At 35.7% G+C, this 72,089-nt stretch overlaps 3 pseudogenes; 2 read left to right on the top strand and 1 right to left on the bottom strand.

Annotated features, from left to right (window-relative positions):
* Positions 1–21,634: 21,634 nt before the first annotated feature.
* LOC140498544 (DNA replication licensing factor MCM7 pseudogene) lies at positions 21,635–23,728 on the bottom strand (annotated as a pseudogene).
* Positions 23,729–36,420: 12,692 nt separating this feature from the next.
* Positions 36,421–37,503, top strand: LOC140502589 (ATP synthase subunit beta, mitochondrial pseudogene; annotated as a pseudogene).
* Positions 37,504–44,692: 7,189 nt separating this feature from the next.
* Positions 44,693–45,672, top strand: LOC140498543 (glyceraldehyde-3-phosphate dehydrogenase-like; annotated as a pseudogene).
* Positions 45,673–72,089: the final 26,417 nt, after the last annotated feature.

Raw genomic sequence — 72,089 nt, 5'->3', positions numbered from 1 at the left:
AATGTATTTTAAGTCTGTCCTTTCACTATATTTGCTTCTCTATAGGGCTCCAACAGAGAATACACTTCTAGGTAAACTTATTTGGCCTCTCTTCAACAAGAGAAGTCTACTTCCTGTGATTTTCTTAATTCATCTTTTGATTTTTTTCTTGATATTTTATGTTTCCTTCTCTTGTTTCCTCTGCTTGAAATTCACCTTTCTTTTCATTCAATATTTTTGCTTGTTTTGAATGCTTGTCTTTGTTTTTGATCAGTCATTCCAGTCCTGTCCCTCTGTCATACCATTTCGGGGTTTTCTTGGCAAAGAAGCTAGAATGGTTTGACCTTTCCTTCTCTAGCTCATTTTACAGATGAAGACACTGAGGCAAATGGGGTTACATGACTTGCCTGAGATCACATCTAGTAAATGTCTAAGGCAAGATTAGCACTCAGGTCCTCCAGAATCCAAGCCCTGCACTCCATCCACTGAACCACCTAGCTGCCCTATAAAAAGGGAAAGCTATATCATATCTGGTACTGAAGGGAAATACTCTCACCACCCCCTCCTAGAAGTTTAAATCTTCTGGAGTAGGAATAATTCTAATTACTAAGTAGTTACTGTTTCCCTTTTACCCAGGAACCCTAAGGGTCTTCCCTTCCCAATTTGACTTTGTTGTTGGTGGTGTTTTGTTGTTTTCTTTTCTTAAAAAAAGGCCATCCCTTGAGTAACTATTTAAAGAAGCCTATTCATTAAATGGGTGTACTCACAGAAAGTGAATCTGATAAAACCTTAGTCTAAAATGGCCAAGGTCCCACATTGCATCCTGGACCATCTCCAGTCATCCTGATGAATATCCGGCCGCTGGACCCAGATAGTTCTGAAGAGAAAGTTAGGCTGGTGACCTTGCACAGCCCTCCCTTACTCACATCAAAGTCAGCTGCAAGTCATGTCATCATCTTGATATTATGGTTCTCTTTGAGAACAAATGACAAATACGATTCTAATTCATTCAATTGTTTCAGTTTTATTTACCTCTTTGTGATCCTATTTAGGGTTTTCTTGACAAAATAACTGGAGTGGTTTGTCATTTTTTCTTTAACACATTTTTTCAGATGGGGAACTGAGACAGAGAGGATTAAGTGACTTGCCCAGAGTCACATAGCTAGGAAGAGTCTGTGGTCACATTTGAACTTAAGTCCCCAAGAATCCAGGCCCAGGGATCTATCCATGGGGAAACATAGCTGACCTCTCTTATTAAAATTATTTAGGGACATATTAGCAATTTTATTTTCTCATTTTTTTCTTTAATAGAAGACTTTTGAAATTAGCCCAACTGTTATTTCAGTCATAAATTCTGGAGATCAACTTGTATCTACAGAAATACTTTTAACAATATTCTCAAAAACTAATTACTCCATCTTAATTTGAAAAGCTATTTCTGTATTTATTTTAATAAATAAAGGGAGGGTGTCTCACTACATTCTAAGGCATTTCATTTCACATCGGTTTTCATAGCTCTAATTATTTAGTGCATATATTTCCCTTTATATTGTGTCTAAATTCTTTTCAATGAATCTTCTACCTGTTGTGTTTTGTTTTTAATTCAGGAAAGACAAGTCCAATATTTGCTCCACATCACAACTCTTAAAATACTTGAAGAAGTTATCATATGCTCCCTAAATTTTCTCTTCCTATGACCTAACAGTTCATAACCCTTCAAATGACCACCACATGGAAAAATCTTACTCTTTCTCACCATCCTAATCACTATTTGCTGAAAACTTGTTCAGTTTTAAAATGTGAACTGAAATGATCAGTCTCCTACCATGTACTGGGGCCAACCTTTTTCTGCAGGCTAAGAAGTAATTATCTTTTGTTATTGCTGCTGATACCATTCAACATTTTTTGACTCATTAAACTTGTGGTTAATTAAGTTTACATACACTCCTGTGTCTCCATGCCTCCTCATCTTGTAATTAGGGATTTATTAATTTTTGTAATTTATATTCATCTCTATTTGTTGTTAACATACTAGATTCCTTCCATCATTCAAACCTGTCAGGATCTTTTTGAATCCTGTTAACTCTTTTCGAATCCATATTGTTAACTTTTCTTCCCAACACTGTAACATGTTCATAATCAATAAACCTGTTAGGAAATATTTCTTAAGCACCAACTCTACATTAAGAGCTGTGTTAGGCATTAATGGTGAGGACTGCTTTATTTTTCTTTATTTGGAAACAAAATGATGATGATGAAGATGATAGCAACAACAAGAACAAGCAACATGTGTCTGATTTTTTTTACTGAGCTGTGTGTGGAAGTGTTAAGGATTGTTCCCACATCAAACCCATAAATCTGGAAGACAAGTGGAACTTTACAATATATTTGGAGTTTTTTGGGGTTTTGTTTTGTTTTTTTCTGCTGAGAATCTTGTTTTGTACTTCTCAGAAATAATTGAGGTCATTTTCTAAGTCCATCCTCTTCCTTCCTCATCACACACATCTTTCAACATACTCACTTGAGTCTCATCTTTTCCTTCACTTTAACACTGTAACTTGACCCCCACCTCATGATGTGATTAGTTTGCTTGGAGTATGAAGGATGAACAGCAATGATTAAGCAGTCCTTCTGTTCCCAAAGACCAATTCCTCTAAATTCTCTTTTGATCTTTCTTCCTTCTACTTTCTTTTTCTTTAATTATTTTTAGGATATCATTATGTAAATTTTTCTTTTTTTCTCTTCTTTTTTCTTTTGTCCCCTTTCTCCACCTCACACATGGGTACTATTAGATGCAAATAACTATATATGCACACACACAAATATATATATATATATGTATATATACACACACACACATATATATAGTTGTGTGTATGCATATATGTATATATATGCATATGTATACATATATACATATATATGTAGTACATAAAATTATTCTGTACACACTCCATTTATTGGTTCTTTCCCTGTATGCAATTTTCTCTCTGTTTGTGGAGGAAATTTGGAGGATATGGAAATTTCTGACCTACTCTACCATCTTTCCAGAACTCCCCCCACCTTCTTCAGCAACTTGTCCCATCTGTCATTTCAACTCTCTCTCTAAATATTCAGTCTTTAAATCTATTTGTACCATCCATGTTGGTTATGATCATTCTTAAAAAGAACCTTCACCTCATCCAATTGTATCTCTTCTCTATTTATTGATTAAACTGAATATGAAAGCCATCTCTACTAGATGCCTCCACTTTCCCTCCTCTTGTTCGTCTAAACCCTTTACAATATGTGTTCCAGTTTCATCATTCAACTGCAACTCTCCTCTGAAAAGTTAACTTTAATCTCTAAGTAGCAAATCTAATAATCTTTTTTAAATTCTAATCGTTTTTGTCCTCTCTGAGGTTTTTAACATTGTTGACTACCTTTTCCTCCCACAATATCTCTCTTTTAAAAAGTTACATGGCATTGCTCTTACATAATTGTTTTCTTATCAGTCTGATCACTCCTTGTCAATTTTCCTTACTAAATCTTCATCCAAGTTAAACCCACTAACGTTGGTTCAAGGATAAAGGGGAAAACTGAAGATCTGGGACAAAAGGCACCATTTTCCATACCTCAGGACTAGAGGTGATTATAAAAATTAAACTCTTACCACAAAAAATGCACAAGCAAAGGAAAAGTAATGTTAAATGATCACCTGTCCCAAAAAATAATTCACAGAAAAATTTTAAAAGACTAAAAATCAAATGACAGAGATGAGGGAAAAAAGCAAAAAAAAAAGTAGAATAATCCAAGAAAAACAAGAAGGTTATGAAAGGACAATCAACTAAATAGAAAAGGAGATCTAGAATCTTAAGAATGAAAATGACACTTTGAAGATTAGAATTGAGCAAAATGAAACCAGTGAAATTATAAGTTATCAAGAAATAATTGAACAAAATATGAATGAAAAAATAGAAGAAAAAGAGAAATATCTTATAAGAAAAAACAACAGGTTTGAAGAACTGATTAAGAAGAGAAAATATAAAAGATAATCTTTTCACAACAATACAGGAAATAATTAAAGAGATTTGTCTTGAAGAATTAGAAGAAGGAGGAAAGTAGAAATAGAAAAAAAATCCATTGATTTAGAAGAGATACTATGAAGAAAACCCATGGAAATCTCATAGTCAAATTCGAGAACCCCCACTTCAAGCATAAAATATCAAAAACATCAAGATTAAAACAATTTAAATACAGTGGTGCTACAATTAGAATCACACAACATCTAGCACCAGAGAAATTAAAGGACCACAGGTCTTGGAACACAATATATCAAAGAACAAAAGAACAGGGATTCTGGCTAAAAATATCATACCCTGCAAAGTAAAGTATTATCCTGCATGAAAAAACATGGACATTTGGTAAGCTCTCAGACTCTCAAGACTTTGTTAAAAAATTCTTAACTTAATAGAAGATTTGACATAACAAGAAACAAGAGAAATATAAGGTACATGCCAAAGAGTGATTAGAATAATTTATAAAGACAGACTTTTTGTTTTTATATATGTAAAATATATGTTATCTTTTTAATAATTTGGTAGCTCATATATATATGTATATATATATGTGTGTATATGTATATGTGTGTGTGTGTATATATATATATGTATATATATATATATATATACATATATATATATATTAAAGTCTTCTGAATTCAGAAGAAATAAAGGGTAGGGCCATAGGGAAGGGGAGAGAACACAGGAGGTATCTTTAGAGAGGAGAATGAGGGAATAGGAAAATGAGGGGTATAGAAGTGTGTTTAGATTCATGAGTATGGCAGGATTTGGGAAGGAACCTTAGAAGGGGTTAAGCAAGTAATAGAAAGGCAAATTAGTGGGCAGGATTAAAGTAGAGGAGGTGGGAAGGATTGGAAACAAGAGATTTGCACAAACAAAAACAAAGATCAGGAGTAGAATATATTTGGGAATGTATATGAATATGCATAGATAGATAGATAGATAGATAGATATACACACACATTTATATATATATATACACATACACACATTTATATATGTGTATATATATACATATATACACATATAACTATAGAAAAACATATCTAAAATATATTGTGGCCTTCTGGGTGTGTAGGGGAAGGGAAAAAAGAAGAAAGTAATAAAGTGCATAGCAGAAAGCAAAAGAAAACTTAAAAGGAAGAAAAGAAAAGATGGAGAATTCTCAACACAACGTGTATTGTTTGTCATACAGACTTTCTTGAAATGAAAATTTTTTGCTACCTTTTTTTAAACCTCTCTTATGTTCTGCTATGCACACATGATTTTTTTTTCTTTCTTACATTGTATCTAACTTCCAGTATTTAAGTTTATAATGTTTTTGCTTCTTTTCTCTATTCTGTATTTGTGTTCTGGTCCTAGAGTCTAAAATAAAATACAATAAAAAGGAATATCTCCAAAGAATGGGATATAGAAGAAGAAGACAGGATCAACCATCATCATTTCATAGAAAAAATTTAGTTAACATAAAATTCTTATCACAATGAAATAATCCAAAATAACTAGCACTTGCATGAGTCAGGAAATCCTTCATTTCTTTCTTCAGATGAAGAGATATATTCAATGCTGGTTTAGTGTATAAATTCATTTACAAAATTTCATAGTAGAGGATGACATGAGTGTCAGCAAAATGTCTTCATAAAACAGTAAAACATAAATAGAGAATATAAGCACACAATCATCTTGGCAAAAGACTTAGCAAAGCCTGATTATCCTGATTGTATTTCTGGATTCACCTGAGATAAAGTTAATAATAAAAACAAATGGAACACTTTTTACTATTGATTTTTATGATGATCTATTCTTATCAAAGAGTGAAATCATTACATTTGAACTCTACCATATGCATTTTACAAAATTATAAATCTAGAGTTGGTAAATTCCTCAGCTGTTATCTACTCCAACTTTCATTCTGCAAAGGAGTCAACTAGGTCCAGGGATATTAAATGTCTGGCCAAAGTTACAACATTTATGATTTTCCTTTTCTGTCACATTAGCCAATTTGATAGTTATGATAGTTATGAGATGGTAGGTGTTTTCATTTTCATATCTCTAAGCAATATTAATTTAGATAATTTATACTACTATAGATAGCTTTAATTTCTTCATCTGAAAATTGCCTTTCCATATCCTTTGACCATTTATCAATTGGGGAGTGACTTGCATTCTTCCAAATTTGACGCTGTTCTCTATATATTTGAGAAATGAGGCCTTTATCAGAAGTACTAGCTGTAAAGAAATGTTTCCCATCTTGCTGTTTTCATTTTCACCTTAATTCCATCAGTTTTGTTTGTGCAAGACTTTTTAATTTAAGGTAATCACACTTCTCCATTTCACATTTCATAATATTCTCTATCTCTGCTTTGGTTATAAATTCTTCCCTTCTTCATAGATCTGACAGATAAACTATTCTTTGCTCTCCGAATGTGGTTACGTTATCAATCTTGTGCTCATTTTGAACTTACTTTGGCATATCTTGTGAAACATTGGTCTATGCTTAGTTGCTGTCATAATATTTTCTAGTTTTTCCAGAAGTTTGTGTCAAATAGTAAGTTGTTAACCCAGTAGCTTGCACCAAGCCACAGAGTATGTAAATGAGAGAGGCAGAATTTTATCTCAGGTTGACTAATTCCACGTCCAGTTCAATTTCCACTGCACCATGTTGTCCCTTTTTGTGATGTCTTTGGAGAAGGGGACTTTATAAACAGAATAGGAGAAAAAAGCAGAAAAAAAGAGCAAGTGGGATAATATCTATGTGACAGGTACAGCACAATGGCATTAGAAATATTATGTGGTCTCTGGGGAACTGAGTTAATTACTCTGTGAGCCTGTGACATTTTCATGACTAGGTGTAGTCACCTTTTTGTGAAACTTTATAATCTCATCAGTGTGGGTAATTCTGCTAAGGGTGCAAATTATAGAAAAACAGATGGGCTAGGTAGTACAGTGGATAGAATCCAGGCTTGGAGTCAAGAAAACTCATCTTCCCCAGTAAAAATGTGTCTTTAGACACTTACTTGCTATGTGACCTTAGGCAAGTCACTTAATGTTCTTTTCCTCAATATCCTCATCTATAAAATGAGCTGAAGAACCACTCCAGTATCTTTGCAAAGAAAACCCTAAATGGGGTCATGAAAAAAAAAACTCAACTGAAACAAGAACAACAAAATGGCATAGATTTTTTTAAAAAGATAGATGATAGAAAATTAGATAGATAGATGCATAAATAAAAGTTTCTTAAATCTTTGAAAAGTACTGTCTTCATTTCCCAACTAACTATACTCCTGTGGAATTTTTCTTCATTACCCAGGAAACTCTTCATTCTGTAAAATCACTTCAACCATGGAATTTTAACCAATACATAGCTGGTGAGTGCCTTTTGTCCCTAGGGCTACTCTCTTCCTCTTATCTGAGCATATAAAGTGCCTCTCCAATAATGTCTGTATTAGAACAGAGATTAGGCCAACAGTCTCTTCATTTCCCACCTGACTGCACTATTTTGGATTTCAGGATCATGCCCCAGCAATGGGTATCTTTCCAATCTACTCTTACCCAGCTTTTCAATTTTCTTTTATGTGTTGTCTTTCCCCACTAAATTATAAGATTTATGAAGGCAGAGATCATCTTTTGTCTTTGTTTGTATCTTCAGATATTAACATAATTCTGGCACATACTAGGCCCTTGATGAATGTTTACTAATTGTCATTGACTTTGCCATATTGACCCTCTGTGGGAAAGAGGGATGTGGCTAGATTGAGGCCTACCACTGCAGACAGAAGTCAAGACATTAAAATATTTTAACAGACAAAGAGAAACTTAGCAATATAAGTGCAACCCTTTCATTGAATTACTTAAACAACTCCTCAAACTATTCTTTTACTGGTAAAAGGCAAAATTAGAATACTAGTCTTTTCTTCAAACTAGAGGTACTTCTCCATTGGAGAGGGCAGGAGTCAGATTATATGGATTATCAGAACATTCTGCTAGTAATATTGTTACTTCCTCTATTCTATGTTGATATATCCACAATTGGATCTTATTTTAAATTAGGTTATACTGAAATTTCTGTCATCTTCCTGAGATTAAAAAAAGAAAAATCTGCACACCTTAGCAGGAGTGTGAAGATACTATAGTCTTAACAGAAATAATTTTTACATCTCCCGAGGGTATTTTCTTTCAAAACAATTTCTGCAATGGCCTAATTCCATCCTGTTTCTCCATGTTTGATTCACTTTCATATTGTGCCATTTTCTCACGTGGTTCCTATTTTATACTTATAACACTGACGATCAACTTAATTAAATGGAATACATAACTGTTCTGCTAAGGTCCTTACCCCAAGTGTGGCATAAACGATTACTATATTAAAGAAGGTTGTACTTTAAAATTAAAAAGAAGAAGATACTATGATATAAGAGAAAAGTCCCTAGAAAAGTTAAAAGAGTGTAAGGATTGTTCTTACCAAGGGAAAAGACATCTTGGATCTATGGTATCATGCATGCCAGCCCTTGAAGGTGAGAATGAATGAAGGGAAGCCATTAGGTACATTTGTGGAGGCACTAAAAGAGAAATTCAAGGTGATAATTTGGTGAGAATCTGATGTGTTTGATAGATTTATAAGTTGAGAAGTAAAGGGGCAACTTGAATTCAATGATCTGACTATAAGATGGAATGCAATGCATTTAATACTTAAAATTATAAATATCTTCCCCTTAATGTTTTTTTTTTTTTAATTAAAGCAGACAGAACACAGGAGTTTCATTTCATAGATCATTTACCCATATCTCTGTGAACTTAAATTTGAATTACCATAGTTCAGTTTGCTTAGGATTAACCTTGAAGAGCAATAAAAGCCTTCACCTGGTGCCTCGTACATGGACATACTCTGTTGAGTTTTGACCTAAACTTTGAAATTATTCTTCCATTATTTAGCTGTTCAAGTCATTGATCTAAAATTCCGTTCGTAAATCAATAGACTACCAAGCCATTTAGTGTAATCACTGACCCTCTCCTCTGTTATCTTTAAGTAGATCTTTGTTTTCTTATAAATTTATTTCTTGACACTTGAAAATTAGAAATGCTTTGACCCTTTTGGCATATTCAGTTATTGCTGTAGCAAAGACCAATTAAGTCATTTCTTCCATTGTTAACCTAATCTAAATTCTTATGGACCAGAATATATCCTCTAGGATTAATCTGTTTGACAAATATTAAAACTTTCAGATGAGATTTGGATGCATTGTATCGATTTAGCTTTGTCTTTTTATGAAATGAATGAAAAAAATGAATAAAATTAGGTTGTGTTTCTGATCTTGTTATTTCTTATACAGTCACTATGTTTCTTTAAAAAAAAAAAAAAGAATCTCCACATTCATACAATTAGGAACTAAAGTTTACTAACCTTCACCTGTATCAGCAAGAAAATGTAAGTTATATCTATACATTTCAAAATGTTTGATTTCCGAGAAAGATAAGACAATAACACTTTAAGAATCACTGAGAAGTCTTTAAAGCCAAAATTTAATTAATTTAATTAAAAATGTTATTTTTAAGTCTACAACTAGATTTGATCTAAGGATGTATATATGCTATGGTCTAACAGACCCAGTAATTGAGAGCTTCTCTCCTCCCCAGCTGATTGCTTGCTATAGCACATTAAGAGCTAAGTTTCCTGTCCCCCTCACACTCATTCTTTATTAGTGAGATAATTCATGGATCCCAGAGGCCCATACTACCACACAGCTTTACTCTACTGGTGAGGTTGGAAGTAAGTGTGTTCTTTGTCAAGAATGATAAAAGTTTCCCTGAGTAGTTCTGGAAGTTGAATCAAATCAAATATGTGACACTGCACATTCTAGCCACTAACTGTGTTCTGCTTGTAGAACTCTGGGTTGATTGGGCCCACCTACATAAATTTACTGTTGCTTGTTGGTGGATCTTGTCTTTAAAAGGTCACAAAGTTTTATTACCTGTACTTCAACAGAACCACTCTGCAGCAAACTCAAAATTTCAATCCACTTTTAAATAGTGTTGGTTATACTTGTGATGAATTTAACCGATTAATGATAATTACTTTATCTGCCAAAAAAGCTTTTACTACTACTGATGTTGCTTGACAAAGATAGCAATTGAAGCCCATACAAAGAGTGGTTGATAGCAGTGAATGGCATAGGGAAGAGGATTGCCAGATGACTGAGGCAGAAGCAAAGAGATGCTAACAATATTCAGTACACTAAGTTGGGGGTCAAAAACCAGAAAGTGGGAACCAAATATGGCTAAGCCAACAAAGACAATAGGACTCCAGTTTGGAAGGTTAGGCCAGATACACTGGATTGGTTAAATAGAAGAAAAATAGCCAGGCTTGGAACAAAACATAACAAGCAAGAGCTTATGAAAACCAAAGAAGACCAAAACAAGTTAGGGGCAGAGTGTTTCACTGACAAGTTTCTCATAAATAATGTGCAAAAGAATCAAGACAGGATTTTAATCAATTAAAGCATTAGCCTAGCTATGTGTAAAAGAGGATCATGACACAAATAGACACACATTCACAAACACAAGCCAGCACATAATGGATTTCAGAAAATAAAGAAAATGAGTTAAATAAAAATTATATGTACAGTATCTAAGTCCTGATAATAAATTCAGTTTCATATACTCCTTAATATAGTCTGATTGAAGTCTTTTTCCCCCAGGAAATATTCTTTTAATAATAATTTCACTTTTCATTGTTGTAAAGCCCTTGAAGAGTTCCACAGAGGTTGTTCAGCAGAGAAGCACTGTGTCTTTATTCCCACAGGTCAAAATAAATTACTTAGTGCTCTATTTGACAAAAAAAAAAAACAGGATAGTTTCTTTTCATAAAAATGTTACTTTTGCTACCTAGGATTTAGTTTACCACTTCTCTTTTTCTTTTTTCGTTTCTCCTCTGTTTCAATTTGAAGAGACAAAGACATTTGGTAGTTACTTTCAGTTAGTGTGAATCAAATGCCCTCCATAGGTACTCTGGCCCTCTGCGAGCCACTCTATTCTCCTGGGTAGGATGGGGGTGGGAGAAGTAGAAATAGAAGGAGAAAGAAGAAGCATGCAAAAATTAGTTCGCATCCACATTATTAATAGTGATAGTAGCAAGACCTATCATTTCCATTTTATTTGAAATTTTTAGGTGAGAAAACTCAGATCTTCATACTTCCTTCAATTTAGAGTTTTAAAGAAAGACCCCCCCTGCTCCAGAACACTGACAACTGAAGTCACTCACCAAGAGACACACAGCTAACATGTTTCAAAGGCTGGACTTGAGCCCAGATCTCCCTGCTTCCAAGACTGATTCTCTATTCAATATGCTACCTAACCACAATGTACTTAAGCGGCTTATCATCTTGATCCAAATTTCTTCATTGACTATGGAATAGAAGTCTCCTTAGCCTGACTCTTAAGACCCTTCATAATAGGTTTACCAACTACCTTTCCTGCCTTGCTTCATACTAATCGCCTTCATGAACACTATGTTCCAGTTACCGGTGTAGATGTAAGTTCCCCAAGCATGATATATACTTTCCCACCTCCATGCATTCATATACGTCCCATGACTGGAATATAGTCCTTACACTCCATTTCTCAGAAGTTTTATCTTTCTTGAAGGCTCAGCTAAATTACTTTTGTGACCTAGATAAAAGTGAAGTCTTAAATTTGACTTTACATAATCATATTTCACAAGCACGAGATAACAGTTTTTTAGAAAACAATTTGGGGGTTTAGTTGACTGCAAGCTTGGTATTATTTATGGTGTGATATGGTAGCAAAAGAAAAAGACTTTCCTAGGTGTGTGTGAAATGCATAGATTTTTTTTCTATTTGAAAATCTGAAGATTCTTTGAGGGACAATTCTCAGTGGCATATACACTGATAATGCAACAAAGAAAATTAAGAAGGAACAGTCATACTCCAGAGAGAGAACCAAGAACCCACATTGCCACAAAAGTCAGTGTAGCTAGAACACCAATGAAGGAGGAGCCACAACAATGTCAAATACTGCACAAAAGTCTAGAAGGCCAAGGAATCAAAACAGGTATCATTTTCACATAAAAGATAGTAGTTAAATTTTGAGAGATTCCTTTCAGTGATTCAGGTCAGGACCCTTATGATAAATGATTGAGTTATAATTGGAGTGGGGAGTCAATGGAAAAAGGGAGAAATACAGAATGGCATTTCTCTACTTTGAAATTCAAGAGAAAATGCTTGCTGTTGTTTGCCATGGTGGTTAACAAGTCAATATGTGCTGTGGTTGTTTTTTAAGGATCTGGAAACTTAATCATGTCCACAGGCATAAGAGGGGGAATCTCTAAGAAGGATGAGTTTGAAAGAAGAGAGAAAGAGTAAAATATTGCAAAATATCCAGAGGAAGTAAGCTCAGTCTTCTTGAGGTTGTAACTTCCTCCACTGTCAATCAGCAGTATAGGAGTAAGAGTACAAAGAGATTATAGGAGTGACTCAAAGTTTAGGATAAGGAAGTTGTGAATCAATTAAGGCCAAAGAACAAAACATTCAGACTGTACCTTGTCAAACTAGTTAATTATAAGGTTAAGTTGTTAAGGGGGAGAATGTGAAGCCATATCAGGAATTGTGGGAGAGATCAGGAAGAGAATGAGAAACTGAAGGACACATTGAGGAATAAGAGAAAGTTTAGAAGGAATGAGGCAGAGGGAAATGCTAAAAGAAAGAATTTTGTGATTAATCCTATTTAATAATTAACTATTAAGCACCCAATATGTGCAAAATATTGTGATAGGAACTGAGACATCAGGGAGGGAAATTTTGGATTTCAAGATCATGAAAGGTGAATTGTTCTTGGCTATATTGACATTTAAGCTATGAAGATTCCACTGGATGGCTGAGGTTCAGCGAATGTTTAAAAGGACAAGGAGATAGAGGATCTTGATCAACTGGGACATCTGAGTGTTAAAAAGGGACCATGATATCAACAAATAAATTAATGTCACTGGAATTCCCTAGGAAGTCATATGTACTCTTCAGAGTAAAGGAATTTTGAAAATCTAATCAAATCAGAAAACAGAGAATTCTCTGTGCCTAATGAGTAATATTTTAGAAAGACATTCTTGACCTAAAAACATTTTGTTCCAACTCAACTCATTTGGTTGCATTGAAAGGTCTAATTCATAACAAATGTTGATAAGACATTAGTAGCAGAACACTGAATTAACTCTGTGGGAATAGAGAGTTGGTAAATATGCATTGCGACAAAAATTTTGGGGAAAATGATTAAATTAAGACATTATTTTCCTAAGAGATAATACGAAGGAAACAAAAATTATGGACTCAAAAACAGGACTATGTGTATACAAATACATGTATTAGTGTATGTAGCATTATATATTTATGTATGTGTGTAGGTAAACACATATATGTGTATATGTATGTTTGTATATATGCATGAATCTCTGGTGCTTTACATGCAGCCATTATTCACTATAGATGTTAAATGAATATATTGTTCTGCTTTTGTCAGAAGTCTAGACTCTTCCTCTGGTATATCAGGGAATGAATTAAAAAATAAAACAAAAAGAAATAAATTGAATTCAAGAATTATCTATTAAATGCTTTCTATGTACAAGGTACTATGTTAGGTCATGAGGATACAAAAATATCCTTATGTGTTCATGTGTATGTGCATATATTGTACATGCACATAAGTACACGTATTCTTGTGTGCATAATGTATGCATATGCGTTCATGCATATACATGTAAAAGGCATTACAATTACCCTAAAGTAGCTTCATTTACATCACCTTCTCTAACCCTTGCTTGCAATCGCTTCCTCCATTCCCCATGAACCTATACTTCATATTTCCTCCATCAAAGTCAAGGGAAACATATTGTCTTATGAATAAACCAAGTCAGAAGGAAAGGAGGAGTTGCAGCTGACCTGATGATCCCATTCCTTTAGTCATAAATTGGACTGCTATCCCTATCATGAATGAGCATGGACTAATGAATTCATTGGTGGAAAGCAAGGGTCTGCAGCTCTAAGTCCTAGGGATATCTTTTCTTCTTATTCAGGGATGAATCAAATAACAATTTCATGAATTAATCAACAATTCATTGGCTACACATAAAATCTGTTATATGAATTTTCAGTAAGTTTTAACTGAGAGTTCTGGTGATTCCAAATTCACTTTCTACTCTTTGGATACTTGCTAGGAAAGGCTGAAGTGTCTTCAGACAGGGAGAATGCTTCAATCACTTTGATAAAACACAGCAAATATAGAAGCAAATAGCACAGAAACAACAAAGGCAAATGGTGCAAGTATATAGGAAGATAGCATGGGAACAGGGTGATGGGGTGAGAGGAGGCAGGCAGAGCTGGGAAAAGAATAGGGAGAGAGTGGAAGACAAAGAGTCACTTATGTAAGCACAAATTTGTAGTTGAAAGCGTTCAGACGACATTAACCAGTAGAAGGTAAAAAAGCACACAGAGGGGGCAGGAGTTTGGGGTATCATTTTTATAAAATTCTGGTGTAGGAAACAGACTAACTTTTATTCATGCCACCTTAAGCTTGTTTCATTAACATATCTTCATCATTTCAAAGTTATCAGCAACAACTTGGACTTAGTATGTTTTTATTGGTGTTTTGCTCATCTTACAGAGAAAGTTTATGCTTACTAAAATTTACAGATCAAGAAAAGCTGGAATGACTGAAGGTATGCGATTAAAGCCTAGATAGCTTCCCTTAATTTAGCACATAATCTTAGGATATGGCCTTAGTTAATTGATGAAGCAGCTGCCAATGACTCCTTTGCTTCTCTAATTTATGAGTTTGCAACTATTATGCACATTTAATTTATGGGACAGTTTATAAGAGACATAGATTTCCATTTGCAATCTTTCCTCCTACTATGGTGGCCTTGTACCATAATAACAGGGGACAAAAGAGAGTTTAGGGTAACTAGAACAATGTACAATTTCAACAGTCTCTCACCTGAGCTACTCAGCTAAGTTGACTTAGGCAGAAAACTGCAGTGTGGAAGCTGAGTAAAAACTTGATATTTTTACGTCTTGAAGCATTTACTTTATATGACAGTATATTAAGCCTACCTCTCTAAAAGTGGGTCTTGGCTATTCACACCACAGGATGCGGGCAAAAGCCTTTCCTGGACTGTGCTTCTTTCCAAACTTTGGCTATATGGGAACAATATGGTAACTCTATTCTTATTAAGTTCCCATTATTTTTTTTTGTTTATTTTTGACTAATAGATGGCACTAAGCACATAAGAAACTATGCTTTTGATTAAGAGATTGTTTGTTAAATTCTAGTTTCATCTTTATTCTTCTACCTTGACTCTCATTTAACATTCTAATCCTCCCAACACCACCAGTCTGAGAGTTTAAGGCCTTCAGACTTCTCCCATCTTATGGACTTGGATTAGTTGTCAGATCTCAGCAGTTCAATTCTCTAGCTCACCTTAAACTCTTCAGAGAGATTTTTAAAGAGCATATCTTGATTTTTTTTATCTTAATAGCATCTTACAAACTCATGAAAACACATTTTAAATACATGAACACAAAAGTTTTCTGGTAGAAATTGTAAGCTACATTTTATTTAGGTAATATGCCTGCCTAAAGAGAAATAAGGCTTTAGATCACAGTGTACTCAACTAACAAACTCAGTATCATTTTTTCTGCCATATGTGCTTATTTTTGTTTTTTGTTGTTTGTTTGATTTTTCCCCTTTAGTTATGAGGGACCTAACTTGCCCTGGTTAAACAAATACATGGAACTCAGCCAACGATTTGTCTTTAAGGTAATAAAACGACAATGAACTAAGAAATCACAGACAAAACCTACTGTATCTTAATTCAGTTGAAGAGGTAAGGCATTGAGTTGTAGGTTCAGGGTGGACATGGTTACTTCTGAGAACCTCAATGATGAAAGATATTTTGCTTCTCTTTCTGACTTCAAACAGTAAAGTGAACTGGAACTCTGGGTTAATTTTGTTTATAAACTGACCCCATTATTGTGGGGAAGTAGAGATTATTATGTTGGAAGGAGTGAGAATGAGAAAATCAGATGAGATCCTTGTATAGCAGACCAGCATGACTTTAATGGTTTAATGCTTCTAAGTTACATTTCCTGTATGTTCCTATGTTCCCCTGGTTGTGTATCCCAAAAGAAATCTATGCTTCAGGTTTACAAGGATCTTGGACAAAAAGAATACTGAGGGAACTATTTAAGTGATGACTAAATCACAAAATCAGGAACCGATGAATCCATCCATATTCTGAACTTCTCCCCATTTCTTTGGTGGTACTTCTATCAGAATTCTCAGATTCCTGGCATTCAAAGGTCAGGGTTCTTAGGCCTATAGTATGCATACAGTATATTTTATTTTTATTTGCTGGAGACTTCAATGATATTTAGGAAATTACATTCCATTCCTCTTTTAAATTAATCTCTTTTTTTCTACCTCTCACTAAAATTATTTCAAAATCCAACTATATCACTCTGAATATATAGACTTATGCCACCTGATGATGTCATTAATACTTAATTATTGAGTCTTATCTGAAATCCAGGAGGTTGCAAAAATCAAGGACCTGTCTATGAATTTAAGTGAGGTCCTCTATAGGAAATGGCTAAAGAAATTTCATTTCAGCGTAACAGAATGTGACTAAATTGTTAGAAACGACAAATGCAAAGAATTCAGAGAAACTTATCAAACAATGTATATTATGATTATATGGAAAGAATAATGCAATGAAATTGACTGATGTTTCATCTTAATGGTAACCATGGCCCTGGAGAGGGATCAGGAAAATGCATTTCTCTACTGAAGTTGTAGAAGCTGAGATAGGTATAGATTACGAGAGTGAGATGTGCTACCAGAGGCAATAAATTTTTGACTTTTGGGTATTAGCATTGTAATCATCATGTTTTTGCTTTTCCCAAGAACTGTGATTTCAGTTGTATGGGGAACTTTTAATAAGGAAACCTCTTTGGCCAATTGAGATGGACAACTTGGACAACTAATCTGCAACTTAAAGGTAAACTGGGGTGTTTAGATTTGGACATAGTCCTCCAGGCAGTACATGTAGTTATCCTGTTACAGAGACCTGCTATCCTTGCTCTACCACTTCTTTTAATACTTCCTTACCTCTCCTCTCTTTCTTCTTCCCACATTTCTCTCCTTTATCCTCTCTCCTTTTTCCTGGCTGTCTCTTTGTCTCTGTAGTTGTCTGACTCTGTCTCAGTGTATGTCTTTGTCTGTCTCTTCCTGTGTGTCTCTATCTCTTTCCTTTGTATATCTGTTCTATGATAAAAGAAGTGAAAAGTTTCCCAAATGCAGGACGATCTATTCATAAATGAATGTGATATAAAAGCAATGTGTCAAATAAAAAAAAAATAATGGAGAAGAAAGGTGGAAATGAGTGAAGATCCCCATTAGAATGTAAAAATGGAAGAACAAAAAAGGATTTATGAAAACATTTATTATGTGTAAAGCACTATGACTACTGTGGATACAAATAGAAACACCAGATAGATCTTCTTTTCAAAGATCTTGCCTTCAAATAAGGAGAAAAAAAATACACGGAAGTCTTAAACTGCTAACCCAAAGGAAAGACCCTGTGGTCTTTAGATGCAAAGCAAACTAATCTATAAAATCCCTACAAGTTATTTATTATATTCAGTCACTTGACAGTGCCCAGGACTTTGGTCTTGAGAAGAGTCTTTTCATATTTTCCACAGTTTTAGCTATTAATGATATGGGGGCTGTATCACTTCAAAAGGAAGTTGCCTCTCAAGAGCTGATATCCTGCACAATGGGTGCATAGACCAGCCTGAGAGTAGGGTTGATGGAGATCTATTTCTGGTGTTTGGAGTTTACTTCTTCTTGAGTAACAGTTATTCATTAGCTTGTATTGGTGGTAGCAAGAATGGAGTATTCCTTCATTACAAGAGCAGCTCCCTTCAGTTACGGCTGTAGTTATAGGCTAAAAGTAGGTTCAGTGGATTAGGGGTTGGTACAATTCTGAGTTTTGTGGATTCCAAATCATCTGCACTGGTGTTTGAGCTGAAATATTGGTCAAGGTGATAGCTATTATGTTACTATCTTGACACGGGGACTTACTATTTTAGCACAGATGATTGGTATGCCATTTTGATGTTAGATGGTTGATAGTTGTTGGTGAGCATGCTGGGCCCTTTCTCCATAGAACTAAATTGAATTGCAATTGGAAAATAATTAAAAAATAAAAACACATTAAAACATCATATGCTGATGCTAATATGTTATTTTTTAACTCAAACCTGCAACCTATAGGGATCCCTATGAACAATTATTCTTGTTTCTATTGGAGTTGACATCACCAGTCAAAGAGATGTTCAAACTGCCAAAGCTATTGTTATCTGTGTCTTGATTCTGCCTCAGCAAGAGGAAAAAAATAGACAGAATCCACTGCCCTGAAATTAATTGCTACCTTTTCATCTAAGTCCTACAAAATATACCAGGTCAGCCATTCTGGTCAGCTTGACTTTTCTTTTTTTTTTTTTTTTTTCATTCTGATAGTGTAATGAAAATGATTAAGGGGCTTAAATTAGGGGAAAATTACAAGAATATTGCTTTAAAATGCATTCTTGAAGTTTGGGCAAATAACATCTTTTGAGTTAGGAGTGGTGGTATTTTTTATTAATGTGCAAAATGAAGATAATAACTCTTGCATTATGTACTTTGAAATTCCCAGGAAAAGCTTTCTAAACTCAAACAGGTATAAATGTAATTATTATAATCTCCATTCCCTTCATTTGTTATATATCACAGAAATATGTTAAAGACATTATCCATGTAGTTCACAGATAAGGGGATTACTTTTATCAGGAACATACCAATCTCAGCCAAGAAAAATCCAGTTAATTGCTCCAGTTAGCTACTCTTGGAGTAGTACAAAGGAAAAAAGAACAGAAACAAATAAAAATTGATTTACAGACAATCATAATAGCAACAACTTCTAACCCAATTTCTATGAGTTCAAAATCACTGACCCTATTAATTGCATTATTCCCCAAATCTCTGGAAGAAGATATATAAGAGTAATGGAGGCTTCTACTCTCCAAATCCAATTATTTATCCTCCTAATTCTGCACTTGAATTTCTTACCTTCCCATTGTTCAGTTCTCTAGAAGCAGATGGTTCCCTTTCTAGTACGAAAAATATTGGGGTGTGAACAACAAAGTAATCTAGGAATCATTTCTACATAAATCAAATACAATTTCACAATCTTTATGTAGGAAAAAAACCCAAACTCTTTTCTTTTTCTTTTTACTTCATATAGCTAAATTTTTTGTCGCTGAGCCATGAGTTCCTTTCCTCCTCTTCAATCTGCCTCAATTAAATCCAATTTATGAATGAATAAAAAAATCATCCATACCATTTTTACCCACCTCAAAGTCCTGTGGGGACAAGTAAATGATGAAGAAACAGGTGCAGAGACACTGGTTGCTTTAGTCACAATCCTTCCTTCATGAGGCCCAGGTAATTAGGGAGTCTTCTCACTGGATTGAAGCAACAATGGGATTCAGCAATCCACTGTGTATCTGAGCAGCCTTTGTTTAAGGACTATAATATCCCTTCCTGCAATGAGGAAGAGGTTAGAAAAGATACCCTAAAACTTGTCTGCTTTACCTAACCTAACCCTGGTCTGGTTACTATGGCAGGTAGGAAACTTATCTTGTATTCAAAACACAGAAAAATATTCAAAAACTTTTCCTAAGATAATTGCACTGAACATTGGTACATGGAATGTGCACACAATTATGGACAACACAAAATCCAGTAAACCTGAAAAACAAACAGTTCTTGTTGTGAGAGAACTCTGAAGTTACTGCATCCTGAAAAAAGAAACTAAGAAACTCATCCAGATAAAGAAACTATCCTTTATTAAGAGAAGCAAAGGTGGTAATTGGTAGTCCATCATTATGGTCTGAGACCACAAGTAAAAGAATTCACAGTTATTTCAAGTTCTCTTGATTTATAAATGGCACAACAAGCTCTCTGCAAGTAAAAATGTCTCAATAAGCCCCTTACAAGGCAGAGAGCTTTCTTGCTTCATCATTTTAATGTAAAAATACAGATAGGACTATTATGAATTTTTATATGTATATAAATGATGCATGTTTTATAATGATTACAGTCACACTCCCAAGGTTAGCTAACACAGACATTCACTTGTGACTACATCATAGTTTCAGTTGCACACAGGTTTTCACTGGGGCTATACTCTTACTATAAATAACATAATTACTTTTTATCATATTAAAAATTATTGTAGCTTATAAATAATAAGTAAAACAACGTATTCAATCCATTGATTATTCGTCCCATTACCATCCAAGTAGCAGTGGTGAAAGACAGAAATCTGGCAAATGAAGGACAGCTTACCAAAGTCAGAGATATATGATTTTCTGGTGTGGCCGTAGTGATAGAGATCACTATCAAGCTGTTGTAGGTTTCACAAATTAAATCTTATATAATCAGCAAGCTTGTATATCTCCCAAAAGAAGGGACTGATAGGTTCATTACATGCAATTGTCACTAACAAGAAAGTACCATGTTACCAATACCAGTACATATACTCCCACAATGACAAACCCTGATGAGATCAAAGAAAGTATTTCGGACGACCTGGAAACCTTCATCATTAATGTGGCAAAAGGAGACAAGCTTGTAATTCTGGGTAAGTTTAATGTCAGAGTAAGCACAGATCATAGGACCTTTCAAGGAGTCCATGGGAGGAATGAATTCAGAAACAGCAATAGCAATGGTTACTTACTACTGAAGACTTGTGCATATCATGCCCTCCGTATCACCAACATTATCTTCCATTTACCCAAACACAATACAATTTCATGGGTGCACTCTCTCAGCAAACACTGACATTTAATAGACTATGTCTTTTAAGAAGAAGAGATAGACAAGGTGTGAAAGTAACTAAGGTGATATATGGTATAGAGTGCTGGGCCAATCATAGAGATCGTATCCAAGCTACGCAGTCCCATTCAACAAAAATCTTCACTCCCCAAGTCAAGAGAATTACCAGATGACTTAATAACAATACATTAGAGCTCTTCTCCAAGTGTGAATAGTTTATTGTTAACTTGGAGGGAAAGTTGACTTAACATGGGTGTTAACATTGGAGCAAAAAAGGAGTGGACAACTTTCAGAGATTTGGTGTGTCATACCACGTTTACTTGTTTGTGCCAGAACACTCACAAACATTAAGATTGATTCAACGAAAGTGATGGAGAAGTTCAGATGTTACTAAATGAAATAAACAAAAATTTCACAGGGTTTACAGTAGGACAGTTCATACATTTCTTTTCTTTCTTTTTTTTTTTTTTTGCAAAGACTTCTATAAACATTTTATTAGCAATGAGAATATGTAACAAACATATCGTAGCAATTTTAAACTTCCCTCTCTGCACTCAAGCATTAAGCATTAGAAAACGAGAAAGACAGGAGCTCTGCTCAAATATTCCCCAAGGTCAAACAAATGTGATCCATGTTTGGGCTGCATTAACTTGTCATACATTGGGTTCCTCATACTCATCCAGTGCAGCCTGGAACTGGGCAGGTGTGAAGCCTCTAGACACACATCGCTGTTCAGCATCTGAAAAACGGATGCTTTGGCTACCTGAGCCCACAGGGACCAGCTCCCTCACCGTGGCAAATATCACTTCTGCTGGTCGCTGGGTTCTTGTTTGCCCCTTGTCCCATAGCAGTGAGTCTTTAGACATTTCCATTAGTCTTATGGCCTCATTCACATCTTCCTTTTCTACAGTGTCTACCATTCGAAGTCTGGCCAAAGCAGTAGAAAGCCAAAGAATGGCTAGCAAAGTCCGAGCAGAAGTGTAGGTGGCATCCTTACCAGCCCAGGCTTCAAGCCTCATTTCCACATAGGCAGCTGTGATATAGTCAGCCAAAGACTCGGGCACTGAAGGCTGTTTCTCTCTGCACATGGCAATGTAATGCCTCATAAGTTTCATATCCAGTGGCTCAAACTGTGTGGGAGGTTGTCGACTATGTTGGTACGAATAGGTGATGTGTTGGGCCAACCGCAGGTCACTGTCACGATCAGGGCGATCTTGGATGAGCCAGAGCAGGTCAAATCGGGACAAGAGAGCAGCAGGAAACTGTACATTCTGTTCCAGGCTGCGACGAGGATTATATCGTCCATAAGCAGGGTTAGAGGCAGCCAAGATGGAGCATGGAGCATTAAGTGTGTTAAGAATGCCTGCTTTTGCTGTAGAAATAGTTTGCTGCTCCATCACTTCATGGATTGTTGTGTGATCAGCCTCTGCCATCTTGTCAAATTCATCAATACAGCATACACCCTGGTCAGCTAGTACCAGCGCACCTCCCTCCAAGGTCAGCTCCCTGCTCACTGCATCCCGAAGCACTGCTGTGGTTAGTCCCACACCTGATGACCCTCGACCTGTTGTATACTGGCTTTGAGGGGTCAGACGATCAATATAAGATAGAAGTTGAGACTTGGCCACACCAGGATCCCCCATCAAGCAAATATTAATGTTTCCTCTGATCTTCATTCCCCGAGGGGACTGATCCACCCCACCAACCAACAAGAGAAGCAGAGCCTTCTTTACATCTTCATGTCCATATATCTCAGGAGCAATTGAGGTTGCCAGTTTTTCATAGAAATCTTCTGCAATCTGTCTCAGCTCCTCTTTGCTCAGCTCTCCAATCCCAGCTTCATCATCTTCGCTCTTATTCATCTTCACAATCCAATGGGCTTCCAAATAAGTTTTTGATAGCAGGCCCTGCATCACCTGTCGGAATCCCGTATGCAGCATTGGCAGGAATATGCCAGTGATACTGATGTGGTCACCTGGCTGGGCCAACAGTGTGTTCTCTCCTTCTACCAACACTGTGATACTTCGTGGGATGTTTCCCAGTGGCACTTGGTCACCCTGTTCTTGCATTTTTAACTCTTGGAACTTAATGACTTTGGAACCACGTGTCTGTAAGTAGAGCCGTCCTCCTGAGCGATTGGTCCGACACTCTTGGCTTGGGCACGTAATTAGTGGCATGAAAACAGGAGACCGAATCAGCTGATAGGTCTCAGCTCCACACTGGTCACAGGTGTATGTTGCCACTACCATCCTAGGTTTGACCTCAGAGACACGAGTCACAATCCCACGCACAGTAACCAACTTTCCTATTGCATCAGCACGTACTTCTCGAATCACCCGTGGTTTGCTGCTTCTTGGGCTCAGAAAGTATAGTTCAAATCTCCACATGAGCTCAGAGGGATACTGATTCTGAGGGCTATGGATGGCTCCAGGGTCCTGGCTTCGTTGCTCCATCATGAGCCGGTGTTCAATATATACATCCAAGACATCCTCTTGTTCACTACCTCCTTCTCTTTGTACTGTGGTAGCAGCTCCTGCACGGCATCAGTAAAGAGCTGGGTATACGCTTCGTGTTCTCAGAAATGGAATCCACCAGTTCAGGGTCCTCCTCTGCAACATCATCCAGGTCCACATATAGAGCTACTTGTCCCTGTGAGCCAAACCTACCAGTGGGTCCCCATATTTGAATTGTTTCTTGCCAAACTCATCATCTCGGTAAAACTCTTGTAGAAACCTCTTAGCTTTCTCTTTGTCAGCAATGTAGTCCTTAGGTGCCATAGCTGCTGGACGGAGCGGAAGGGGTGGTGGTGTCCCGAGCAGAACTAGCAGGCTGGCGGAGGAAGGTGATTGGTGGGATCTTGAAAAGGGAGAGAGGGAGACCATACATTTCTAAGAAGGCAATGTTTAACTCCATCATCAGACGTAAAGTATAAGAGAAGTATAGAGAGATGCACAATTCTTGACTCAGAAGACAAAGGAAATTCAGTTTCATGCTGATAGTAACAATCTAAAGCACCATTATCATGTCCTGAAAGCTATTTATGGTCCAAAGACACACGGTACCTTTAAACTAATCAGAGCCAATGGAGCCACACTGATTAGTGATAAGGACATGATCCTGGAGAAATGGGATGAACACGTCCATATTTCCAGACTGTCATCAATTAGTGCTGAAGTCACTCACTGTATACCTCAGTTTGAAGTCAGTCCCTGTCTAGCCAAATTTCCTACTGCAGAAGAGGTTTTAAATGGCATTGGGATCCACTCATGTGGCAAAGCACCTTGTGCTGATTCTATTCCAGCTGATATTTAAAAGGTGAGGGTGGGGAGGTCAATTGGTCATACAAAAGCAGACTGATAAATAGAAGTACATATAGAAAAAATTTACATATATATGTCAATTTGTGTCTAAGAGCAGTCATCTCTAGGACAGGGGGAAGGGAAGAACAAAAGAAATTACTGTTTCATACATGATTATCTTCTTTCATTATGCTATGTTATGAAAATTTCTGTTTTATTCCATAAATTTTATATATACATATATAAAATTATATATAAATGTGTATATAATCATATATACACATATGTGTGTATACAATTTTTTAAAAAGCCAACTGAAATTATCCAGCTTATGAAGGAGTTTATCATGGAGTTCAAAGATTCTTTCATTGTCTATCTCCATAAAGATAAAGGAAGCAGTTTTGTCATGTGACAGTCCCAGTGAAGTCTCTGTCTTAGTCACTACTGGCAAAATTCTTGCCAAAGTCTTCCTTAATAGACTGATCCTTCACCTGGAAGATGGTCATTTACCCACTAGCCAGTGTGGCTTCAGAAAGGGCTGAGGAATATGGTGCTTACTGATTGGCACCTACAGAAGAAATGCCAAGAGGAGAACAAATTCTAAAGATTATCTGGCAAGATAAGGTACTAGACCTTTCTTAAGCTAAACTACCAACCATTCAGAAAATGGTATTCAAATGGACTGACCAAGTTGTTGAAATTCCAAAGATATATTTGCGTAAAATATTATTTTATGGAGAACTCACAGAAGGCAAGTGCTTACATGAAGATCAGAAGAGGTGGAAAAGGAATATTCTTAAAGTCTTTCCGAAGAACTTTTGAAGTGATTATGAAACATGGAAGACACTGGCATAGGACTGTCCAGCATGTTGTGGTTCTTTGTCCTATAAACAAAACAGAATTGCAGTAGCTGAAAAAGAAAGGAAGGAAGGAGGAAAAGAAGTGAGGTGCCCAAATATAGAGATGTCTCTATTTCAAATGTTCATATAGAGCATTTGCACATGACTTTTGGTAAAGCCTTCTGAGCTCATATTGGTCTGATCAGCCACAGTTAGACACAATAAGATACAATGTACATTAACACTGAAATATTGATGTCATTTTGGTCCTCCTCAATTACGAAGGACAACTTTACCCAGTGTGAAAACAAATGACATTAGGTGGGTTGAGCATAAAAAACTATCAAACATGAAATCAGGGTGCTCACCTACATAGAACAAAGGTGTGTGGGGGTGAATGCTTGGCAAATAGTAACTGTTTAATAGAGGCAGGTTTGACTGATTATTCTTATTACTCCCATGCTCAGTAAATTCTAGTGACTTCTTATTGAATACAAAACCAAAAATTCTTCCACCATTACTCACTTCAATTTTCCTATAAATGTCCATACTTAATTGTATAGTAGTACACATATTGTAAAGAAAGATAAACATACTGTAGGTGTTGCCAAAATATGTATTATGAAGATGATGCATGCTTCTAAAACTGTGATGAACATTGCTCACAGTAATGCAATTGCATTTCTAGTTGTTTGAAAATAAGATCTGAAAACTAATATATCTATTGAAGCTATGATCTATTAAAACTACGTTCATACTTTTTTGTTTGTTTGTTTTACAATTTATCACATTAAAGTTTGATTCTCATTCTGTAGAATAAGTAGTTAAGTGAAAATGAAGAGAAGGTTTAACCAAAGGAAAACAATTCAAAGGGAGAATGTAAGACATTTCATAGTTATTGGCTAATGGTTATTCCTCATATTTGAATATGTCGTACATAGTATTTGAATAAATATATTGGTAAGCACTTTGGAACTTCTTAACTACTTATTTCTCTTTATATTTCAACATATTTTACTTTGATTTGCTCTATGGCTCATTTTAATATTGATTTAAATGAACAACAGACCAGATCCACTAGTTCCTTTGATAATTAGGGGTGTTTACTAGCTGCCTTTTCCTTTGTGATAGTTGCTTCACATCTTACTTTGTTCCATTTATCCATTACTATAATCAGCTTCTCAACTGTAGCCTCTCAGGTCACCTTATAAAATCTCTGAAGGCCAGGTCAACCTTTATTTGCTAAAGAGAAACAAAAAAGAGGGAAAAAAGGGCTCTCAGAGAGGTTTAATTTTAATAATACTTAACATTTGTCTTTCTCTAAGGGAGGATATGAGGCTTAATTAGTTAACATTTGTGATTTGAACTCAGCCTGAAGACATTAAAGGAACCAAATGACCTAGTTGTTTTTTTTTTTTTCCTCCTGAACCTGTATCTTAATTTTCTACTTTAAACTTCATAACTTCAAGGTAAAGAGCTGACTTGCTTATTAATTGAATGCTAAAATAGTTGAGGTATTCCCAAGACTGAAAAGTACATGTGAAGTTACCAATTTATTGAGAAAAATAATTTCAATCAAATGAATATTCAATAAATTTAGCTAAAATAAATACATAGATGGAAATATGTATGTACGTGTGTGTGTACACACATGTGCACATGTGTATATTTAAGTGTGTATGTACATATACATATATATGTATGTATATATATCAAACATTTAATTAATTTTTAAATTTTCAGAGGCTTTAACTACCACTATGTATGCAATTTGCCACAATATAGTTTCCTATCTGAATTTTTATACATGATCTAATATCTATTCAGTTCAGCCTGCAATTAGAGGGAATATTTATCCTTGCTATGACTTATGACATACAAGTTATCATGCAGTTAAAAAAATACAAAAAAGCAATAATCCAGTAACAGAAAAATATCAACAGGCTCTTAATTTCTGAAACCTTTTCCTTTACATTGACTTTTTAAGTCTTATTACTGCCATTTATTTTTGCAACACAGTTATTTCCCAATATTATTTATAGTACAAATTGATTATTCTTCTTTTTAACAAAGAAAAAAGAATAAAACAAATTGCTACTATATATGATAGCACCTTTGTATTATATACCCATAATCTCCCATGTCTGGGACTAGATGTGACTAAGCATTGAAAGTTGAGTTTCTCTTTTGTGCTGTTTCAGTTTATGTTACTATGGGTATTGTGTATGTAATTTTTCCTGGGTTTGTTTACTTAATTCTTTTTATGCATCATTTTATACAGTCATTTCAGTTAGCTTATACAAACTCATGCCAAGAGCTTATAATCTTACCATTACAAATCACTTGAATATAAGTACTATTAAGGAAGGAGTAATATCATTTTGCTAGCCAATAATTAAATAATTCTGTATTGTTGCCTTGAAAATGTTGATCTCTTGCTGAGATCTTCATATTAGGTAAAGGAATTACTTATCTCCAGTTTGTTTCTTGGATAGTTTCGACTCAATCAACAGACTTGCTTTAGATGTGATATTTTAGCTAAAAACTACACAAAAATTCAGGTACCAGCAGCAACAGGACAAGAAGAGAAATCAGGGGCAGAATCCTTGACAGCAGCTGTGGTTCTCAGAATCCTCAATCCACAAACACCTCAACCCACAGTTGCCAAAGACAGCTTCAAAGGTCAGTGAGAAACCTTTATAACCTGGATGAGAAGGGAGCCAGGTCCTCCCCTAGCCCTGGTCCCAAGCGGCGACGGCAGCAGTAGCAGTGTTCATTTACGGAAATCTCAACCTAAAGCCTCTGGGGGAGGGTCTCAGCCCTGAGTGGTGGCCCTGGGGTGAGGAAGAGTGCTGACTGGTGTGGTGAAGCTGATGGAAGCTCTGGAAAGGGAAATCTACTTGCAGATTTGGGGCAGAAAAGCATTGGCAACTCCCAGACCAGAGCACAGGCCAGGAGAGGAGTAAGCTCCTCTCCCTTGATTTGGCCACCTTGGAGGAACTGAGAACTTCAAGGTACCCAGATTATATGCCCCTCTTTCAAAGGACTCAAAAGTTAAGTAACTAGCTGGGAAAATGTCCAAAAAATGGAAAAAATAAGACTATAGAAGATTACTTTCTTGATTAACAGATATTTTCTTCCATCCTTTCTGATAAGGAAGAACAATACTTACCATCAGAAGAAGACATAAAAGTCAAGGCTTTTGCATCCAAAACCTCCAAAATAAATATACAGTGGTCTCAGGCCATGGAAGAGCTGAAAAAGGACCTTGAAAATCAAGTTAAAGAGGGGGAGAAAAATTGGGAAGAGAAATGAGAGTGATGTAAGAAAACCATGAAAAGCAACTCAATGACTTGCTAAAGTAGACCCAAAAAATACTGAAGAAAATAATACCTTTATAAATAGTCTAACTCAATTGGCAAAAGAGGTCCAAAAAGCCAATGAGGACAAGAATGCTTTAAAAACCAGAATTAGTCAAAGGGAAAAGGAGGTCCAAAAGCTCACTGATGAAAACAGTTCTTAAAAATGAGAATGGAGCAGATGGAAGCTAATGACTTTATGGCTAATGAATAAATTACAAAACAAAAGCAAAAGAATGAAAGAAATGAAAGATACTGTGAGGTGTTTCATTGGAAAAACAACTGACCTGGAAAATAGATCCAGGAGAGACAATGTAAAAAATATGAGACTATCTAAAAGCCATGATCAAGAACAGAGCCTAGACATCATCTTTCATGAAATTATCAAGAAAACTGACCTGACATTCTAGAATCAGAGGGCAAAATAAATATTGAAAGAACCCGCCGATCACCTCCTGAAAGAGATCCCCAAAGGAAAACTCCTAGGAATATTGTGGGCAAATTCCAGAGTTCCTGGGTCAAGGAGAAAATATTGCAAGCAACTAGGAAGCAACAATTTGAATATTATGGAAATACAATCAGGATAACACAAGATCTAGCAGCATCTACATTAAGGGACTGAAGGGCTTGGAATAGGATATTCCAGAAGTCAAAGGAACTAGGATTCAAACCAAGAATTACCTACCCAGCAAAGCTGAGTATAATACTTCAGGGGAAAAAGTGGTCATTCAATTAAATAGAGCATTTTCAGGCAATCTTGATGAACAGACCAGAGCTTAATAGAAAATTTGACTTTCAAACACAAGAATCAAGAGAAGCATGAAAAGGTAAACAATAAAGTGAAATCACAAGGGACTTACTAAAGTTGAACTGTTTCCATTCCTATATGAAAAGATAATATATGTAACTCCTGAAACTTTTCTCAGTATTTGAGTAGTTGGAGGGATTATACACACATATACATACACACACCTACACACACACACACACACACACACACACACACACAAACACACACACATATATATATATATATATATATATATATATATATATATATATATTGACCGACAGCACAAGGTGAGTTAAATAGGAAGGGATGATACCTAAAAAATGAAATTAAGGGGTAAGAGAGGAATATATTGGAAGGAGAAAGGGAGAGATGGAATGGGGAAAATTATCTCTCATTAAAGAGGCAAGAAAAAACTTTTTCAATGGAGGATAAAGGGGGTAGGTGAGAGGGAAAATGTGAAGTTTGCTCTTATCACATGTGACTTAAGAAAAGAATAGCATGCACACTCAATTTGGTATGAAAGTTTATCTTACACTTTAGGAAAGTAGGGGAGAAGGGGATAAACAAGGTGGGAGGATGATGGAAGGGAGGGCAAATTGGAGGTAAAGTAAAGAAGTAAATACTTTTAGGGAGAGACAAGATCAAAAGAGAGAATAGAATAAATAGGGGGAAGGATAGAATGCTGGGAAATATAGTTAATCTTACACAGCATGACTATTATGAAAGTCCTTTGCAAAACTACACATATATAGCCAATATCGTATTGCTTGCCTTCTCATTGGGGATGCGTGGGGAGGGAGAAAGGGAGGGAAGTTGGAACTCAAAATTTTAGGAGCAAATGTTGAGAATTTTTTTTTCATATATCTGAGAAATAAGAAATACAGGTAATGGGATATAGAAATTTATCTTGCCCTACAAGACAAGAGAGAAGATGGGAATAAGGAAAGGGAGGGGTGTGATAGAAGGAGGGCAGATTGGGTGAAGGGATACCAGAATGCACAGTGTTTTGGGGTGGAGGGAGGGGAAAGATGGAGAGAAATTTGGGACTCCAAATTTTGGGGAAATGAATGTTGAAAACTGAAAATAAATAAATTAACATTTTAAAAAAGTCTGCAAGTTCTTTACATTGGAAGGATTGTTCATCTAGGCCAATTGATTCAAATGTCTATAAATGCTTTGTTCATATAATTTTACATGTTTCATATATCAATTCACTATTATTGATTTTTGGTCTTTCATTTCCAATGTAAAATTCATTCTACTTAGCAGAGATGAAAAAGTCATGATTAGAATTGAGATAGACAGCACAGATGATACAATGCAGCCAGGAGTCAGGAAGATCTGTGTTCAAATCCAGCCTCAGATCCTTACTAGCTATGTGACTTTAAACCACTCATTCAAACTTTCTTTTCTTTCATTTCTTCATTTATAAAATAGAGAATAATAATAGCTCTTGTCATGCAGGATTATAGTGAGCATCAAATAAGATAATAATTATAAGGAGTTTATCATAATACCTGGCACATAGTAATTGCTATGTGAATTTAGCCATAATAAAAAAAAAAGATTCTAATATTAGTGCTTATAACTTAATCATTAAAACTAATATATCAATATTGTGTGGAATATATTATAATATCAATATAACATGATATGTAACTGCTATATATGATGTTAATATAATATGATGATTAACTATGACTTAAAATGACTATATTCAGTTAATAGTGAATTAATAATAATAATAATAATAATAATTACCACAAGTAAAGGCTTTTTAATACTCCATTTTATTAAAATTTTAATAATGAAAACAACATAAAGAATATAATACTCCCTATATTTTTTCTTCCTCACTATCCTTAGTTTCACCTACCCATCTTTGCTCATTTTGAACTTTATCACTCCTGCCATTATTTTTACAGTGTTATTGCATTATATTTATCCTTTGTAGCCTGACTTTTCCCCCTTTTCTCTAAATCTTTATTACTTTAAATTGCAGAGTTACTTTTGTATCCTCATTGTTATCCTCAGGAAAAAAAAAAAAAGCATTTTTCTCATTGGATCCATTTTCTGTTTTGTTATCAGAATAGCAGTCTTAAAGATATCCTGTCTCTTTTCGACTCACTTCTGTTGTAGAATTTTAGTCCATGATATTCTCCCTATGCTTCTTGTGAACCATTTGAAATCCATTTTTTTCCACAGATCTGGAATGTATGGTCAATATTATTAAGTCAATTATGTTACTTTATGACATCCTACATGAAAAAGTTTTTTTTTTATATTTTTGAAAGTCTAGAAGAGCCTGACTAAGATAATAGGACAGGTACTTGATGCATGGGGGACAAATAACATGTTTAGACACATTTTAGTTCTTTTTATATTTTCATAAATGTATCTAAATATGTCTCCTGCTAGTCGTAAAGGCTATACTCCTGAAATATAGGTATAATAATCTTCACTTCATATATGCAAATGTATGTATATATTCACAAAACAATCATAGAAAGTAGGTGGTATTATTATCTCTATTTTACAGATGAAGAAACTAAAGCAGAAATTAAATGACTTGAATATGGCTCTCTCTGACACAGAAATCAGAAATCTGTTTTCCTTTGTTTATGAATGTTAGGCAAATGCATTTCTACATTTTAACAAGAGAAGCGTTAATTTCAATAAATTATCTTTTGGGGTAAGTTTTTATGCGGTTTAATTAAGTTCGTATCCAACAGAAGACTTTGAATTTATTTTGTACTCTTTATTGATGTCAGTTGTATAAAACTTTCTTAAAATATCTCTGGTAAGTTCTTATTAACTTTTTATCCTGGAAAACAGAGGGGGAAAATGCAAGTTTATATCTGTAAATTTAAGGGAAAATGACAATGATGAAAACCTAGACTTAAATTGACAAAGAGAAAGGGAGAATTCAGACAATTTTATGGATAAAAAATAAGCAATTTTATAAGTCACATTAATTTATAAAAAATATCCTACAAGTAAGATCTTAAAGCATTTTAATGGAATTATATGATATTAAAATGACCAAGTTTTTATCTGAATCTTATAAATACTCATAATACTTTGATATATTCATTGCAGTAGAAGCTATTTAACATATATTGATACCAAGCCCCTTTGGTTAAGTATTTTAGCATAATATAAAGGTGAATTTTAGATTATTATCTGGATAATTTAGCACCAACTCCAAATACTCCTTTACTGTTCATAATTATAAAAGTAATTACAAAAAGTGGTAATTGTATTTTTTTATAAATCTGATAGAAACTGTATAAATATAAAATATGAAGAACAGGGTACCAAGTCCACAAAGGAAATCAGTTAATATTCTCTAGAATCTTAGAAAAATACTGTCCATGTTAGAAGATATTAGCATCATAAAAGAACCTCCTTTGGATTACCCTTTGTGCCCTCAGTGGAAATTTATGACACCATTGAAAAATCTTGCTCAGCTTTTCTGTGTCAGCCTGAATTCTATCGGGAGTAAATAGGAATAGTGAATGACTTAGTTAGACATTTCTCAATCATCTTTAAAATGGGTCATGGAGCTGTATTAAATAGGACATGTCAAATTAGAATAATAGGAACTACATTATGCTTATACTTTGTACCATCTGCTTAATGAATTGCTTTAAGGAAGGTCAGTAAGTCACAATATACTATCTGCAAGTTAGTTTTGAGTTTGCAGAAATAAATTCCTTAATTTTTTCTAACTAAGTGAAATTTTGATAACTAACTTCAAGTATGTGAAATAAAGATTGACATAGTGGTGGTATAAGCAACTATGTCAGGATTGTTCTACGTATACGTGCATTTTCAATATTAAAGCTACATCACAGAAATACATATGAATGTATTTAATGTGTGTATCTATATTCATGAGGACCTGTATGTAATTATTCTATACCAATTGCTCAGATAATTGTGATTTTGATAATCAATTTATTTCTATTACTACCATACCATAAAATGATAGTCACTGACTACATATGGGTGTAATCATTCAATTATCATTTATATAATGTTTTATGGTTTATAAAGCAGATTTCATATATTATATAATTTGAAAACCAAAATAATGTTACAAATAGTTACAATCCATTTTTTTTTTCATTTTTCAAGTGAGGAAAATGAAATGGGAAAAAGGTTAAATAATCTACTCTGGGTCATGAGCATAATAAGTGTATGAATTGTGATCTAAATTAACATGTCTTTGACTCAAAGTTGAAAGGTCTAACCAATACACAACACTATCTCTCTAATTATGTGAGATATCGGTTGAGAACAGATTTAAAAAGTGTTTCCTTTAAAACTCCAAAATATCTCTAGAACAGAGAGGTGGACTTGGAAGAAGTCCAGGTCAAGAAGAATTGAATTCAAACATATTCCACACATTTGTTAGCTTAGTGACTCTGGGAAATAATTTTTCTCTAGGTATCAATTTCCTCATCTATAAAATGGGGATAATATTAGCGCCTACTTCTTAACTTTGTTGTGAAGATCAAATGATATATGTCAAGTGCTTTCTAAGTCTTACACAGCTATGCATTAGTGATTATAATTATGGTAACTAAATTTAGAGACTGCTTAGAAGCCACAAATGCGTTTTGGAAAACACACTTCAGGATTGATGAATACTCAGAGGAAGGCTTGTAGACCTCTCTATAATGGTCTATACAAGCCTCAAGAATGTATTTCATAAAGACATTTTGTAAAACTAAAGTTGGGCAGTGACGATCTATTTTTTTTTTTTAGAAAATAAAGTTGAACATATATTAACTAAAGGAAATGACTGGCTATAAACTTAGTAATCAGTACACAATCATGGCCTATATATATTCATGTTATCTAGGGCTTAGAATAAAGATCAATAATATATACCAAATTAGAAGTAAAGATAAGCGTAAAAACATAATCAGAATGATTTACTTAACCTGTAGACTCCCCTAAGTGGAAAGTAATCAAAAGCAAAGCTATTAATTCTAAAAATCACTGTGGGTTTAAGAAATTTAACTGTGTTAAACAGCTATTCCAAAACATGAGGGTTAAAGAAGATCAGTTAATGTCTATTGTGCTAGTAGAACTGATAAGGAAGGTCATGAATAGATTCTGCTTATAGGAAGATATATGAATATGCTTCCTGATATATTCATAATTTATATATATACTGTATATATTTATGCTTATTTATAATGCTTTTTAAAAAAGTAATGATACTATGAGAGGTAGTAAGAAATACTGCATTGAGGAATATCATTTTATTCAGTTAGAAGTGAGTTCAAGGGCTGCCTCTGACATAATAATCTATGAGATTAGAAAGCAAGTCATTTAACCTCTCAGTTGCCTCAGGCAATTCTATGAGATAATAAATTCTGAGGTGGGGTTTCTCAGTTTTGCAGTCTCTTTATGCTAATGAAATCATGTATCTAAACTGAAGGGAGGGAAAAAAGGTGTGAATGTACATATACCTCACCGTATTTTACAGATATATACACTTACATACACACAAAAAAATGTTGTATAGGCATCATCATATTTGGAAATTCCCACTTAGATATTCAGTGCGCAATGTAAGAATTTGACAATGCCCTTAAGAACATAAAGTCCGGAAAGTAACTGGTCTTGGCAAAATGTATACAGAATAAGAATTGCAATTGAAGGTGACATAATTTTATACGTATTTAAGGAGACACTTTCATAATATTTCAGAGAAGGTAAGACTCCAAAAAAGAAATACAAAAGATGATGCTACTAATTAAAGTGAGCAGAAAGGCATTTACAAATGTCTGTTTCTGGAACTTTTCTCCAGAAAACTTAGGTCAAATGATTTTTCAAAACATTAAAGATACCTTTGATGGAAATATGAAAAGGGGAAAAAAAGCAAACTTTTTCAGATGAGTTTTCACAGAGGACCACAACTTTGTAGTTTCACAATTAATTGAGTGCTACATAGAAGTCAACAGTCTATATCATTTGTTGATTTAAAAAACTCAGAGCTCACTTCTAACAAGGTATCTGACATGAATATATTAAAATTAAATATTTTGGTCCTCTTCAAAGATGAAGGGCAACAACCAGCCAACCAAAATTAAACAAGATCAACTACTGGATAGATGTGAATAAGATAATAATTTTGCTCAGTGATCCACTGAGAATTGGCATAAATTGAGGTATTAATCAGAAGTTCTTACATAAGATTTTCACTTAGGTTATGGGAGTTTTCCTGTCCAGAGTTTAGACAAAATGTTTCCTTATTCATGGAGAGTTTATATATATACGTTTATAATTGGTGTTACTAAAGTAATGTTTCAACAAGCTCCAGGATACTCTAAAGCAGGAGTGGGGATTCTTTGGCCTGAAAGCCACCTATGGCCCTGTATTGTGTCAAGTGCAGCCCTTTGACTAAATCCAAACTTGACAGAACAAATCCCTTAGTAAACTGATTTGTTCTGTTAAACTTGAACTGTATCAAAAGGCCACATCCAAGGACCTAAAAAACCATCTGTAACTTCAAGGTTGTAGCTTCTCCACCTCTGCTTTAAAGTTTCCTCAGTATAAGCCACAGAAATATAAAAGAGAAAGCCCTACCTACAAAATTGGAATCTATGTCTGGATCATCTCTGTCTCTGTCTATATGCATATATATGTGTGCATGTATATATGCGTATACACACATATATATATATGTGTGTGTGTGTGTGTATGTATACATATATCCAATTCATACATGCATACAAATGCACATACATGCATTGCTCAGATTACAACGTGTATTTGAATATGTATCTTGAGTTAATTCTTTAATATCTGGCAAAAGCAACACAGGGAGTCAATGAACTAGGCCCAGGTTTCAGTAGTAGATATCAAGTTTGATGACATTTAAACAATCCCAGTTATTTGAAGTTCTGCTTTCCAAATAAATAAAAGAAAGCATTTATTAAATACTTTGTTCAAAATACTATGTAAAGGCTGAGAATACAAGTGGAAAAGTAAAACACTTGCTACTTTCAAAGAGCTCACACACTAATGGGGTAATCTACACATATGTAATGTTGCTACAAATCATATAGAAAGATATCATGTCCTTAGAGTGCATTAACAAAGCAAATGAGTCTCTCCCCAGACTCTTTTATGTTGGGTGTGTTGGGTCAAGCTGCAGCTGCCTCAGCTTCAGGCACCTTTTGGGGCCTGGGTGCCTTGGCGCTGTTGCCTCAAACCCAGACCTTGCTGTGGGCAGCCCTGGCAGCAATCCATGTTGCCAAGACCCACGGTGGTTATTCTGTGTTTGCTGGTGCTGGTGAATGGACCGAGAAGGCAATGACTTGTGCCACAAGAAGATTGAGTCTGGTGTCATCAATCTGAAGGATGCCACTTCCAAGGTAGCATTGGTATATGGCCAAACGAATGATCCACCTGGTGCTCGAGCTCAGGTAGCCTTGACTGGCCTCACTGTGGCTGAATACTTCAGAGGTCAAGAGGGTCAAGATGTATTATTATTCATTGATAATATCTTCTGATTCATCCAGGCTGGCTCAGAGGTGTCTGCTTTACTAGACAGAATCTCCTCTGCCCTCTGTTATCAATCTACTTTGGCCACTGACATGGGCACCATGCAGGAAAGAATTACCACAACCAAGAAAGGTTCTATCACCTCTGTGCGAGCCATCTATGTCCTTGCTGATGATTTGACTGACCCTGTTCCTGCCACTGTGTTTGCCCACTTGGATGCTACCATTGTGCTGTTCTGGGCCATTGATGAGCTGGGCATTTACCCAGCAGTGCATCCTCTGGACTCCACTTCCTGGATTATGGACCCCAACATTGTTGTCAATGAGCACTATGATGTTGCCCGAGGTGTGCAAAAGATTCTGTAGGACTATAAGTCCCTCCAGGATATCATTGCTATCCTTGGTAAGGATGGGTTGTCTGAAAGAAGATAAGTTGACAGCATCTCAGGCCCAAAAAGTCCAGCGTTTCTTGTCACAGCCATTCCAGGTTGTTGAAGTATTCACAGGACACATGGGGATGTTGGTACCCCTGAAAGAAACTATTAAGGGATTCCAGGAAATCTTGGCAGGTCAATATGAACATCTCCCAGAGCAGTCCTTCTATATGGTCGGACTCATTGAAGAAACTGTGACAAAAGCTGAAAAACTGGCTGAAGAACACTCATGAGGACTCTGCATCTGCCACCCAGCTTTCAATTTTACTTGTCTGAGCATGCTACAAAAGAACTTTGGTTGGAAAATCTGTGTATTGTGTGAAGAATATTTAAACTTTTGAATGAAATGTACATCTCACAGCCTATTTTATGTGTCTGGGGAGAGAGTCCTAAAAGGTTAGAATGGATGTTAGAATTGTATGAGATGAGTTAATCATCTTGTTCACTCTTCTGGTTTCCTTATTCTTGTCCTGCTATAATGCCTAGACAAGATTTTCAGGGCAGAGTCCCTAAACAAAAGCATTAAAGTGCAAAGGTGGGTCACTTTAAAAAATGATAATGACCCTTCTTTAGTGTCATTTACCCTGATAAAATTATATCAGTAAATGATGTTAAAGCATTTGACAGTACCAAGGACTTGGGTGGTGTTTCATTTACTGGTCTTGAAGAGTTTTGACTAACATACCTGAAGTAGCAATTGCCAGGACTGCATCTTCATAGCGCTTCCTAGGATGATAGCTGAAGAGGCTGTTCTAGTATGAAAGTATGACTATTCCCAAGGCTCATGGATTTGAGATTCTGGAATGCTTCCACTGAGGTGTTAGAGGAAATGAAGGTCAAGACCTAATGGTCTGACCTGCTTGTCACAGACTGTATCATCTCTCTCTCCTTCAAGGTGCCTTGCTGCTTCAACTTGCTTGCCCTGTGGGTAACAGGTTTTCTCCAGTTGTTCTATTCTCCATAAGAATGCTTCCTTAGATGAAGTTCATGGCATCTAGGATAGAAACACAAGTGGAATTGCAGAGGGCACTAGCATTCTTAGGGAACTCATAAACATCTTCTTGTTGGTGGCAGTTAGACACTGTTGTTTGTGGTGGTATGGAAGCTGGGGTCCTTCTCCACAATAATTTTTCCTTCAGTAATGAATGCAGGATATAGATTGAAAGTAGGTCATGTGTGTATGTGTGTGTGTATATGTGTGTGTGTGTATGTGTTAGTTTCTGTGTGTGTGACTGTGTTTTTGGATGTCTCCACTGGGGCTAGTTGGGATATAGTAGTTAAGATTATGGTAATATGATTTCCCTGGCATTTATCACCTCCTTCCAGTCTTTCACTGCTTCATTCAAGTTGGCTTAGTTGGTTAACATGTTGGCTAACACTTCGTGAGAATGACTATCTCCTTTGTTATAGGAATTGTTTACCTGGATGATGGCTATAAGGGCTTGGCTAACAGAAGAACTAGGACTCTTGTGCCCATCTACCAGTTGATAGCATTTGATTAGGAGCCATTTGATGTGGGGATGAATGCAGTTCGCTTTTCCCCAATCCAGCCCCATAATGACAGCATGAACTTGGCTGCAAATAAGAATCTGGTGTTTGGAAAGAGAAACACTGCTATTCCCAGGACTCCTGGGTCAAGATACTGAGAAAGGAAATGAAGGTCAAGGTGCTGTTGGTGACCTGACCTGCCTAAAAAATATTTCTTCTTTTCTGTCTTGTTATTTTAACCTCAGTATTTTTCTGATGATAATATATATGGCTAAAAGTCATCGAACAGTACAAGATCAGAAAACAATCAAAATTTCAAGTTACTCCAAGGGCAGTAGAAAGATACAAGGTATAAATAGCTAACATGTATCATAAGACAACTTGCTGATAAGAAATAACATAATGAATATTATTGTGGATGAAATGTGTAGAAAAAGAAGTGAGAACTCCATATAAGAAAGTGATTCCTAATGCTGCATGAAATATGTATCTACCTACCTATCTACACATATATACACACATACATGTGTGTTTTTAGAAATATTACATATAAATAAATAAATAAAAATAGAGACAAAGAAAGAGACTACACACACACACAGGGAGAGAGAGAGAGAGAGAGAGAGAGAGAGAGAGAGAGAGAGAGAGAGAGAGAGAGAGAGAGAGAGAGAGACTTGAGTTCTTCTTTAACGAAGATCTACCCTTCTAGGGCTCTATAGGACAAGACATGAAACACTTTAAGTGTAAAGGGGTTGGATGGGATATCATCTGTACCTGTGAATGGAAGATTCACATTGAAGTGATGATAGATTCACAGAAGAATATTTTTTATGTTAAAGCATCTAAATAATTTTATTTTTTCTGATATTAGTGTCCTTACTATAAATCTCTCAAATCAAAGAGCTTCCTTTGTCATTTCATAATGTCAGAAAATTATCAAATATCTTGTAATTCATGTATATCAGAGAATATCAAGTTTTGAAGTACCCACTTAAAACATGTTTGTGGAATGATTTGGTTAAAAAAATGAACTAGTCAACCAAATTCTCTGAACCTCACATCATAAAACGTGAGGCAACATAGTACAACAAATGCCAACTTTGGAAAGGAGGGAAAGGAGGAAGATAGCAGATTACAGGAAATCAAGCTGAAGTCTCTCAACATTCCCCTCCAAGCAACTTTCAAATAATGCTACAAATAAAATTGTGTAGCTGCAGAGCCATCAAGGTGAGACAATTTTCAAGCCTAAGAGAATTTAGGAGGCAAGCAGAAATCTGTGGCACAGTGATGTAGGACTGTCTTGAGCCTACATATGTGGTGGCAGCAGCATTTCCAGGAGCTTTTATCCTAAAGAAGATAAAGGAATCAGACAACTTATCAGCAAGAGATTAAAGGGGATGTTTTGAGCCTACATATGTGGTGGCAGCAGCATTTCCAGGAGCTTTTATCCTAAAGAAGATAAAGGAATCAGACAACTTATCAGCAAGAGATTAAAGGGGATGTTTTGCTGGCACTGTGTACAACTGGCACTGATTGGAAGCTCTACTGTCCGTACACAGTTCTGGGTCACAGTTTCACAGTATAGAAGAGTGCTGGGGGTTGATCACAAGGGAGCAGAGACCCTGGTTGAAGTTTCAAGGCAAAGAGAATACTAATGATTATGGTTACAGGTGAGTAGGGGCCGTTTCTGGGTGGAGACCAGAGTGCAAACCAGAAGAGCAGTGACCACACCTCTCTCAGAATGACACGAAGCAGGAAGAAAAAAAATATTCAGACTCCTCTGGAACTAACTTTGAAAACAGTAGAACAAAAAAGCTTAATGTTTAGGACAATGCCTCCCTACCTATGACCAGGTAAGTGGAGCCTAACTTTAACATAAAATTCAAAGTAGGAAAAAATGAGCAAACCACAACAACAACAAATAATTTGACCATTAAAAAGATATAATGGTGTCAAGAAAGACCAAGAAGAAACTTGGAAGGAAATAACATTGTGAAAAAAATTACAAACAAAGCCTTAAAGAAAAATGCTAATTGGACCGAAGGTCAACTAAAATTTCTGACAGAGTTGAAAAAAGAGATAAGAGTTCTAGAGGAAAAAAATAGGAAAATAAATGAGGATAATTCGTGAAAATTATGAAAAGAGAATTAACAACTTTGTAAAAGAGGCACAAAAATACTGAAGGAAAAAACCTTAATAAACAAATTAACATAACAGTAAAAGAAACAAAAATTCACTGAATAAAAGAACTCCTTGCAAAGCAGAACAGGTCAATGGAAAAAAGGTATAACCATTCACTGAACAAAACAATTCCTTGAAAATTAGAATTGGTTAGTTGGAAGATAATGATTCCATAAGACCTCGAGAAACAATAAAGTCAAAAGAAGAAAATAAAGAAGAATATCTGTGATAGCTCATCAGAAGAAAAAACAGCTGACTTGGAATTCTCATCTCTTGCCATCTTTGACAACCTTCATCAAACTTTTTCTCCTTGTTTCAAATCATAGACTCTGAACTGAAAGGGACCTTAGAGGTTATCATGGATTCCACACTCTCTCTTTGTTGTTGTTGTTGTTGAGGAACCTGAGGCCAAAAAAAGCTGTGATTTGTGAAGTTGTGAATTCCATAATTAGAAGCTTATAATAAAAATTTTGAATCAAACATGGACTAAGCTCCTACCATTACTCTCTTTTCCTCCAGTGGTTCCTTGTGTTTTGAAAAAAAAAAACATTTAAAGTAAAACACAGAATTAACAAAAGTATTAAATCCCACAGACAATATGTGTATTTAGATTACTAGGTAAGCAGACAATTTCATTTGTTTTGTTTTGTTTTTTTCAAATTTTTGATTTGGAGATTAATCATTTTTTGTTCAGGGTTAAGGGGCAGGTGTCTCAGTTCATTGTTTGCAATTCTTGGAGCTGACCTTGAGAATGACAGCTCTGCATCTCTAGTCTACACAAAATAAAAAGAGAATGGAAATAAGAAAGGCAAGAGAGTATTGCCTGCTGAAGATTAAAGATTAGTAATAATTTTCACTCTGTCTGCCATCCCCCTCCCCAAGTCAATGGTAATTTTTCCTTATTCCTTGAATGTAACTAATTTGGCAAAGTTAATGTTTGTCCTATTTGAGATATCTCAACTGATGCTAGAAAGCACTGCCTCACAGAGTAAAAGAAAATGAAAATGAAAGAAAAAGTATTTTCAATGAGGAAAATATTGTTGCGTTCTTGATCAAAATTCCTACCAAAGCAGAAGGGCTTTATGAGTCAAGGGACGTATTGTGACTTTTTTCTTCTGAGAATTAGCCTTGGGCAGAGTGAAAACTTCATTCTTTATAAAGCGTAGGAAGCAAAGAGGGAAATGTCTCATTCTGAAGCTTATTCAACTCAAAAGGGAGAATGGTGACCACGCTTCTTTAGAATGAGTGATAAAGCAGACGAAATCTGCATGTGCTTTCATGTATATTTCTATCCTCATTCCCCCAAATGAAACTTGATATCTTTTCAGATTTCATAAGAGTATTTCTGAAATTCTCTTCTCCTTTCATCATACATTAGCTTTTATTAAATGTGCTTATTTGAGTGTTCCCACAATAGTAATATTTTAAGCACAAAAAGTACCATTTTAAAAACCCTTATTACCATAGAACCCAATACAGTGCATTATCAATAGCAATTCCTTAATAAATTTTGCAGGAATTAATGTTGAGTTTTAGGAGAGTTGGTTTTAAAAGCTCAATAAAAGGCTCGTCCTCAATACAGCAGGATGACAAGGTCTAAATTTTTACAGGAAAATGTAACCCAATTTCAAATATTATTTTACTCTGACTGGATCCTGAAAAAGGTTCAGCTAAACCTTATATTGAATATGAGTAAACAAGGTTGTTAGAAGGGGTTACATGGAACATGTTTTTGTTTTTTTCTTTGGATCTCCAATAACCTGAGCAATGCCTTGCACAAAGCACGATCTTGATAAAAAATAAAATAAAAAAAAAAAGTGTTGATTTCCTGATTGTATATACAGATGTGCAATTAAATTAGTTTATTCCGGGAGATCTTGGTTTTTAATTGGGGAAAGGGATCAGCTCTCCCTTTTTACATATTATAGCTTGGATTAGGGCTCATAAGATTCCTCCAGAAGGGGAGAGTAGAAAGACCCTCAGTATATATGATGAATTACACATGGCAACAATATCTCTTTGTATACAAAAAAGAGAAATACAAAGATATTTTTTTAAAAGATCTAATTCTCTTGTTGGTGATCATTCTTTGTACTACTTGTCAGGAACTTACACCCTGCTGCCATTCGGCTTCCACCATAAACCTACAAAGAATTTAAAAAAGCAAACCAAAAAAAGAGGACTCTCAAATTCAGGCTTCAGGTTGCCTAGGCAGGAAATGTGCTTTAAATGCCATGTGCTCATGGCCACAGAGAGGATACATGGGGCCTTAAGGCAAGCATCGAGTTCTCCTACATGACACTTGGGAAGCAGCTCAAAACAGTTCTAGTGTGATTCATAGCCAGAAAGGAAGGCTGGGGAAGTGGGTGATCATTCTCTTTTTTATATCCACTGAATCATCAGCTATTCTGGCTCTGAGTAAGAGTCACACACGTACAAAAGCAGGCCCCAAAGTTCCTATATAATTGACTGTAACCAGAAATAACAAACCTGAGCATGTTTCATGGGATGACTCCTATAGGTCAATTCAAACATAAGGCACTAAGGCCCACTCTAACTAAAGGAGGAAATGCTCATAAAAATACTCTGGCTGCTAAGTGATGAATTCTTCCAACAGAATGACCCATGAAACAAATAAAAATGTAGGAAGATACTAAATTCTGGATTCCCCACTTTTATCCCTGAAGTGACAGTGGAAGACTGAAAGGGGAAGTAAACCATGCTAAAATCACAATTGTTATATTATACTTTATTTTATGCAAGGAGAATTTTTTAATCTTTCTTTGGTCCAAACTTTCTCTCTTCCCTTTCTTCTCTCCCATCCAACATGAAGACAAGAAAAATAAAAATATATTGCAACTATATATAGTCATGCAAGACGAATTTCTGAATTAGCCATAGTCACCACCACTACCCCTGTTCCCCCAAAAGAAAGAAAAAAAAGAAAAGAATATGTTTCTATTTGCACTCTGAGTCCATAATTTCTCTATCTGGAGGTAGAGTGTATGTTTTTTGGGTTTTTTTGTTTTTTTTCCCCAATAATCTTTCGGAATTGTGGCAGGATATTGGGTTAGTTAGAGTTATCAAGTGTTTCATAGTTGATTATCTTTAAAATATTGCTCTTACTGTATAAATTATTTTCCTGGATCTGCTCTCTTCACTTTGCATCAGTTCATACAGGTTTTCACAAGTTTTTTTTTTTTTCTTAAGCTAACCCATCATTGTTTCTTACAGCACAATGGTGTTCATTACATTTATAAACCACAATTTGCTCACCTATTTCTCTAGACTCTACATTTAAATTATTTCTTGTTATTCCAAATATGAGCCTTTTATCCACTTAACAACCAGGAGGCACAATATCAGAGGAAATGAATTGTATACATTTTTTAAAAATTTTCTTATTGTAAATGAAGCCCCAAGATAGAAGGAAATGGCAACTATATGGATGCTTGGTTAAGAAGTTTTCTTTCAAGAAGACACAATAAGGAAGTTGGGAGAATCAGTTTTGCGGCATCCAAAAACAAGAGACAATATTTAAGGGCATATTTGTTTATTACATGGTAAGCATTTGCAAAGAGACTACCAAGAAAATAATTGGATATTCATCTTCTGTGAAAGATATGGAACTAAGAAATTTTATTAAGAACTGAAATCAACATACACTATGATCTTCAGTGCTATAAATGCCAAGGTGGAACTAAGATGCCTAAGAAATTCCTTTGGGGCTTTCGGCTTTTCTCCCAAGCTCAGTGCCAGGATCTGCTACTTCAGTCGCATCCCAGAAACAAGATGGTGAAGGTGGGAGTCAATGGATTTGGCTGTATTGGGTGCCTGGTGACCAGGGCTGCATTCACCTAAGGTGGAGTAGACATCGTGGCCATCAATGACCCCTTCATGGACCTCAACTACATGGTTTATATGCTTCAATATGAATCCACCCATGGCAAGTTCAAGGGCACTGTTAAGGCTGAGAATGGGAAGCTGGTGATAAATGGAAAAGTCATTACCATCTTCCAGGAGAGGAATCCCACCAATATCAAATGGGGAGATGCTGGAGCCAAGTATGTTGTAGAGTCCACTGGAGTCTTTACTACCATGGAAAAGGTTGGGGCTCACTTGAAGGGTAGAGCCAAGAGGGTCATCATCTCTGCTGATGCCCCAATGTTCGTGATGGGAGTGAACCATGAGAAATATGATAATACCCTTAAGATTGTCAGTAATGCTTCCTGCACTACCAACTGCTTGGCCCCTTTCATGACAACTTTGGCATTGTGGAAAGACTCACGACTATAGTCCATGCCATTACTGCTACCCCAAAGACAGTAGATGGGCCCTCTGGTAAGCTGTGGCGTGATGGGCATGGTGCTGCCCAAAACATCATCCCTGCTTCCACTGGTGCTGCTAAGGCTGTAGGCAAGGTCATACCTGAGCTGAATGGGAAGCTCACAGGCATGGCCTTCAGTGTTCCTATTCCCAGCGTATCTGTTGTGGATCTAACCTGCCACCTGGAGAAACCTACCAAATACAATGATGTCAAGAAAGTGGTGAAGCAGGCATCAAAGGGACCCTTGAAGGGCATCTTGGGCTACACAGAGGACTAGGTTGTATCCTGTGACTTTAATAGCAACACCCACTCTTACACCTTTGATGTTGGTGCTAGTATTGCCCTCAATGACCACTTTGTCAAGCTCATTTCTTGGTATGACAATGAGTACGGTTACAGCAACCATGTAGTCAACATCATGGTCTACATGGCCTCCAAGGAGTAAAGTGGAAAGCTATGGTTCCTTAGCCCCAGTCAAAAAAGGAGTTCCACCACTGGGGAACCTACATTCCTAACTTATATTCCTGTACTGGGGATACCATGTCCCATTCACATCCTTGTCCCAATACACCCCTGTAGTAGTGGGGAGAAGCCTAGAGTCCTGTCTTGTGTACCACCAATAAAGTCATCACATTCAGTGCAAAAAAAAAAAAAAAAGAAATTACTTTGGAAAATATGATGCAGAGATCATAAATGAAGAGGCCAAGATATAAAGAGTACACAGAAACCTCATGCTTATATATAATGAACACTTTATTCAAAAATAGAATCATAAGATGCTACATGTGGTGAGCATGAAATAGTAATAAAAATAATGAAATAGATTATGTTTTGAAAGATAGGAAATTACTCATTACTGATATCTCAGTCACTCCCTAACCAGCTCTCAAAGTAGAATCAAACTATTGATAGAGATAAGATAAAAATTAATACAAAAATAGAAGAAATGTTCAATATGTGTTGAAAATATGACATGCTATTAAAACACTGGAGCTATTTATATGTTACTTATGAAAAACTATAATAATTTCATTAAAAATATTAGCAGTATAACTAAGTTACCATGATAAAGAGAAGGGAGAAAGCCTAAAAAGTACCTTAATCAACAAACACCGCTCTTACTTTGTGCATGAAGAACTCTGGTGCCAAGGGCAACATTAGCTTAGTATATAGAGTCATTTATAAAATCTTATTAAAAAGCAGAAGGCTATGATGAGTAACACTTCATTAAACAACAAACTACAGGGGAGGATAAAACCTTCTTAAATAAAGTTTGTTGAGAAGCCTGATTAATCAAAGTTAATGGAAGGATATTTGCAACAGAGGCAGGAAAGTTGGCAACAGAAAAAAAAAGATTGAAAATACCAACTGTGTGTGAGTGTGTGTTTTAATAATAAACGTATTATCACCAATGGCCAAACCATTCATACTTTTTTTTTGTTTTGTCTATGATTCATGCAGGTTTTTTAATATAAGTTTTAAGTTAGGTTAAATTACCTTAACAATTCTAAATTATACAATTAATTTGTGGTATAAAAAAGAACAAGGAATTAGCGAACCTAGGAAACAAAGCCCATTCCACTGCAACACTAATACTATCTGGTTATTTTCTATAGTTCTGTACATCAGAATAGCAAATAATTCTTCAATCCATAACATGCATCAAAACAGCACTGGATAGGGTCTTCAAGGGGGACTAGTACCAGTATTGTAAGGGCTACTGTGCCTTTAAGGGCTGTTCATTCATGCTAGGTGTCTACCTTTGCACAACTTTCACTGTGGCTCCAAGTAGCTATAGCACGTGCAGTAGATACACTCAGGTAAAATCATTTCAGAAAAAGGTCTGAACCAGTTCAAGAGTGACCAATAGGCCTTAAACCTATTGGTGAGTAAAGGAGATGTCTCTCCTGAACATGTGAAGTCTTTCTCCCATGAAAAGGGAAATTGAAAACACTTTGTTCTAACAACCATGCATGTGGTTGATGCAGGTGCTGTAGAGAGCCTAGAGCTTGGTCAGACATCACAGGCAGCAAGGTTCACAGACCTTGTTCACAGACACACTACTTCCTGGGCTATCACCAGCAATTCTCACTTTTAACTTGCCATTGGAATTCAGTGGCTCTGGAAGAAAATGTGAGGCTGACAACTTTGTGCAACTGCCTCACTTAAACATAATTCATGCTCAGGGCAAGACATCACTTCCTGATGTCATTGGTCCTCTTTGAAACAAGGGACAAACAAACATCAATCCTGCTCATGCCATTTTGTATATACTTAGGGTGGGGAGATTTAATAGCTTCACATTGTGCTAAGGCTTTTGGAATATCCTGAATAAACACAATACATATACATACATACATATATATATATATATGTATGTATATATGGAGAGAAAGAGACATAAGGAGAAAGATAAGGAGAGAAAGTCACAGGCAAAGACATACATACAAGCCAATAAACATTTATTAGGTATTCACTTTCTGTCAGACACTAAGCTAAGTGTTTAGGAAACAAATAAGAAAAGAAGTATAGTTCCTCCCCACAAGGAAATTGCAATGTAATGGGGAAAAATAAGATATAAAAGCAGGATAAAAGAGGGATGGGGTAGAAGTTATAGCAATGTTGGAATCAATACAGAGTAGTGCATCTGTATCCTATTTCTGCATGCATACATACATATGATACATATATTTACATATATGAAATATATAGTTATGTTCTCCTATATGTATTTATATATATATGTGTGTGTGTGTGTGTGTGTGTGTGTGTGTGTGTGTGCGTGTGTGTGTGTGTGTGTGTGTAGTATAATGGTAACAGTCTAAGGGGTTTCAAGGAGGAAACTAAGGCAGGTACTAGAGAACATTCAAGGTTACAAAAAAAGCTATTTCAAAACTTACTTTAAATGAGTTTGAGCAGAAATAGAAGAAAATGGAGGCTACATTTCATGAACAGGATATTAGAGGGGGAAAGGACATTATCAACCAATTTTGCAGACTACATCATTTTACAGTGGGAAAAAAAGAGTTATTGTCACATGGGAAAAAAAGAGTTATTGTCACATCAGCAGTCAGAACCCCGTGTTCTTGATTTGTTCACTTAACATTTTTTCACTCAGACTGTTGATATGTATCCCAGTCCTTTCAGGGAGTCTTGACTCATGTTTCTTATATCATTACTTAGGATTTAGTACTAACTAGGATGTAAGATCTCTCATTTCTTGTACCCTCATTTCTTGTACCCTTATCTCTCCAGCCCTCATCAACACCATTCCCTGAATCAATACAAGTGGTGTTCTTAGTCAGGCCTTAATCCAGTATTATAGTTCTGACTAGAGAATTGCAATGTAATAAGATACTGGTAGATCATATAACACTTGATAATATTAGCTTACTTAAAAAAAGCATAGGAAAGATATTTAGCAAAGATATAGCATGATTCAATTGGATGCAACTCCTCTTATCTTTTCATGGAGGTAGGTCAAATCAGGAGGGTTTATTGACTCTTAAGACAGTGGAATATTTTTCAAAAGTGAGAGATACTGACAATTCAATCCACTTGCTGGCTTTTTATGCTATAATGCAAAGAAAGCTGTTACTAGTTTGAGCCTTACTCTCCTGGACCAATAAAGTTTTGAGGATGACTTTAATTAATTTCTTAGGAAAACATTAGCCTAAGTCACCGGGGCTTTATATTACAGGCATATCTCTTTTTCCCCCTCAATTTATTGCACTTCACAGATGTGGTTTTGTTTGTTTGTTTTTTTCACAAACTGAAGGTTTGTAACATCCCTGAATCAAATAAGCCTATCGGCCCCATTTTTTCCAGTGTGCTCACAGAAAGCTTCTATGTCACATTTTGATAATTCTTAAAATATTTCAAACCTTCCCATTGTTATTATATCTGGTATGGTCGTCTATGATTACTGATTTTTAATGTTACTACTGCAATTGTTTTGGGGTGTCAAAACCTACATCCATATAAAAAGGCAAATAATCAATAAATGTTGTGTGTGTACTGACTGCTCCACTGTTTCCCTGCCTTTCCCTTTCTCCTCAGGCCTCTCTATTCCCTTATGTTCAGCAATATTGAAGTTAGGCCAGTTAATAATCCTACAATGACTACTAAATGTTTAAGTGAAAGGAAAAGTCAATCGATGGGGCAAATTTCATTGTCCTTATTTTAAGAAATTGGCACAGTCACCTCAACTGTCAACAATAACCACACTGATCAATTGGCAGTCATCAACATCTAGGCAAGACTCTATATAAGCAAAAAAGATTAAAACTCACTGAAAGTTAAATAGATGACTACAATTTTTAGCAATAAAATGTTTTAATTAAGGTTTATAAATGGTGTTTTTAGATATAATACTATTGCACATTTAAACTACAGCACAGCGTAAACATAATTTTTATATATTCTGAAAAATAAAACAATGCTTCACTTGCTTTATTGCTCAAACTCTTTTGCCTCAGTTTCCTCAACTGTAAAATGAGCATAATAAAAGCATATTCCTTTCAGAGTTGAAAAGATCAAATGAGATAGTATTTATAAAGCACTTATTAGGACACTGATTTCCTTTTCCTATTATTGTTGGTAAATTACTCCTTATCTCTTGGAAGCTATAGGATAACAACCTTATTCCTTAGTTGGCCCACAATTGCCTTTCCCTCAGTGAATCCAGCTCTGTCCTCTTTGCGGAAAAGCCTCATGTCTATTTTTAATCATTTATTAAAATGCTTTTTGAGTTTTTCTTTTCTTTTTTTTTAAATTTATTTATTTAACTTTTAACATTCATTTTCACAAAATTTTGGATTACAAATTTTCTCCCCTTTTATCCCCTCCCCCCCCAAACACCAAGCATTCTAATTGCCCCTATGACCAATCTGCTCTCTCTTCTATCCTCCCTCTCTGCCCTTGTCTCCGTCTTCTCTTTTGTCCTGTAGGGCCAGATAGCTTTCTATACCCCTTTACCTGTATTTCTTATTTCCTAGTGGCAAGAACATTACTCGACAGCTGATCCTAACACTTTGAGTTCGAACTTCTTTACCTCCCTCCCTCTCCACCCCTTCCCTTTGGAAGGCAACCAATTCAATATAGGCCAAATCTGTGTAGTTTTGCAAATGACTTCCATAATAGTTGTGTTGTATAGGACTAACTATATTTCCCTCCATCCTATCCTGTCCCCCATTACTTCTATTCTCTTTTGATCCTATTCCTCCCCATGAGTGTCGACCTGGAATTGCACCCTCCTCCCCATGCCCTCCCTTCTATCATCCCCCCCACCCTTCTTGGCCCCTTAACTCCCACTTTCCTATATTGTGAGATAGGTTTTCCTATCAAAACGAGTGTGCATTTTATTCCTTCCTTGAGTCAAATATGATGAGAGTAAACTTCATGTTTTTCTCTCACCTCCCCTCTTTATCCCTCCACTAATGAGTCTTTTGCTTGCCTCCTTTATGAGAGATAATTTGCCCCATTCAATTTCTCCCTTTCTCCTCCCAATATATTTCTCTCTCACTGCTTGATTTCATTTTTTTTAAGATATGATCCCATCCTCCTCAATTCACTCTGTGCACTCTGTCTCTATGTGTGTATGCGTGTGTGCATGTGTGTGTGTGTAATCTCACCCAGTACCCAGATACAGAAAATTTTCAGGAGTTACAAATATTGTCTTTCCATGTAAGAATGTAAACAGTTCAGCTTTAGTAAGTCCTTTATGACTTCTCTTTGCTGTTCACGTTTTCCTGGTTCTCTTCATTCTTGTGTTTGAAAGTCAAATTTTCTTTTCAGCTCTTGTCTTTTCATCAAGAATACTTGAAAATCCTCTATTTCATTGAAAGACCAATTTTTCCCCTGAAGTATTATACTCAGTTTTGCTGGGTAGGTGATTCTTGGTTTTAGTCCTAGTTCCTTTGACTTCTGGAATATCCTATTCCATGCCCTTTGATCCCTTAATGTAGAGGCTGCTAGATCTTGTGTTATCCTGATTGTATTTCCACAATACTTGAAAGGTTTCTTTCTAGCTGCTTGCAATATTTTCTCCTTCACCTGGGAACTCTGGAATTGGGCCACAATGTTCCTAGGAGTTTCTCTTTTTGGATCTCTTTCAGGTGGTGTTCTGTGAATTCCTTGAATATTTATTTTGCCCTCTGGTTCTAGAATCTCAGGGCAGTTTTCCTTGATAATTTCATGAAAGATGATGTCTAGGCTCTTCTTTTGATCATGGCTTTCAGGTAGTCCCATAATTTTTAAATTGTCTCTCCTGGATCTATTTTCCAGGTCTATTGTTTTTCCAATGAGATATTTCACATTATCTTCCATTTTTCTATTCTTCTCTCTTTGTTCTGTGATTTCTTGGTTTTGCATAAAGTCATTAGCCTCCACCTGTGCCATTCTAATTTTGAAAGGACTATTTTCTTCAGTGAGCTTTTGAATCTCCTTTTCCATTTGGCTAATTCTGCTTTTGAAAGCATTCTTGTCCTCATTGGCTTTTTGAACCTCTTTTGCCAATTGAGTTAGGTTAGTTTTCAAGGTGTTAATTTCTTCAGCATTTTTTTGGGTCTTCTTTAGCAGGGAGCTGATCTGCTGTTCATAATTTGACTTCATGTCTCTCATTTCTCTTCCCAGCTTTTCCTCTACCTCTCTAACTTGATTTTCAAAATTCTTTTTGAGCTCTTCCATGGCCTGAGCCCATTGGGTGGGCTGGGACACAGAAGCCTTGATTTCTGTGTCTTTGCCTGATGGTAAGCATTGTTCTTCCTCATCAGAAAGGAAGGGAGGAAATGCCTGTTCACCTAGAAAGTAACCTTCTATAGTCTTATTTCTTTTCCCTTTTCTGGGCATTTTCCCAGCCAGTGACTTGACCTCTGAATATTCTCCTCACACCCACCTCGCCTCCTGATCCTCCCAGCCAGCCTTTGGGGTCTGAGATTCAAATGCTGCTTCCAGCCTTAGGGCTTTTGGCGGGGGCAGGGCTGCTATTCAGTGTGAGATTAAGTTCAGGTGGTCAGGTCTGGGCAGGGCCGCCTCTCAGGCTCAGTTCCCTCAGGGGGCTTATGCACAGACCTTCCACAATGGATCCAGGCTCCTGCCCTCTTGGGGAGCCCCGGTCTGCAGCTGCCTCTCAGCTTCTACCTCCCTGGGGGGGGGGCTGAGTTATGGGGGCACCCCACTCCCCTCTCAACCCGCCAAAGAGACTCTCTCACCGACCCCCGTCACCTGTGAGTGGAAGGACTTGTGTGGCCACTGGAGATCACGACCCTGAAGCCTGCTCGGATCTGTATCTCTTGGTGCCGTGACTGCGGCAGTTCTGGGCTGGGTTCCGCGTCTGCAGCGCAACGGACCTTTTATGAGAGGTTTGCAGGTCCCTCTGTGGGTTGAGGGACCCGCGTGGCCGCTGGAGATCCCGTCCCTGAAGCTCGCTCGGATCTTTTCCTCTCGGTGCCCCGGCCATGGCAGGGCTGTACTCAGCTCCCAGTCCCGGCGCCCAGTCGAGAGGTTTGCAGGTCTCTCCGGAACAGAAATCTTCTTTAGTAAAAAATTCTTCCCTTATCCATAAATCTGATAAATACACTATTCCTTGCTTCTCCAGTTTATTCATGATATCAATCTTTATACCTAAATCATGTACCCATTTAGACTTTATTCTTGTGTGCGGTGTCAGGCATGGGTCTATGCCTAATTTCCACCACACTCTTACCCAGTTTTCGCAGCAATGTTTGTCAAACAGTGAGTTCTTATCCCAGAAGCTGGGGTCCTTGGGTTTTTCAAACAGGAGGTTGCTATATTCCTTGCCTACTGTGTCTTGAGTGTCAAGTTTATTCCACTTATCTACCTCTCTGTTTCTTAGCCAATACCAACTGCTTTTGGTAATTGCTGCTTTATAGTACAATTTGAGGTCTGCTAGTACTAGGCCTCCTTCCCAAGCATTTCTTTTCATTAGTCCCTTTGATGTTCTGGACCTTTTGTTCTTCCAAATGAATTTTGGTATTATTGTATCCAGCTCTAGAAAATAACTGTCTGATAGTTTAATTGGTATGGCACTAAATAAGTAAATTAATTTAGGTAGAATTGTCATTTTTGTTATATTAGTACAGCCTACCCATGAGGAACTGATGTTTTTCCACTTACTTAAATCTGACTTTATTTGTGCAAAAAGTGTCTTGTAATTGTGTTCATATAATCCCTGGGTTTGTTTTGGCAGTTGAACTCCTAAGTATTTTACAGTGTCTACCTGAGCCTTAAATGGGATTTCTCTTTCTGTCTCTTGCTGTTGGACTTTGTTGCTAATATATAGGAATGCTAAAGATTTGTATGGGTTTATTTTGTAACCTGCAACTTTGCCAAAGTTGTTTATTATTTCAGCTAGTTTTTTACTTGTTTCTCTGGGATTCTCTAGGTAAATCATCATATCATCTGCAAAGAGTGATAACTTAGTTTCTTCTTTGGCTATTCTTATTCCTTTAATATCTTTATCTTGTCTAATTGCTACAGCTAACATTTCTACTACCATATTGAATAATAGTGTTGATAATGGACATCCTTGTTTCACCCCTGATCTTATTGGGAATGCCTCCAGCTTATCCCCATTGCATATAATGCTTGCTGAAGGTTTTAGATAGATACTGCTTATTATTTTATGGAAAGTTCCCTTTATTCCTATGTTCTCCAATGTTTTTAATAGGAATGGGTGTTGTATTTTGTCAAAAGCTTTTTCTGCATCTATTGAGATAATCATGTGGCTTTTGCTATCTTTGTTGTTGATGTGATTGATAATGCTAATAGTTTTCCTAATATTGAACCAGCCCTGTAGTCCTGGTATGAATCCTACCTGATCATAATGTATTAATCTCGTGATAAGATGCTGTATTTGTTTTGCTAAAATCTTATTTAAAATTTTTGCATCTCTATTCATTAGTGAAATTGGTCTATAATTTTCTTTCTCTGTTTTGTATCTTCTTGGTTTGGGTATCAAAACCATATTTCTATCATAGAAAGAATTTGGGAGGACCCCTTCCCTAATTTTCAAAAATAGTCTATATAGTATTGGAATTAACCGTTCTTTAAATGTTTGATAGAATTCACTTGTGAATCCATCTGGCCCTGGAGATTTTTTCCTAGGGAGTTCATTGATGACTTGCTCAATTTCTTTTTCTGAGATGGGGTTGTTTAAGTATTCAACTTCCTCTTCTGTTAATCTGGGCAATTTGTATTTTTTTAAAATATTCATCCATCTCATTTAGATTATCGAATTTGTGGGCATAAAGTTGGGCAAAGAAGCTTCTAGTTATTGTTTTAATTTCCTCCTCATTGGAGGTGAGTTCACCCTTTTCATTTTTAATATTACTAATTTGATTTTCTTCTTTCTTTTTTTTAATCAAATTTGCCAAAGGTTTATCAATTTTATTAGTTTTTTCATAAAACCAAGTATGGGTTTTATTTATTAATTCAATAGTTTACTAAATTTCGATTTTATTATTCTCTCCTTTGGTTTTCAGCATTTCTAATTTGGTATTTACCTGGGGATTTTCAATTTGTTCTTTTTCTAGCTTTTTCACCTGCAAGGCCAAGTCATTGATCTCCTCTTTCTCTATTTTATTTATGTAAGCATTCAAAGATATATACCTTCCCCTAATAACTGCTTTTGCAGTATTCCATAAGATTTGGTATGTTGTCTCATTATTGTCATTCTCTTGAATGAAATTGTTGATTGTTTCTATGATTTCTTCTTTGACCCAATCCTTCTTTAGGATTAGATTATTTAGTTTCCAATTGATGTTTGGTTTATCTTTCCATGGCCTTTTATTACATGTAATTTTAATGCATTATGATCTGAGAAGGATGCATTGATTATCTCTACCTTTCTGCACTGGATTGTGAGATTTTTATGTCCTAGTACATGGTCAATTTTTGTAAATATTCCGTGTGCCACTGAGAAAAAGGTATATTCCTTTCTGTTCCTATTCAGTTTTCTCCAAAGATCTATCATATCTAGGTTATCCAGAGTTTTATTTACCTCCTTAACCTCTTTCTTGTTTATTTTGAGGTGAGATTTATCAAGTTCAGAGAGGCGGAGTTTGAGGTCCCCCAGTAGTATAGTTTTGCTGTCAATTTCTTCCTTCAGCTCCCCCAACCTTTCCTCTAAGAATCTGGATGCTATACCACTTGGAGCATACAAGTTTAGTAATGACATTGCTTCATTGTCTATGGTGCTTTTTAGCAGGATATAGTTTCCATCCTTATCCCTTTGGATTAGATCTATTTCTGCTTTTGTTTTGTCTGACATTAGGATTGCTTCTCCTGCCTTTCTTACATGAGCTGAAGCACAATATATTCTGCTCCATCCTTTGACCTTTATCCTATGTGTATCCTCCCATTTCAAATGTGTTTCTTGCAAGCAGCATATTGTTGGATTATGGCTTTTAATTCATTCTGCTATCCATCTCTGTTTTATGGGAGAATTCATTCCATTCACATTCAGTTATGATTACAATCTGTGCATTTCCCTCCATCCTCTTTGTCCCCATTTGTGCTTTTAGCTCTCCAGTCTCCCTTCCCCTCCTCAATAGTATTCACTTTTCACCACCTCCTCCTGCAGCCTTCCACTCCTTTTTTAGCCCTCCTCCCATTTACTCCCCTTTACTCTTACTGCTTCTTCCCTCCCTTTTAGCCTCTCTCCCCTTTCTTCCCCCTTCCCCTCCTACTACCTATAGAGCTAGTTAGGATTATCTACTTAAGATTATTGTTCCCTCCTTTCAACAAATCAGATGAGAGTACCTCTCAATCAATGCTCATCTCCCTCCCCTCCTTCCCTCTGCTATAATTTTGTACTTCTTCCTGTGATGTAATTTGCCATTTTCTGCTTTCTCCTTTTCACACCTCCTATTACAATCCCTTCTCATACTTAAATCATATTTTTGACATGACATCATTTACTTTATACCCATTCCCTCTAGGTATATCCCTTTTGTTATAATAGCTGCACAGTTCTCAAGATTACCAGGTATCATCTTCCCTTATAGGGAGGTAAACAGTTTGCCCTAATTGAGTAACAAGTTTTTGTTTTTGTTTTTGTTTTTCCCCCCCTGTTTATGTTTTTATGATTCTCTTGAGACTTGCATTTGAAGATCGAATTGTCTATTGAGTTCTGGCATTTTGGTCAGGAATCTCTGAAAATCCCTTATTTTGTTGAATAACTTTCTCCTTGCCTGAAATGTTATGCTGAACTTTGCTGGGTAGTTCATCCTTGGTTGAAGTCCCAACTCCTTTGCCTTATGGAATATTGGGTTCCAATTCTTTCGGTCTTTTAATGTAGAAGCTGCAAGGTCCTGTGTGATCCTGACTTTATGTCCTTGATATTTGAATTGTTTCCTTCTGGCTGCTTGTAGTATTTTCTCCTTCACTTGATAGCTCTGGAATTTGGCAACTATATTTCTTGGGGTTTTGAGTGTGGGATCCCTTTCGGGAGGGGAACAGTGGATTCTTTCGATGACTATTTTGCCCTCTGAATCTAGCACTTCTGGGCAGTTTTCCTTGTTGATTTCCTGGAAGATATTGTCCAGACTCTCCTCTTCATCATGGGTTTCTGGCAAGCCAATAATTCTTAAATTTTCTCTCCTGGATCTATTTTCCAGGTCAGTTGTTTTTCCAATTAAATATTTTACATTTTCTTCTATCTTTTCATTCTTTAGATTTTGTTTGACTGATTCTTGCTGCCTCATCGAGTCCTTAGTTTCTACTTGCCCAATTCTAATCTTTATCATGTTTTATTCTTCAATTAACTTTTGCATCTCCTTTTCCATCTGACCATTTTTTCCTTTAAGGAACTATTTTCTCCAGTTAGTTTTTGTACTTCCTTTTCCATTCGACCAGTTTTCCCAGTTAGGTTTTGTGTTTCCTTTTCCATTCGACCAATTTTCCTAGTTATGTTTTGCGTTTCCTTTTCTGTTTGATCAACTCTTCCTTTTAGGGAATTATTTTCTCCAGTTAATTTTTGAACTTTCTTTTCCATTTGTTCAATTTTCCTTTTCAAAGTGATGCTCTCATCAGTGAATTCTTTTTTCGTAATTTTAAATTCATTGGCCAGTTTTTCTTCTATTTCCTTCTTCAGCTGTTGCAGGAGAGCTGCTTTTGTTTGCAAGAAGTTCATAGTCCCTTCTGAAGTTTCAGATGTAAGTACAGTCTCAGCTCTGACCTCTTTGGTATTTGTGTTTTGGTCCTTATCCCTATAGAAAGATTCTATGGTTTTTTTCACCCTTCATCTGCCTTTTCCTGTTCATGATACTGACTGAGTATTGTAGCTTCTGGTTCTTTCAGTCAGAGGCTATAGAACTTTGTGTTGAGCTGATGTGTGAAAAAGCTAAAAGCAGGTTTTTGTTTTTTGTTTCCCAGATCAACCCTGCAGTTAGCTTGTTAAGTGTGTGGGAGGAGTGGTCTGGTCACAGGAGATCCCCTCAGCTGAATTGAGGCAAAGGCAAGCTCAGGGGATGGTGATCCCAGCTTCCCTATTGTCTTCCCTTTTCCCCTAAAGGGCTGAGGCATGCCTAGATGCTAATGTGTGTTCCCACCCCTCCTGGGGCTCCTCTCTTGGTGCTGAGGCTTGCCTGGGTCTTAGTGCGAGTTTTCTCTGCCCTGCATCCTCTGTCCTTCTGGTTTGCCTCTGCCACAGTAGGAGGGATCCCCCTTAGCTATTTTCCCATCCTCAGGTGTTATGAGACTATTTGCCCCTTCTGCTGTTCCCGCTGATCCAGGATTTTTCTGGGGAAATATTTTATGGTTCTTTCATGGTCTTCAAGGGGGGAGGAGAGAGCATTTACTGGTCACTCCACCATCCTGGCTCCCAGAAGTTCAAGTAGGTGACTTACCGAAGTTTAATCTTCAGGCTGAAGGTCTCAGGAGCTGCTGCGCTGATATCTGGCGCTCAGTGACTCTTACCTGCTTGGTTCAGCTTGTCTCCCACTCCACAGGTTCCACCCGCTGTTCTCAGGCTTCTCAGGTCCCTTCTGTTCCGCTGTGCTGACTGTGCTGAGCTGTGCACTGGGGGCTCACCCCCGCGGAACAGATCCTTCCTGTGGACCTTCCAGTCTAGCCTGGGCTCTGAATCCGTCACAGTCTGTCTCCCACTGGATTTTGCACCTCCAAAATTTAGTCAGATTCTCTTTTCAGAACTATCCAAAGGAGTTTGTCCAAGAGCTTAGGTGAGTGGTTGCTTTCACTGTGCCATCTTGGCCTACCTCTTGAATATTTTTTTTTTTAACCTGTGCTGGCAGTGGTGGGGTGGAGTGGTGGTGGTGGTTACTTGCTTATCCAATGTGTAAGAACAGACAGTCTCCATTGGACATTGTGAAAATGACCTGGCTGAATCAAAAATTGTAACGGTGAAAGAACAGTGTCTTAGAACACATTTGATTAGTTCTTTTGAGTATCAAAAGCAGCTCATCTAAGGCTAATTAGAGATTTGAATGAAGTTTCAGGTCACTATATACTTTATCTGAATCAACTTTCCTAAAGATAATCAAATTAAATATAACTTAGGCATAAATTCCAATAGGCAGGGAACTGCAAACACTGAGGACTATCCCCATGTTGGTCTTGTGAACTCTTATTTTGCCTTATTTTTTATTTGGAGAGAAGAAAGTACTGCAAATTTTCTAAAACATTTGAAGGATGCTTGTTCTGAAGGTAAAGCCTTCATATAGACTTCAAGGTACTCCCTAATATTCAGCATTTTTAATTGTCCATGTATGCAAAACTGTTGGAGACAATAGTCTCTGGAAATTCTAGTGGTTTTTATTTTATTGCCTTTTTTCACAAGAGACTGAGTGCTATAGTAAGGCTTCTTAATGGACCCCTGGTGTTATCTGATAATGCTGCCATTAAAACTTATCACCACTTAATTAGATTGGACATTCAGTATCTCAGAGCAAATTAAAAAATACAGCATCTCATGGAAATCTAAAATATTGATAGAGTTTAAAGGGGACTGAAGACACCTTCACATTCTTAGGGGAATATGATATTATACATAAGGTATATCTCTTCTATTATCAACTTAGTTTTCCTCTCCCCTACCCCAATTCGTCACAATTATTTTTTTTCTAACCATTCTGTCACTTTCTGATTACTCTAACTTGGAGCAGTTATTGAACAAAATGCTATGTTACAGGAAGAAGAAAGCTATAATATATATGGATAATTGTCAGAAAGAAATCAAAATTACAGTGAGTTTTACAGGTCATGGGAACCCTGTAGCTTTGGGATATAGCTGCATTTTGAAATGTATGATTGTATCTCTTTTAGCATCTTCCTTTCTCTATTTTCTCTTGTGTCTAAGTTTACAAAGGTCAGATGACAGTATGATCTAGAATAAGAGCATTTGTGGATGACTTTGAAAGGTTACTTTAGAGAAAAATCTCAGGAAGTAGGACCCTGAGAAGCCTCAGGGACTGCAGTTGAAGCCTTATTGCTTTCAAATAAAGCTTCTATCACCTTAGAAGCATAGTTCGCTGGTTTCTTGAATGTGTCTGAATGATGTACTATTTATTTGCCAAGCAGAAATGAAAAGTAAATTCAGGTTCAGAGTTAGATTCCTAAATCAGAGTCCATGCACATCAAGTGACCACTTAGAATGAATAAAAGACTAAATTTGGGTATAAGAAAGTTTTAAGAGAAGAAACTACTATGGAATTACAAATTGATAGGAACAATGTGCATTAAGTATCCTAAACATGCATAAACACTAAGTTTATGAAGCATTTTCTTTATGAAAGCCATCAGAGGTAGAAAGTATAAATCTTATTATCCCAGTTTTATAGATTAGGGGGGAAATTGAGGCTCAACCAAGTGAAATAATTTTTCTGCAATCACAACTAATAAATAACAAAACCAGCATTTGACACATAATTGGTACCTTTTTCATGATCCTTTGTATTGTACTCCCTTGCATGTCTAGGTTGTTTTTTTAAGCTGAAGAGTTATTTCCCACAATTGAGTATGAAAAATAGTATTTTGGGCACCTTTTGTAATGTGCCTTATTGCCAGCTTGTCCTGTGAAAAATCTAATCTTACTTCCTCATTTAAAAAATGAAGAAACAAAAAGCCAAGTAGACAATAGGACTTTCCTAGATTTACACACCCTGATAGTGCTAGAATTAACTATTCAGCATGCATTTATAATTATTTCTCTCTTCCGGGAACTGAATATGCAAATAAAAAAAGAAAAGAAAAATGAAAGAAACTCCTGATGCTTATATTTTGATTGGTTTACTTATTTCAATCACTTTAACAACTATTTAACATCTTCCATGTTGTTCATATTGTGCTAGACTAGGGATAAATAGATGAAAGACAACTCTGTTTGTTCCTTAAAGAACATAAAGACTAAAAGGAGATAAGAAATGTGTCCAAAATAATGCAATGAATAAGCATAACTGTGAGAAGGAAAAAAAGAAACTGCTGGACAAAACAGTAGAAGAAATTTGAGATAAATGGAAATTGTTTGATATGGAAATATCAGGGAATGTATAAAGTGGCACCTGAGTTGGGCCTTTAAGGAAAAATACTATTTTAATAGAGAGTGATGGAAAAGGAGTAGTGGAGGCCAACATGATAATTTAGATATAAAAATATAGGATGAAATAAGGGAACAGCTACTTTCAGTTTGGCTGAAACAGTGTAAAAGGGAGTATCTTTGACAAAGTGGGATGAAACCACATACCAGAAAGTTTTAAATGGTCTCCTTAGCTTAGAGTTTTTAGTTTGTGCTATATAATGTATAGTCATTGATAGTTTGATTGCACCTGGCTGCTTGGATGTTAGATTAATCAGTACTAAATTAAATGAAATTATTATCTTAAACAAGGGGGCTAGATAAGATGATTTCCTTAGTTTCCTTTTGGTTATATTCTTGCATGACACTAAAATTAACGAGGACTAAAAGTGAGAAGATAAACATACTGGGTACCAAATGGATGAAGCATTTAGTATTTTAAGAAGCCAGAGAATATAATAGTTTTAATAATCTTAAGACCACAATTTGGAAAAATAATCAGTGCTAGCTAAATTATTCGTGAAGTTCATTTGACCTGTCAATGTGAGGATTAGGTAGCTTTCCTTAGTATTTTAAATTATATCTTTGCCTTCAAACTTAATGTACATTGGCAGCACTGATTCTGGTTGAATCTTATGTAATGGAAATGAGGTTTTTATTGGTTACTATCCATCAGATTTATGATCCATTTGACTAGTGTGGCTTGCTGCTGAGCATCTAGTCAGTGAACTTTCCTGTGACAATCTGAGAAAAGGGCTTTGCTATACTATGATATAAATAAAAGTTGTTGAGGCAGAGAATTAAAAACAAATTTATCTTTCTCTTTTTTTCCTCTGTCTTGCGGGCAGGAAATACCTCTTTCACACTTGTATAGTCAGTATACACAGAGAGCAGCTCCTTGTAAGTTAGCTTGTTCTGTGCAAGCTTTCAGAAAAGTAAGTGGCTCAGGCTCAAACTAGTCTTCTGCCTGCCAAGTTAAAGGTGAAACCCTGGCAGGCAACAAAGGTTCAAATAAATGTGGCCTATTTGAAGACTTTGAAAAGCTTTAATTTAAAAATCAAGTTCTCATAAGTATTTTATCCTTTTTCTTCTTCTAAGTATGTTATTCATTGTCCTTAAACTAGATTTTTTTAAAATTGCATGGTTGTATGTTACTATGGTTGTATTTACAAACATTTAAGATCAGACTTGCTTAAATAATTATAATTGCCATTCACCACAGACTGTACAGAAGTGGTGGGGCCTTGGAATATCATTCCTGTTATAGGAAAGTCACATTTATATTACAAAAATTTTTATGCACTTCAGATAACTAATCTAACATATTAGTTTAAATAAACAAAATCATTGCATGAATGGTACCATTCAATAAAATGACAGGAGACCAGTTAACACTCCTACCCTTTCCCAAGAACTGTTGGATCTATATATTCACTTAGATTTATTCAAATGGAAAGAAACAAACAAAAAGAGGCTAAGAAAATGCTTTTGTTAGTTGCATTTAAAAAGGAATTCCCAAAGGAAAGAAATAAAGGGAAGGAAAAAAAAAAGCAAAGTAAATTTAGATAAAAGTGACAACTAATTGTGGATTGAATAAGCAGTAAGTCAAAGGTAAATTAGACACAAGAAATTGTATGAGAAGGAGATAAAATTAAACCAACTGAATCTTAGAGGAGTCTACAATGTTGCTGAAATCACACTACATGGGGAACTCCCAAAATCACATGTAAATATGAATCCTTCTCCTCCTCATTATCATCATTTTGTCAAGTTGTGCATAGCATCTTATAGATATTGTACTTTGCAGGGTATAGATAAGAATTGGATTTTCTTGTATTAGAAGACTGTTATTCAACAACTCTATTGAGCCTATGGTTAATTAACCAGACTCAAGAATGATATCTTTTGCTCTTGGTTGTAAACAGAAATTTGTTTACACAACTATTATGTTCCAAGCACTTTATTAAACACAAATTATGCAAGATAATAATTTCTATGGAATATTTTACAATGGCTTTACTGTTTAACATGTCATCATACCTTTGTACTGTTTATTTATAAAATTAAGCCTCATGTCCTAAATTTCTGACAAGCTTAATAAGAAAATAATTTTTAAAATAATTCTTTGAAAAAGATAAAAAAACTCAATTCTTTTTAAAAATATTTGTCATTATTTTCTAATTAAAATTTTATTCAGCTATTTGAACCCAAGAAATAAAATTTGGTTTCTAACAAGGTAATAGAGGTAGCTACTATTTGAACCTTGATGTCAATTCTAGTTTTCCCAACTCAAAGTCCAACACTATGGCACCTAGCTGCAAAGAAAAAATTGTATAGAAATAATTTTAGTAGTAGTATATCTGTGCAATAGCTTTAATACACACCCTTTCAAAGGCTTTATAACTGTTTGATTTTCCAATAAAATTTTTTTTAATCAAGGCAATAAGTTAAATAATAGTGGGTCTTATGTATATTTGTGTGTGTGTGTGTGTGTGTGTGTATACACACACATATGTGGGGAGAGAGAGAGAGAGAGAGAGAGAGAGAGAGAGAGAGAATAACCTGTTAGGCTCTTAGTACAGAATCATTAAGAGGAGATAATGATTTCTGATGTTCAATTGTTACTGAATTTATTTTTAAATGTAGTACATTAAGCTGAACCACTAAATTATAACTAACAAAATGTATGTCTCATAAGTCTATATTAAGAATGGTATGCAAAGCAACAAGAGGACACATGCATTTAAAAAGTGTTAAATATATTTTAATGAAGTCAAACTAAATTGGGTTCATTCTTTGGCTTTTCCTATTATAACAGTACTTTAAAATCGGTTCTATTTTGAGTATCTCCAACAAGGTCATCATGGCTCACTGTCCCTTCAATGCAGTAACTTCTATGCCTGATTAGAATTTTGCTTTCAAAAGGCTTACATTGTTCCAGCAGATTTTCATTATAAATCTTATGAATACATTTTAGCATTCCATGTTGTAATTAATCTTTTAATCGTCCTGTACTCTCATCTGCAGAAAAGGAGGCCAATTAATGCAGTCACACACCTAATATGGTATGCTCCAACTCATTCTTTCCCCTTGGAATTATCTTGGGTGAAACAACTAAGATGATGAATTTAGAGTACTTATAGAAACCTAAATGAACATCTTCCTTTTAATTTTCCCAATACTTCCTTTTCTCATATTCTGAAAGCTATAGATCATTGGATTCCAAGTGCCAATGAATACATATACATGTATATGTGTACTTGTGTGTGCATATATGTAAACATTATTTGTCTATATAGTATTAATTATTATGAAATAAAATGAAAATATATTGAGACTAAGATGGTTGTTAGAATCAGGCTATCCTTGAGAATAATTAGATATTTACCCCATTGTGGTTTCATGAATATTCTAATTTGTTCATTGGAAGACAAGGGTATCAAGTACAGATTAAATAGGAGGGCAGACAACAACAACTGCTACTATTTCTAGAAATTATAGGGAAATCTCAATCTTCAGAGGGAAAAAAAGGATCCTAGTGTTCACCTAATCAAGTCCCTAATATACACAACTAGAAAAAGAAGTAGAGAGAGAGGATATGACTTGCCCAAATTCTGAAAATCATTGTTTCTTCAAATCTTAGCACATGTCATTATTTACATTAAGCTTTTTCTAATTTCCCCAAAGGTTATTTTTCATATTGCACTTTATGTTAAATTCATTTTACATAAACTGATATGTACACAATATCCCTTCCCTCCCTGTTGTATGCTCCTTGAGGACACATTTATATTTGTCTTTGGATTTCTACCAGCTCATAGCAGGTTCTTGTTAAATGCTTTTGGATCAATTGACAGTTATAGTGTTGAGTCTAGATATCCAATGATGATTTCTAAAGAATAGAAACTGATTTTCCTAGAAATAATTTTCAGGAAAACATACTGTTAGAATAATTCTAAATTGTGAACTGAAATTGTGACGTGTTGTATCTATCATTTTTAATCTTCAAATATCTCCCAAAAAATAAGTGAACCTGGAGAGGTAAAGTCAGTCAAGGAGCTGAGGGAGGGTCACTGGGGGGAAAAATTAAACTTTCCTTGGCTTCCCTAAATGGAAAGTGGAGCTTCATTTTTTACTCTTCTTATATAACACCCAGTGTGTATACATTTATATCTGTGTATATTTATATTGTGTGTGTGCATATATATATATATATATATATATATGTGTGTGTGTGTGTGTGTGTGTGTGTGTGTGTGTGTGTGTGTACATATATATACATATATATAAGTATATGCTTACCAATTATATTCCCTAATAGAACACAAACCTATTGAAAGCAGGGTCAGTTTCACATGTCTTTTTATTATCAGTGATTAGCTTAGTACCTGGCACATAATAAAGAGTCAATACATACATATTAATTGATTTTAACTACATGGGTATCAATCAATGAAGGATGCAGATTGTCCATCTATTATCAACTTTTCTGAATACATAATCAACTTACTTTCATTTTATTTAAACGTGTCTATAGATATATTTGTTCTTTGGTGATACAAATATAAAATACAGACAGACAGACACACATACATATATAAGTATATGTATATGTATACGTGTGTGCATATACATATGCAGAATTTTGCTTTAACCTATTTGCACTCAACTTTCACATTTACTACACATTTACATTTTATGTGTATAATTGTATGTAATAATTTTATAATAGAATTTGCTGTTGCTTGTATATTAATAATTCTATCATATTTTGAAATAATTTTTACTCTCTCCAGTATGCTAGATGAACTCTATGAAAGTTTAAAAAAGTGGTTTGTAAAATGATTTTATAGTCATTTCATATTGTAGAATTTATTCCAAGACAGAACATGAATCTTTTATTTGTTAGAAATTCATAGTTAAAACCATCACAACATCACAAATACCATATTTTTGTTCTAGCAAAGTAAATTAAAATTAGATTTATGCAAGTAACCTAATAAATTAACAGATATATAATGACCTATAAGAAATGTGCCAAGATGAAAATATTGTCTTTATTTTATAGCAGAACTCAAAACCACAATTTGGAGAAGAATGTTTCAAATATTCCAATTAAAATTTACCATTAAGATTTTCACCATTATTCCCACTTAATTTTGGAAACTTAAAATAAAAACTGTGAACATTTTATGTACAAAATAAATTTTTCTTTTCTTTATTACAGGAGGACCATCAGGATGTACTGAAAAGAAGACTGGAAATTGTGAAGTTGTGGGTTAAATTTCTCTGGTAATACTTATTATGTGAGGAAGCTACTTAAATTCTTGGGTTTCAGTTTTTCATCTATGCATAAAATTACCTTTACTACATTTGCCAAATTATTATTTTCAAATTATAAACTTCAAAAGAGTAAATATATGCACATGTTAATAATTATTATTGTTATTATTTTCATCATCATGATTATTAATATAACTTAAGAGGTGTAGTTTTATTTAAGAATAAAATAAAAAAAAATGCATCAAGCATTTTAGTCATCATTAAATTCATTTGTCCAAAAATTCATTGCATTCTACTAAATACCTGTGATGTTTTCAGGAATATATTTTAAAACTTCTAATATATAAGTGTTATGACATTCTCCCAGTAAATTGCTCTATTTCCATATACCATGTACAATTACAAATTATGTGCTGGTCATATAGGATTGCTCCAAAACTTCAACTTTGCTATATTTAAGGTTGTGCAGAGAGAACTACTGGATCCTTAACAGACATGAACTTATTATAAGAGTACACTTGGTGCGATACTATGAAACAATTTTGGTGGGATACTGTGAAACAATTCTGAAAAGGCTTTAACAGAATTTAGATGGCAATATGGGCATCAGAGAGTCCAGCACAAAGCAGTTTCCAGTTTGGAAGTCAGGTTCAAGATCAGAAAAGCCTTAACAGCAGCAGCTTCAGGAGCCCTGAGCCCAGAGATGGTAAGGGCATCATACAACTGATCAGAAAGATATTGTATAGGCACCTTTGTATGAACAGATTACAGGAGCTGGAACTGTTTTGCGTTGGTATTGTTCATACAGAGTTCAGGGTCAGAGGTCCAGAGCCAAGAAGAGCACACTTTTGTACATACAAGGAACCAAAACTCTGGATCTAAAAAAATCACAATGAATTCTTGAGGCAAAATGTTTTCACATTCAGAGAAAGAACTGTGGAATTGGATCACAGAATGAAACAGACCATTTTCACTTCTGTTGTGTTCTGTTCTGGGTTTTTTTTTTTTTTTCATGGTTTCTCCCATTCATTTTAATTCTTCTATGCAACATGATTAAGGTGAAAATGTATCCAATAATAATGTATGTGTAGAACCTATATAAGATAGCACATGTTCCAGGGAGGGGGAAAAAAGAGGAAGGGAGGGGGGAAAATCTAAGATATATGGAAGTGATTGTAGAAAACTGAAAACAAATAAACTAATTTTCAGAAAATTAAATTAAATTAAACATCCCGAAACCAAAAAATTTTTTTAAAAAGGAAGCAAAGCTTTTCTTGCATAAAAACCAGAGCACAGATCAGGAGAGCTATATACAGATCCTCAAAACTAGCTCTGAAAATAGCACCATGAAATATCCTGAAGTTTGGGACAGTGCATTCCCAAAGATAAATGAGAAAAGGTCAGTTTAAAAATAAAGTTTAAAGTCAGGAAAATACTGTAAAAATGAACATATTTTTTTAAAAAGGAACTTTATGATTTATTATTTAATTTTATTTTTTTAGATATCATCCCTTCTTATCCAACTCACTCTGTGCTCTCTGTCTCTGTCTCTGTCTCTGTCTGTTTGTCTGTCTCTCTCTCTCTGTGTGTGTGCATATATATATGTATATATGTATATATGTATGTATGTATTTGTGCATATGTAAGTGTGTGTGTATAATCCCTCCAACTACCCAAATACTGAGAAAAGTTTCAAGAATTACAAATATTATCATTCCATGTAGGAATGTAAACAGTTCACTTTAGTAAGTCCCTTATGATTTCTCTTTCCTGTTTACCTTTTCATGCTTCTCTTGACTCTTGTGTTTGAAAGTCAAATTTTCTGTTCAGTTCTGGTCTTTTCATCAAGTATACTTGAAATTCCTTTATTTAATTGAATGACCATTTTCCCCCTGAAGTATTATATCTCGTTATGCTGGGTAGGTGATTCTTGGTTTTAATCCTATTTCCTTTGACTTCTGGAATATCATATTCCAAGCCATTCGATCCCTTAATGTAGAAGCTGCTAGATTTTGTGTTATCCTGATTGTATTTCCACAATACTCTAATTGTTTCTTTCTAGCTGCTTGCAATATTTTCTCCAAGATCAGTGCAACAAAGCTTTTATGCCCAGAATCTGCGAGTAGGGTTCCCTCTTCACAACTGCCTCCAGCTCCACCATGCCAGCATAGTCCCTCTCACCCCAGGGCAGCCACTCAGGACTAAGAGCCTGATCAGCTGTTTGATTCCCCCAGAGGTTTTAGGTGGATGACTCCTAAAATCTATGCAGGGATAGCTGGGGCCAGACTACATTCCCTTTTCACCCAGGTGAAAGCATTTTCTCATGGACCTTTGGAGCTGTCTTTGGAATTTGTGGGTTGAGTAATCTTGGAACCTCAGCTGTTGCCAGGTAGTCCACCTCTGAAGCCTGCTCACACTGCATGGCTGAGGCTGGACTGCACTCTGCTCCAAGCCCAGTGTGGTTCCTGTCTGCTTTCAAGGCTGTCTTGGGCCAGAAATCTCTTTCACTCTGTTATTTTGTGACTTCTGCTGCCCTAGAATTTGTTTAAGGTCATTTTTTACAGGTATTTCATGGGCTATGGGGGTGAGCTAGTGTAGCTACTCTGCCATCTTGGCTCTGCCCATTTTCTTGAAACTTTGATATTAGATGATTTGCTATATTCTACTTCACCCTTTATCTTTCTTCTAGTGCATTCCTTTTAACACTTAATAGTATGTTTTAGATGTCATCCTTTCATATTCATTTCACCCATTTTCATGTGCTCTCTCTCTACATATATGTACACATGTATGTACACACGTATACACACAAACACACATGTATACATGTATGCACACATACAGCCATACACACATACATACACAAATAGATAGATATTCCCTTCAACTACCCTAATACTGAGAAAGGTCTCATGAGTTACAAATATCATCTTTTCATGTAGGAATGTAAACAATTCAGATTTAATAAACTTCTTATGATTTCTCTTTCCCGTTTAATTTTTCATGCTTCTCTTTATTCTCATATTTGAAAGTCAAATTTTTTATTCAGCTCTGGTGTTTTCAATAAACATGCATGGAAGTCCTCTATTTTACTGAAATTGCATTATTTCCCCTGAAGTATTATACTCAGTTTTGCTAGGTAGGTGATTCTTGGTTCTAATTCTTCCTCCTTTGATCTCTGGGATATCATATTCCAAGTCCTCTGATTCGTTAGTGTAGAAACTGCTAAATCTTGTATTATCCTGATTGTGTTTCCACAATAATTGAATTGCTTCTTTCTAGCTGCTTGCAAAGTTTTCTGCTTCACTGGGGAACTATGGAATTTGGCTGCAATATTTCTAGGCGTTTTCCTTTTGGAATCTCTTTCAGGTGCTGAGTGGTGGGTTCCTTCCAGTTCTGTTTTATCCACTGATTTTAGAATATCAGGACAGTTTTTCTTAATTTCGTGAAAGATTATCTCTAGGTTCTTTTTTGATCTTAGGTTTAAGGTACTCCAATAATTTTTAAATTACCTCTCCTGGATCCATTTTCAAGGTCAGTGGGCTTTTTTTTTTCTAATGATATATTTCACATTGTCTTCTATTTTTTCATTTGGTTGGTTCTTTTTTATAATTTCTTGATTTGTCATAAAGTAATTAGCTTCCATTTGTTCCATCATAATTTTTAAAGAATTATTTCCTTTAGTGGGCTTGTCCAAAAGCCCATTTTATCCATTAGGCCCATTCTACTTTTTAAGGCATTCTTCTCCTCATTGAGTTTTTGGACCTCTTTTGTCATTTTGTTTTGTCTAAAAGGTAGTTTGTTTGTCTTAAAGGTAGTATTTTCTTCAGTAATTTTGTGTGTCTCCTTTAGCAAACTGTTAACCAAATTTCCATTATTTTCTTGAATTGCTCTCATTTCTCTTTTTCCTCTTCTCATACTTGATTTTCAAAATTCTTATGGAGCTCTTCCATAGTTTGAGGCCAGTACATATTTTTCTTCTTAGGGTTTGGATTTAGGAGCCTCAACTTTGTTCTCTTCTGGTTGCATGTCTTGATTTTCCTTGTCAGCAATGATGTAGGAAAATACATTTTCACTGAGAAAGTAAGATTGTATAGTATGTTCTTTTTCTACCCTGTTTACTCATCCTCCCAGCCAATCACTCAAATTTTGAACTCTTTGTTAATTGGAGGTCTCCAGAGGTAAGTGCTGCTTAGTCACTGGACACTGCTTTCATGGTGCTAGGTCTGAGGCCAGAACTAGAGCTGGGGCTGGTATTTGACCATGATCCCCTCTCAGCCAGATGAGAGACCTTCCCCACTGAAATTTGAAGCTGTCTTTGGAGTTTGTGGGTTGTGAAGTCTGGAAACCACTACAGCCACCAGAGAATCAGGCTCTAAGGACTGCTCCAGCTCTGTCCATGTAGGTGTGTCCCATGGCAATCTGAACTCCTCTCACACCCATCCTATCAACCTTCCAGATTGTCTTGGACTGGAAATTTGCTCCAGTCTGTCATTTTGTGACTTATGCTGCTCTAGAATTTGTTTAGAGTGATTTTTTTTGTAGATGTTTTGAGGGGTTTGAAAGGGGAGAGCTGAAGCTGGTCTGTGCTTCTCCTCTGTCATCTTGGCTCCACCCCCTACATATCATATTTTAAGAAATTATAAATTAAAACTACCTTGATATCTTAGATCCAGAGCACCAAATAGAAATCAAAAGACTCCACCCATGACCTCCTAAAAGAGATCCCCAAATTAAAATCCCCAAGAATATTTTAGCCAAATTTCAGAGATCTGAGACCTAGGAGAAAATATTGCAAGCAGGTATAAAGAGACAGCTCAAATATTGTGAAATAATGGTCAAAATCACAGAAAATTTACAAAGAGTAGACAGTTTGAGATATGATATTCTGGAATGCAATGAACTGGTATTATAATCAAGAACAACCTACCCAGCAAATATGAGTATACTCCTTCATGGGGCAGGATATGAAAATTTAATGCAGTAGAGGACTTTCAAGCATTCCTGTAGAAAAAGTCAGTGATAAATAGAAAATCTGACATTCAAACACAAGATTCAAGAGAAGTGTAAATAGTTTAAAATGAAAGATAAATCATCAGGGTCTCAATTATATTAGACTGTTTACATTCCTATAAGGGATAATGATTGACACCTGTAACTTACTGGAATTTTGTAAATATTATGGCAATTCAAAAAAGTATACATAGATATAGGGCAAGATGTGAGTCAGCTATGTTGAGATGATCTGAAAAAAGATGAAGAGATTAGAAAAAAAGGATGAACTGGGAGAAGGGGGAATAAAAGGAAGACTTGAGGAAACTTTCTCTTATAAAAGATGCAGGCAAACAAGAGTTTTTACAGTCTCTCTCTCTCTCTCCCTCTCTCTCTCTCTCTCTCTCTCTCTCTCTCTCTCTCTCTCTCTCTCTCTCATATTGGGTATAGAAATGTATATTTACCCAACAGGAAATTTGAGAGGGAAAGGAATAATACGGAAGGGGGAAGATGAAAAAGACAAGGCTTATTAAAGGAGGCAGTGGATAGAAACAAAACAGAACTTGTAGATGAGGGAAAGAGAGAGAAAGAGAGAGAGACAGACAGACAGAGACAGAGAGAGGGAGAGAGAGAATAAAATATGATGAAGGAAAAAAATACTTTGAAACAAACTCATACTTTGAATTTAAGTTAACAATCATTTCATTTCTCAAACATATAGGGACTTGAGTCAAATTTATAAATGAAACAAAACAATGGAGCCATTCTCTAATTTCTAAATGCTCAAAGGATATAATCAGGCAATGTTTAGATTAATGAATCAAACCTATCTATAGTCATGTGAAAAAATGATCTAAAGGATTATTCCTTATAGAAATGCAAATTATAGCAACTCTGAGGCATCACCTCACAGCTATCAGAAATAATGAAAAGAGTGGGGGAGGGGGAAGACAAAGTTAGAATTTAGAACTCAAAACTTAAAAAAACAGGTGGCAAAAATTGTTTTACTATATAATTGGGGAAAGAATAAAATA

Source organism: Notamacropus eugenii, chromosome 4, assembly GCF_028372415.1.
Source record: "Notamacropus eugenii isolate mMacEug1 chromosome 4, mMacEug1.pri_v2, whole genome shotgun sequence".
NCBI classification, from domain to species: Eukaryota; Metazoa; Chordata; class Mammalia; order Diprotodontia; family Macropodidae; genus Notamacropus; species Notamacropus eugenii.
Note: the sequence above shows the minus strand (reverse complement) of the source record. Positions and strands in the feature narration are given on the sequence as shown.